The sequence below is a fragment of the Rhinoderma darwinii genome, unplaced genomic scaffold (assembly GCF_050947455.1).
Source record: "Rhinoderma darwinii isolate aRhiDar2 unplaced genomic scaffold, aRhiDar2.hap1 Scaffold_939, whole genome shotgun sequence".
Lineage (NCBI taxonomy): Eukaryota > Metazoa > Chordata > Amphibia > Anura > Rhinodermatidae > Rhinoderma > Rhinoderma darwinii.
In genome coordinates this window covers 14-72,102 of record NW_027464513.1, presented here as the reverse complement: position 1 = coordinate 72,102, position 72,089 = coordinate 14, and the positions used below count along the sequence as shown (strand labels likewise).

Genomic DNA, 72,089 nt, shown 5'->3' with positions numbered 1-72,089 from the left:
TAATATAACACTAGGGGGCAGCACAGTCATGTAGATTATATACAGAGCTGGTGATAATATAACACTAGGGGGCAGCATTGTGATGTAGATTATATACAGAGCTGGTGATTATATAACACTAGGGGGCATCATTGTCATGTAGATTATATACAGAGCTGGTGATTATATAACACTAGGGGGCAGCATTGTCATGTAGATTATATACAGAGCTGGTGATTATATAAAACTAGGGGGCAGCATTGTCATGTAGATTATACACAGAGCTGGTGAATATATAACACTAGGGGGCAGCATAGTCATGTAGATTATATACAGAGCTGGTGATTAAATAACACTAGGGGGCAGCATAGTCATGTAGATTATATACAGAGCTGGTGATTATATAACACTAGGGGGCAGCACAGTCATGTAGATTATATACAGAGCTGGTGATTATATAACACTAGGGGGCAGCATAGTCACGTAGATTATATACAGAGCTGGTGATTATATAACACTAGGGGGCAGCATTGTCATGTATATTATATACAGAGCTGGTGATAATATAACACTAGGGGGCAGCACAGTCATGTAGATTATATACAGAGCTGGTGATAATATAACACTTAGGGGGCAGCATAGTCATGTAGATTATATACAGAGCTGGTGATAATATAACACTAGGGGGCAGCATAGTCATGTAGATTATATACAGAGCTGGTGATTATATAACACTAGGGGGCAGCACAGTCATGTAGATTATATACAGAGCTGGTGATAATATAACACTAGGGGGCAGCATAGTCATGTAGATTCTACACAGAGCTGGTGATTATATAACACTAGGGGGCAGCATTGTCATGTAGATTATATACAGAGCTGGTGATAATATAACACTTAGGGGCAGCATAGTCATGTAGATTATATACAGAGCTGGTGATTATATAACACTAGGGGGCAGCATTGTCATGTAGATTATATACAGAGCTGGTGATTATATAACACTAGGGGGCAGCACAGTCATGTAGATTATATACAGAGCTGGTGAATATATAACACTAGGGGGCAGCATTGTCATGTAGATTATATACAGAGCTGGTGATAATATAACACTAGGGGGCAGCATGGTAATGTAGATTATATACAGAGCTGGTGATAATATAACACTAGGGGGCAGCATAGTCATGTAGATTATATACAGAGCTGGTGATAATATAACACTAGGGGGATGCATAGTCATGTAGATTCTACACAGAGCTGGTGATTATATAACACTAGGGGGCAGCATAGTCATGTAGATTATATACAGAGCTGGTGATTATATAACACTAGGGGGCAGCATTGTCATGTAGATTATATACAGAGCTGGTGATTATATAACACTAGGGGGCAGCATTGTCATGTAGATTATATACAGAGCTGGTGATTATATAACACCAGGGGGCAGCATTGTCATGTAGATTATATACAGAGCTGGTGATAATATAACACTTAGGGGCAGCATAGTCATGTAGATTATATACAGAGCTGGTGATTATATAACACTAGGGGGCAGCATTGTCATGTAGATTATATACAGAGCTGGTGATTATATAACACTAGGGGGCAGCATTGTCATGTAGATTGTACACAGAGCTGGTGATAATATAACACTAGTGGGCAGCATTGTCATGTATATTATATACAGAGCTGGTGATTATATAACACTAGGGGGCAGCATTGTCATGTAGATTGTACACAGAGCTGGTGATTATATAACACTAGGGGGCAGCATTGTCATGTATATTATATACAGAGCTGGTGAATATATAACACTAGGGGGCAGCATAGTCATGTAGATTATATACAGAGCTGGTGAATATATAACACTAGGGGGCAGCATTGTCATGTATATTATATACAGAGCTGGTGATAATATAACACTAGGGGGCAGCACAGTCATGTAGATTATATACAGAGCTGGTGATTATATAACACTAGGGGGCAGCATTGTCATGTATATTATATACAGAGCTGGTGATTATATAACACTAGGGGGCAGCATTGTCATGTAGATTATACACAGAGCTGGTGATAATATAACACTAGGGGGCAGCATAGTCATGTAGATTATATACAGTGCTGGTGAATATATAACACTAGGGGGCAGCATTGTCATGTATATTATATACAGAGCTGGTGATTATATAACACTAGGGGGCAGCACAGTCATGTAGATTATATACAGAGCTGGTGAATATATAACACTAGGGGGCAGCATTGTCATTGCTCTGAGGAGTCACAACTGGAGACTGAGTTCTGAGTAAATGTTTTCTCTATTTGAACTCTTTTTCCTCCATTTTTCAGGCCATTAATGTTGCTGCTTCGCCTCTTACCCCCCCCCCCCTTCCACGTCGCAGCATCGGATTGGATCCTGTCCTGTGAATGTCTTTCCCAAAAAAGGGAGGAACACGTGAAATAAAATGGGCCTTAGGCAGCCCCCCTCACACAATAATAAAGATCCCGGGACAGGGGTTCTCCTCCCCGGCCTGTGATCCTATGAGGGGTCTCGTGCAGCTTTTCAGCTTTGAGCCTTTGTGGTGTTTGGGTCGATAATAACGGGAGAGATGAAAGGAGCAGCGCCCTGAGATTCAGGAGGGACCCCCATACTTGGCTTACATCTTTCTGGCGATGATTGATAATGATGATTGATGATGATGATGATTAATAATTGATGATGATGATAGATGCTGATTGATGATGATGATGATTGATGATGATGATTAATAATTGATGATGATGATAGATGCTGATTGATGATGATGATGATGATGATGATGATGATAGATGCTGATTGATGATGATGATGATGATTGATGATGATAGATGCTGATTGATGATGATGATGATGATTAATAATTGATGATGATGATGATGATGATAGATGCTGATTGATGATGATGATGATGATGATGATAGATGCTGATTGATGATGATGATGATGATGATGATGATGATAGATGCTGATTGATGATGATGATGATGATAGATGCTGATTGATGATGATGATGATGATGATGATGATGATGATTGATGATGGTGATGATGATGATGATGATGATGATGATGATGATTAGAGATGAGCGAACCGGGACAACCGAAGCCGGTTTCGGTCCGAACTTCCGGAAAAGCATGATGTTATCTGCAGTCCTATGTAACACCACAGATAACACAGTGATAACTCCCTGAGTACAGATAATGTAGTAGTGTTACCTGCAGTCCTATGTAACACCACAGATAACACAGTGATAACTCTCTGATTACAGATAATGTAGTAGTGTTACCTGCAGTCCTATGTAACACCACAGATAACACAGTGATAACTCTCTGATTACAGATAATGTAGTAGATGTTACCTGCAGTCCTATGTAACACCACAGATAACACGGTGATAACTCTCTTATTACAGATAATGTAGTAGTGTTACCTGCAGTCCTATGTAACACCACAGATAACACAGTGATAACTCTGATTACAGATAATGTAGTAGATGTTACCTGCAGTCCTATGTAACACCACAGATAACACAGTGATTACGCTCCGATTACAGATAATGTAGTAGATGTTACCTGCAGTCCTATGTAACACCACAGATATCACAGTGATAACTCTCTGAGTACAGATAATGTAGTAGTGTTACCTGCAGTCCTATGTAACACCACAGATAACACAGTGATAAGTCTCTGAGGACAGATAATGTAGTGGATGTTACCTGCAGTCCTATGTAAAACCAGATAACACAGTGATAACTTTCTGAGTACAGATAATGTAGTAGTGTTACCTGCAGTCCTATGTAACACCACAGATAACACAGTGATAACTCTCTGATTACAGATAATGTAGTAGATGTTACCTGCAGTCCTATGTAACACCACAGATAACACAGTGATAACTCTCTGATTACAGATAATGTAGTAGATGTTACCTGCACTCCTATGTAACACCACAGATAACACAGTGATAACTCTCTGATTACAGATAATGTAGTAGATGTCATCTGCAGTCCTATGTAACACCACAGATTACACAGTGATAACTCTCTGAGTACAGATAATGTAGTAGTGTTACCTGCAGTCCTATGTAACACCACAGATAACACAGTGATAACTCTCTGATTACAGATAATGTAGTAGTGTTACCTGCAGTCCTATGTAACACCATAGATAACACAGTGATAACTCTCTGACTACAGATAATGTAGTAGTGTTACCTGCAGTCCTATGTAACACCACAGATAACACAGTGATAACTCTCTGAGTACAGATAATGTAGTAGTATTACCTGCAGTCCTATGTAACACCACAGATAACACAGTGATAACGCTCTGAGTACAGATAATGTAGTAGATGTTACCTGCAGTCCTATGTAACACCACAGATAACACAGTGATAACTCTCTGATTACAGATAATGTAGTAGATGTTACCTGCAGTCCTATGCAACACCACAGATAACACAGTGATAACTCTCTGATTACAGATAATGTAGTAGATGTTGCCTGCAGTCCTATGTAACACCACAGATAACACAGTGATAACTCTCTGATTACAGATAATGTAGTAGATGTTACCTGCAGTCCTATGTAACACCACAGATAACACAGTGATAACTCTCTGATTACAGATAATGTAGTAGATGTTACCTGCAGTCCTATGTAACACCACAGATAACACACAGTCATATCTCTCTGATTACAGATAATGTAGTAGTGTTACCTGCAGTCCTATGTAACACCACAGATAACACAGTGATAATACACTGAGTACAGATAATGTAGTAGATGTTACCTGCAGTCCTATGTAACACCACAGATAACACAGTGATAACTCTCTGATTACAGATAATGTAGTAGTGTTACCTGCAGTCCTATGTAAAACCACAGATAACACAGTGATAACTCTCTGAGTACAGATAATGTAGTAGATGTTACCTGCAGTCCTATGTAACATAACATATAACACAGTGATAAGTCTCTGAGGACAGATAATGTAGTGGATGTTACCAGCAGTCCTATGTAAAACCAGATAACACAGTGATAACTTTCTGAGTACAGATAATGTAGTAGTGTTACCTGCAGTCCTATGTAACACCACAGGTAACACAGTGATAACTCTCTGATTACAGATAATGTAGTAGTGTTACCTGCAGTCCTATGTAACACCACAGATAACACAGTGATAACTCTCTGATTACAGATAATGTAGTAGATGTTACCTGCAGTCCTATGTAACACCACAGATAACACAGTGATAACTCCCTGAGTACAGATAATGTAGTAGATGTTACCTGCAGTCCTATGTAACACCACAGATAACACAGTGATAACTCTCTGATTACAGATAATGTAGCAGTGTTACCTGCAGTCCTATGTAACACCACAGATAACACAGTGATAACTCTCTGAGTACAGATAATGTAGTAGTGTTACCTGCAGTCCTATGTAACACCACAGATAACACAGTGATAACTCTCTGACTACAGATAATGTAGTAGTGTTACCTGCAGTCCTATGTAATACCACAGATAACACAGTGATAACTCTGAGTACAGATAATGTAGTAGATGTTACCTGCAGTCCTATGTAACACCACAGATAACACAGTGATAATACACTGAGTACAGATAATGTAGTAGTGTTACCTGCAGTCCTATGTAACACCACAGATAACACAGTGATAACTCTCTGAGTACAGATAATGTAGTAGATGTTACCTGCAGTCCTATGTAACATAACATATAACACAGTGATAAGTCTCTGAGGACAGATAATGTAGTGGATGTTACCTGCAGTCCTATGTAAAACCAGATAACACAGTGATAACTTTCTGAGTACAGATAATGTAGTAGTGTTACCTGCAGTCCTATGTAACACCACAGATAACACAGTGATAACTCTCTGATTACAGATAATGTAGTAGATGTTACCTGCAGTCCTATGTAACACCACAGATAACACAGTGATAACTCCCTGAGTACAGATAATGTAGTAGATGTTACCTGCAGTCCTATGTAACACCACAGATAACACAGTGATAACTCTCTGATTACAGATAATGTAGCAGTGTTACCTGCAGTCCTATGTAACACTACAGATAACACAGTGATAACTCTCTGAGTACAGATAATGTAGTAGTGTTACCTGCAGTCCTATGTAACACTACAGATAACACAGTGATAACTCTCTGAGTACAGATAATGTAGTAGTGTTACCTGCAGTCCTATGTAACACCACAGATAACACAGTGATAACTCTCTGACTACAGATAATGTAGTAGATGTTACCTGCAGTCCTATGTAACACCACAGATAACACAGTGATAACTCTCTGAGTACAGATAATGCAGTAGTATTACCTGCAGTCCTATGTAACACCAGATAACACAGTGATAACTCTCTGAGTACAGATAATGTAATAGATGTTACCTGCAGTCCTATGTAACACCACAGATAACACAGTGATAACGGAGTACAGATAATGTAGTAGTGTTACCTGCAGTCCTATGTAACACCACAGATAACACAGTAATAACTCTCTGAGTACAGATAATGTAGTAGATGTTACCTGCAGTCCTATGTAACACCACAGATAACACAGTGATAACTCTCTGAGAACAGATAATGTAGTAGATGTTACATGCAGTCCTATGTAACCCCACAGATAACAGTGATAACTCTCTGAGTACAGATAATGTAGTAGTGTTACCTGCAGTCCTATGTAACACCACAGATAACACAGTGATAACTCTCTGAGTACAGATAATGTAGTAGATATTACCTGCAGTCCTATGTAACACCACAGATAACACAGTGATAACTCTCTGAGTACAGATAATGTAGTAGATGTTACATGCAGTCCTATGTAACCCCACAGATAACAGTGATAACTCTCTGAGTACAGATAATGTAGTAGTGTTACCTGCAGTCCTATGTAACACCACAGATAACACAGTGATAACTCTCTGATTACAGATAATGTAGTAGATGTTACCTGCAGTCCTATGTAACACCACAGATAACACAGTGATAACTCTCTGAGTACAGATAATGCAGTAGTATTACCTGCAGTCCTATGTAACACCAGATAACACAGTGATAACTCTCTGAGTACAGATAATGTAATAGATGTTACCTGCAGTCCTATGTAACACCACAGATAACACAGTGATAACGGAGTACAGATAATGTAGTAGTGTTACCTGCAGTCCTATGTAACACCACAGATAACACAGTAATAACTCTCTGAGTACAGATAATGTAGTAGATGTTACCTGCAGTCCTATGTAACACCACAGATAACACAGTGATAACTCTCTGAGTACAGATAATGTAGTAGATGTTACATGCAGTCCTATGTAACCCCACAGATAACAGTGATAACTCTCTGAGTACAGATAATGTAGTAGTGTTACCTGCAGTCCTATGTAACACCACAGATAACACAGTGATAACTCTCTGAGTACAGATAATGTAGTAGATATTACCTGCAGTCCTATGTAACACCACAGATAACACAGTGATAACTCTCTGAGTACAGATAATGTAGTAGATGTTACATGCAGTCCTATGTAACCCCACAGATAACAGTGATAACTCTCTGAGTACAGATAATGTAGTAGTGTTACCTGCAGTCCTATGTAACACTACAGATAACACAGTGATAACTCTCTGAGTACAGATAATGTAGTAGATGTTACCTGCAGTCCTATGTAACACCACAGATAACACAGTGATAGCTCTCTGAGTACAGATAATGTAGTAGATGTTACCTGCAGTCCTATGTAACACCACAGATAACAGTGATAACTCTCTGAGTACAGATAATGTAGTAGATGTTACCTGCAGTCCTATGTAACACCACAGATAACACAGTGATAACTCTCTGAGTACAGATAATGTAGTAGATGTTACATGCAGTCCTATGTAACACCACAGATAACACGGTGATAACTCTCTTATTACAGATAATGTAGTAGTGTTACCTGCAGTCCTATGTAACACCACAGATAACACAGTGATAACTCTCTGAGTACAGATAATGTAGTAGTGTTACCTGCAGTCCTATGTAACACCACAGATAACACAGTGATAACTCTCTGAGTACAGATAATGTAGTAGTGTTACCTGCAGTCCTATGTAACACCACAGATAACACAGTGATAACTCTGATTACAGATAATGTAGTAGTGTTACCTGCAGTCCTATGTAACACCACAGATAACACAGTGATAACTCTCTGAGTACAGATAATGTAGTAGATGTTACATGCAGTCCTATGTAACCCCACAGATAACAGTGATAACTCTCTGAGTACAGATAATGTAGTAGTGTTACCTGCAGTCCTATGTAACACCACAGATAACACAGTGATAACTCTCTGAGTACAGATAATGTAGTAGATGTTACCTGCAGTCCTATGTAACACCACAGATAACACAGTGATAGCTCTCTGAGTACAGATAATGTAGTAGATGTTACCTGCAGTCCTATGTAACACCACAGATAACAGTGATAACTCTCTGAATACAGATAATGTAGTAGATGTTACCTGCAGTCCTATGTAACACCACAGATAACACAGTGATAACTCTCTGAGTACAGATAATGTAGTAGATGTTACATGCAGTCCTATGTAACACCACAGATAACACGGTGATAACTCTCTTATTACAGATAATGTAGTAGTGTTACCTGCAGTCCTATGTAACACCACAGATAACACAGTGATAACTCTCTGAGTACAGATAATGTAGTAGTGTTACCTGCAGTCCTATGTAACACCACAGATAACACAGTGATAACTCTCTGAGTACAGATAATGTAGTAGATATTACTTGCAGTCCTATGTAACACCACAGATAACACAGTGATAACTCTGTGATTACAGATAATGTAGTAGATGTTACCTGCAGTCCTATGTAACACTAGGTGATGGTATGAGGTTTACAATGCCCAATTCAGATTCCATATGACCCCTGTGTGGATTTACATGTAGCGTCTCGTATTTCTTCAAGGACACAGCACGTGGCTGGATTCCTCCTCTGTCTGTAAACATCTTCTTAGGGACATCAATAGAAGATTAGGCCCCATCCCTGCACCGTGTCCTTCTCCGCTAAGGAGTCTCAGCTACAGAACACAGAAATCAATAGGACACCCCACTGGGTACAACAGACTGAAAGTGGACGAGCAAGAATAACAGAGCAAATGCCCCGAATGAGCGGCTGATTACCTGCCGTGATAAGAATCATTGGCCAAACACAAATCTACGCTGGAGGCGACAAGAGTAAAATAAAGAGTAGTCACCTGTCCCGTTACATGCCAACAGGCCCAGCTCATCCAAAGCAGCCCCCTCCACCACAGAATGGCGCCCTCAGAATCTCAACCAACTCATCTCTACTTCCAAAATTCTCATTCACTGCAGAGTCAATTATTCCACCTGTTGCCACAAGTCGCCATATAAGATGAAGTTATACTCTACAGCAGGGGTCGGGAACCTATGGCTCGCGAGCCAGATATGGCTCTTTTGATGGCCGTATCTGGCTCGCAGACAGGGCTCCTACCCAGTGGCGTAACTACCGCGGTAGCAGCAGTAGCGGCTGCTACAGGGCCCGGGGCTTGAGGGGGCCCGTGCCGCCAGCCGACACGCCCTCCCAAATGCCCGGTGGCGCCGCTAGCAGCCGTTATGGCTGCTACAGGGGTAGCACCGCTACTGTGGGGCCCGCGCCGCCGAGCCTTACACAGGCACTCTCATGCCTGTAGGTGTCGCTAGCACCGGAGGGGGCCCCAGTGCTAGCGGCAGCCAAATACATGTATTAGCGCTGAATGGCCGGGCATGTTCCGTGCCTGACCATCCAGTGCCTTACAATGACACTGATTGGCTAGCGGCGCGATGACATCATCGCGCCGCTTCCATGCTTGGAAGGTGCTGATTGGCGGGGCAAGTCATTCTGCCCCGCCAATCAGCGTCATTGAAGGACGCTCATTCAGCTCCTGCAGACATGCTCAGAAGAGAGCATGTCTGCATCGCCAGTGAACAGCGTGGGAACCGGAGAATGTGAGTATGTCAACTTTATATATTTTTTTCCTCAGAAAAATGTGAATGGCATTATCTATAGTGGGGGGGGGGGTCTATCTACAGGGGGGGGTCGTCTTTATGTGGGCTATTATATATAGGGGGGTCTATATGTGGGGCAGTAGCTACAGGGGGGTCTATATGTGGGGCAGTAGCTACAGGGGGGTCTATATGTGGGGGTGTGGGCCACTATCTACAGGGGGGTCTATATGTGGGGCAGTATATGTGAGACACTATACAGGGGTGGGCTATATGTAGAGCACTATCTATAGGGGAGCTATTTTTTAGGGTACTTTCTATAGGGGTGGGCTATGTGTGGGACACTATATACAGGGGTGGGTTACCTGTGGGGCACTAGCAACAGGGTGGCTATATGTAGTGCACAGTCTACAGGGGTGGGCTATATGTGGGACAATATCTACAGAGGTGGGCTATACGTGGAGCACTAACTATAGGGGAAGCTATATGTAGGGCAGCACGGTGGCTCAGTGGTTAGCACTATTGCCTTGCAGCTCTGGAGTCCATATGTGGGCACTATCTACAGGGGCTTCTATGTAGGTCACTATCTACAGGGGGCACTATCTACAGGGGGCACTATCTACAGGGGGCACGGTGTGTGTGTGTGTGTGTGTGTGTGTGAGACAGTTATATTTAGATGTGTTGAGAATTGTAACTTTGTTTACAGGTGCAGAAATGTTTTAAAAGTGAGAAGCTGAAGACATCTAAACGGAAAACTGCAGAAGTGGGTCATGGCCGGGAGAAATCCATCATAGATGTCTGAACCGGAGGGAGAAGAAAAGAACTAGAATCTGAGACGTCACCGGTGAGTCACTTAATGTAAATGTTTATTCTGCCTCTAATCAGTAATGTAGTCACTGTATGATCTGCAGCGAGATGATGGTGGTATGTTTTTTTTTGTGAAACCGCATCTCCCAGCATATCCTTATCATTGTTTCGGCCATGCTGGGAGCTGTAGTTTTACGCCGTACAAACCTATGCGCAGTGGCGTAAATACCGCTATAGCAGCCGTAGCGTCCCCTAGTGAAGCGGCATCTGCCTCCTCCCTTGTGTCTCCCTTGGACGTTCCAGAAACCCCTGGCTGTGCTGCTGCTTTGAATGTGAACATAATAACAGAGATGATACACGGACAGACACGAGAGATAATAACAGAGATGATACACGGACAGACACGAGAGATAATAACAGAGATGATACACGGAAAGACACGAGAGATAGTAACAGATGATACACGGACAGACACGAGAGATAGTAAAAGAGATGATACACGGACAGACACGAGAGATAGTAACAGAGATGATACACGGACAGACACGAGTGATAATAACAGAGATGATACACGGACAGACACGAGAGATCGTAACAGAGATGATACATGGACAGACATGAGAAATAATAACAGAGATGATACACGGACAGACACGAGAGATAATAACAGATGATACACGGACAGACACGAGAGATAATAACAGAGATGATACACGGACAGACACGAGAGATAGTAACAGAGATGATACATGAACAGACACGAGTGATAATAACAGAGATGATACACGGACAGACACGAGAGATAGTAACAGAGATGATACATGGACAGACACGAGAGATAACAGAGATGATACACGGACAGACACGAGAGATAATAACAGATGATACATGGACAGACACGAGAGATAGTAACAGAGATGATACACGGACAGACACGAGAGATAGTAAGAGAGATGATACACGGACAGACACGAGAGATAACAGAGAAGATACACGGACAGACACGAGAGATAATAACAGATGATACACGGACAGACACGAGATATAGTAACAGAGATGATACATGGACAGACACGAGAGATAACAGAGATGATACACGGACAGACACGAGAGATAATAACAGAGATGATACACGGACAGACATGAGAGATAATAACAGAGATGATACACGGACAGACACGAGAGATAGTAACAGAAATGATACACGGACAGACACGAGAGATAACAGAGATGATACACGGACAGACACGAGAGATAGTAACAGAGATGATACACGGACAGACACGAGAGATAATAACAGATGATACACGGACAGACACGAGAGATAGTAACAGAGATGATACATGGACAGACACGAGAGATAACAGAGATGATACACGGACAGACACGAGAGATAGTAACAGAGATGATACACGGACAGACACGAGAGATAGTAACAGAGATGATACATGGACAGACACGAGAGATAATAACAGAGATGATACACGGACAGACACGAGAGATAGTAATAGAGATGATACATGGACAGACACGAGAGATAACAACAGAGATGATACATGGACAGACACGAGAGATAGTAACAGAGATGATACATGGACAGACACGAGAGATAGTAACAGAGATGATACACGGACAGACACGAGAGATAATAACAGAGATGATACACGGACAGACACGAGAGATAACAGAGATGATACATGGACAGACACGAGAGATAACAACAGAGATGATACACGGACAGACACGAGAGATAGTAACAGATGATACACGGACAGACACGAGAGATAGTAACAGAGATGATACACGGACAGACACGAGAGATAGTAACAGATGATACACGGACAGACACGAGAGATAGTAACAGATGATACACGGACAGACACGAGAGATAGTAACAGATGATACACGGACAGACACGAGAGATAATAACAGAGATGATACACGGACAGACACGAGAGATAATAACAGAGATGATACACGGACAGACACGAGAGATAGTAACAGAGATGATACACGGACAGACACGAGAGATAGTAACAGAGATGATAAATGGACAGACACGAGAGATAATAACAGAGATGATACACGGACAGACACGAGAGATAATAACAGAGATGATACACGGACAGACATGAGAGATAATAACAGAGATGATACATGGACAGACACGAGAGATAACAGAGATGATACACGGACAGACACGAGAGATAACAGAGATGTTACACGGACAGACACGAGAAATAGTAACAGAGATGATACATGGACAGACACGAGAGATAGTAACAGAGATGATACACGGACAGACACGAGAGATAGTAACAGAGATGATACACGGACAGACACGAGAGATAGTAACAGAGATGATACACGGACAGACACGAGAGATAATAACAGATGATACACGGACAGACACGAGAGATAATAACAGAGATGATACACGGCTACAGGAGATGTAGTGCAAAATTTTAAAACGTCTTTCATTTCTGACAGAATCAAAACATTTCGTACATAGTATATTGGGACATGCCACGCAGTCCCCACAGGGGAAACAGCCCTGGACAGGACCTCTAGTTGAGAAGGGATTTCGTTGTTTGGGTATATAATGACTTTGAACTAACATATCCTTTAAATTTCTACTTCTTCTCGCCGTCATTTGAGGGTAAGATGGCAGGGCTGGAGTCAAGGTTGGCTCCAATTGCAAGATGGGCCAATGTTTTTGTAATATGTCCCTCATTGTCTGCCATTGATTGTTATATGTAGAGATGAACCTGATCTTACCATTGGTCTCATCCTTCTTATTTGTTATTAACGGGTTAAGTAATTGTTTACGTTCAACTTTCTTAGCCCGACTGTATCCCTGTTTTATGCATCTATGACTATAGCCCCTCTCCTTAAAACGTTCTTTCAAGTCCTGTGCTTGACTCTCAAATTTAATGTCCGAAGAGAAAATCCGCTTCATCCTCCGGAACTGACCCACCGGAACAGCTTTAACAGTGGAATAGGTGTGCGCTGATGTGGCGTGTAGAAGAGAGTTGACCGACGTCTCTTGCCTAAAGATGTCGGTCTGTAATCTCCCCTCTGCATCCGCTTCGATGGACACATCCAAGAAATCCACCCTTTGTCTGTTATGAACATCCGTAAGTTTTATGTTCCAAGTGTTGATGTTCAGATCTTGCATAAAGCTAATGAGTTGTGTCTCTGTACTTTGTCAGATAATGAACACATCATCAATGTAACGTAGCCAGCACTGCACATGGTTTGCACAACCTGCCTCTCCCAGAATCCAATAAACAGGTTGGCATATGACGGCGCGCACGCCGCCCCCATGGCAGTGCCTTGCTTCTGAACATAAAATGGTCCAGGGATTTGGTAAAATGGTCCAGGGATTCGGTAAAATGGTCCAGGGATTCGGTAAAATAGTCCAGGGATTCAGTAAAATGGTCCAGGGATTTGATAAAATGGTCCAGGGATTCGTTAAAATGGTCCAGGAATTCGGTAAAATGGTCCATGGATTCGGTAAAATGGTCCAGGGATTCAGTAAATGGTCCAGGGATTCAGTAAAATGGTCCAGGGATTCGGTAAAATGGTCCAGGGATTCAGTAAAATGGTCCAGGGATTCTGTAAAATGGTCCAGAGATTCGGTAAAATGGTCCACGGATTCAGTAAAATGGTCCAGGGATTCAGTAAAATGGTCCAGGGATTTGGTAAAATGGTCCAGGGATTCAGTAAAATGGTCCAGGGATTCAGTAAAATGGTCCAGGGATTCAGTAAAATGGTCCAGGGATTCAGTAAAATGGTCCAGGGATTCAGTAAATGGTCCAGGGATTCAGTAAAATGGTCCAGGGATTCGGTAAAATGGTCCAGGGATTCAGTAAATGGTCCAGGGATTCAGTAAAATGGCCCAGGGATTCAGTAAAATAGTCCAGAGATTCGGTAAAGTAGTCGAGGGATTCAGTAAAATGGTCCAGGGATTCGGTAAAATAGTCCAGAGATTCAGTAAAATGGTCCACGGATTCAGTAAAATAGTCCAGGGATTCGGTAAAATAGTCCAGAGATTTGGTAAAATGGTCCAGGGATTCAGTAAATGGTCCAGGGATTCAGTAAAATGGTCCAGGGATTCGGTAAAATGGTCCAGGGATTCAGTAAAATGGTCCAGAGATTCTGTAAAATGGTCCAGGGATTCAGTAAAATGGTCCAGGGATTCAGTAAAATGGTCCAGGGATTCAGTAAAATGGTCCAGGGATTTAATAAAATGGTCCAGGGATTCGGTAAAGTGGTCCAGGGATTCAGTAAAATGGTCCAGGGATTCGATGAAATGGTCCAGGGATTCTGTAAAATAGACCAGAGATTCAGTAAAATAGTTCAAGGATTCAGTAAAATAGTCCAGAGATTCAGTAAATTGGTCCAGGGATTCTGTAAAATAGTCCAGAGATTCAGTAAAATGGTCCAGGGATTCAGTAAAATAGTCCAGAGATTCAGTAAAATGGTCCAGGGATTCAGTAAAATGGCCAGGGATTCAGTAAAATAGTCCAGAGATTCAGTAAAATAGTCCAGAGATTCAGTAAAATGGTCCAGGGATTCAGTAAAATGGTCCAGAGATTCGGTAAAATGGTCCAGGGATTCAGTAAAATGGTCCAGAGATTCGGTAAAATGGTCCAGGGATTCGGTAAAATGGTCCAGGGATTCAGTAAAATGGTCCAGGGATTCAGTAAAATGGTCCAGGGATTTAATAAAATGGTCCAGGGATTCAGTAAAGTGGTCCAGGGATTCAGTAAAATGGTCCAGGGATTCGATGAAATGGTCCAGCGATTCTGTAAAATAGTCCAGAGATTCGGTAAAATAGTCCAGGGATTCAGTAAAATAGTCCAGAGATTCGGTAAATTGGTCCAGGGATTCTGTAAAATAGTCCAGGGATTCAGTAAAATAGTCCAGAGATTCAGTAAAATGGTCCAGGGATTCAGTGAAATGGTCCAGGGATTCGGTGAAATGGTCCAGGGATTCAGTAAAATGGTCCAGGGATTCAGTAAAATGGTCCAGAGATTCAGTAAAATGGTCCAGGGATTCAGTAAAATAGTCCAGAGATTCAGTAAAATAATCCAGAGATTCGTTAAAATGGTCCAGGGATTCAGTAAAATAATCCAGGGATTCAGTAAAATAGTCCAGAGATTCGGTAAAATGGTCCAGGGATTCGGTAAAATGGTCCAGAGATTCAGTAAAATGGTCCAGGGATTCGGTGAAATGGTCCAGGAATTCGGTAAAATGGTCCAGGGATTCAGTAAAATGGTCCAGGGATTCGGTAAAATGGCCCAGGGATTCGGTAAAATGGTCCAGGGATTCAGTAAAATGGTCCAGGGATTCAGTAAAATGGTCCAGGGATTCGGTAAAATGGTCCAGGGATTCCGTAAATGGTCCAGGGATTCAGTAAAATGGTCCAGGGATTCAGTAAAATAGTCCAGGGATTCAGTAAAATGGCACAGAGATTCAGTAAAATGGTCCAGGGATTCAGTAAATGGTCCAGGGATTCGGTAAAATGGTCCAGGGATTCGGTAAAATGGTCCAGGGATTCAGTAAAATGGTCCAGGGATTCAGTAAAATGGTCCAGGGATTCAGTAAAATAATCCAGAGATTCAGTAAAATGGTCCAGGGATTCAGTAAAATAATCCAGAGATTCGTTAAAATGGTCCAGGGATTCGGTAAAATGGTCCAGGGATTCAGTAAAATGGTCCAGGGATTCAGTAAAATAGTCCAGAGATTCGGTAAAGTAGTCGAGGGATTCAGTAAAATGGTACAGGGATTCAGTAAAATGGTCCAGGGATTCGGTAAAATAGTCCAGAGATTCGGTAAAATGGTCCAGGGATTCAGTAAATGGTCCAGGGATTCAGTAAAATGGTCCAGGGATTCTGTAAAATGGTCCAGGGATTCAGTAAAATGGTCCAGAGATTCGGTAAAATGGTCCAGGGATTCGGTAAAATGGTCCAGGGATTCAGTAAAATGGTCCAGGGATTCAGTAAAATGGTCCAGGGATTTAATAAAATGGTCCAGGGATTCAGTAAAGTGGTCCAGGGATTCAGTAAAATGGTCCAGGGATTCAGTAAAATGGTCCAGGGATTCGATGAAATGGTCCAGGGATTCTGTAAAATAGTCCAGAGATTCGGTAAAATAGTCCAGGGATTTAGTAAAATAGTCCAGAGATTCTGTAAATTGGTCCAGGGATTCTGTAAAATAGTCCAGAAATTCAGTAAAATGGTCCAGGGATTCAGTAATATAGTCCAGAGATTCAGTAAAATGGTCCAGGGATTCAGTAAAATGTTCCAGAGATTCGGTAAAATGGTCCAGGGATTCAGTAAAATAATCCAGGGATTCAGTAAAATAGTCCAGAGATTCGGTAAAATGGTCCAGGGATTCGGTAAAATGGTCCAGAGATTCAGTAAAATGGTCCAGGGATTCGGTGAAATGGTCCAGGAATTCGGTAAAATGGTCCAGGGATTCAGTAAAATGGTCCAGGGATTCGGTAAAATGGCCCAGGGATTCGGTTAAATGGTCCAGGGATTCAGTAAAATGGTCCAGGGATTCCGTAAATGGTCCAGGGATTCAGTAAAATGGTCAAGGGATTCAGTAAAATAGTCCAGAGATTCGGTAAAGTAGTCCAGGGATTCGGTAAAATGGTCCAGGGACTCAGTAAAATAGTCCAGGGATTCAGTAAAATGGTCCAGGGATTCGGTAAAATGGTCCAGGGATTCGGTAAAATGGTCCAGGGATTTGGTAAAGTGGTCCAGGGATTCTGTAAAATGGTCCAGGGACTATGTAAAATAGTCCAGGGACTCGGTAAAATGGTCCAGGGATTCGGTAAAATGGTCCAGGGACTATGTAAAATAGTCCAGGGACTCAGTAAAATAGTCCAGGGATTCAGTAAAATGGTCCAGGGACTCAGTAAAATAGTCCAGGGATTCAGTAAAATGGTCCAGGGATTCGGTAAAATGGTCCAGGGACTCAGTAAAATAGTCCAGGGATTCAGTAAAATGGTCCAGGGATTCGGTAAAATGGTCCAGGGATTCGGTAAAATAGTCCAGGGATTCAGTAAAATGGTCCAGGGATTCAGTAAAATGGTCCAGGGATTAAGTAAATGGTCCAGAAATTCAGTAAAATATTCCAGGGATTCAGTAAAATAGTTCACAGATTCGGTAAAATGGTCCAGGGATTCTGTAAAATAGTCCAGAGATTCAGGAAAATGGTCCAGGGATTCAGTCAAATGGTCCAGGGATTCAGTAAATGGTCCAGGGATTCTGTAAAATAGTCCAGAGATTCAGGAAAATGGTCCAGAGATTCAGTAAAATGGTCCAGGGATTCAGTAAAATGGTCCAGGGATTCAGTAAAATAGTCCAGATATTCGGTAAAATGGTCCAGGGATTCGGTAAAATGGTCCAGAGATTCAGTAAAATGGTCCAGGGATTCGGTGAAATGGTCCAGGAATTCGGTAAAATGGTCCAGGGATTCAGTAAAATGGTCCAGGGATTCTGTAAAATGGCCCAGGGATTCGGTAAAGTGGTCCAGGGATTCAGTAAAATGGTCCAGGGATTCGGTAAAATGGTCCAGGGATTCGATGAAATGGTCCAGGGATTCTGTAAAATAGTCCAGAGATTCGGTAAAATAGTCCAGGGATTTAGTAAAATAGTCCAGAGATTCTGTAAATTGGTCCAGGGATTCTGTAAAATAGTCCAGAAATTCAGTAAAATGGTCCAGGGATTCAGTAATATAGTCCAGAGATTCAGTAAAATGGTCCAGGGATTCAGTAAAATGTTCCAGAGATTCGGTAAAATGGTCCAGGGATTCAGTAAAATAATCCAGGGATTCAGTAAAATAGTCCAGAGATTCGGTAAAATGGTCCAGGGATTCGGTAAAATGGTCCAGAGATTCAGTAAAATGGTCCAGGGATTCGGTGAAATGGTCCAGGAATTCGGTAAAATGGTCCAGGGATTCAGTAAAATGGTCCAGGGATTCGGTAAAATGGCCCAGGGATTCGGTTAAATGGTCCAGGGATTCAGTAAAATGGTCCAGGGATTCCGTAAATGGTCCAGGGATTCAGTAAAATGGTCCAGGGATTCAGTAAAATAGTCCAGAGATTCGGTAAAGTAGTCCAGGGATTCGGTAAAATGGTCCAGGGACTCAGTAAAATAGTCCAGGGATTCAGTAAAATGGTCCAGGGATTCGGTAAAATGGTCCAGGGATTCGGTAAAATGGTCCAGGGATTTGGTAAAGTGGTCCAGGGATTCTGTAAAATGGTCCAGGGACTATGTAAAATAGTCCAGGGATTCGGTAAAATGGTCCAGGGATTCGGTAAAATGGTCCAGGGACTCAGTAAAATAGTCCAGGGATTCAGTAAAATGGTCCAGGGACTCAGTAAAATAGTCCAGGGATTCAGTAAAATGGTCCAGGGATTCGGTAAAATGGTCCAGGGACTCAGTAAAATAGTCCAGGGATTCAGTAAAATGGTCCAGGGATTCGGTAAAATAGTCCAGGGATTCAGTAAAATGGTCCAGGGATTAAGTAAATGGTCCAGAAATTCAGTAAAATATTCCAGGGATTCAGTAAAATAGTTCACAGATTCGGTAAAATGGTCCAGGGATTCTGTAAAATAGTCCAGAGATTCAGGAAAATGGTCCAGGGATTCAGTCAAATGGTCCAGGGATTCAGTAAATGGTCCAGGGATTCTGTAAAATAGTCCAGAGATTCAGGAAAATGGTCCAGAGATTCAGTAAAATGGTCCAGGGATTCAGTAAAATGGTCCAGGGATTCAGTAAAATAGTCCAGATATTCGGTAAAATGGTCCAGGGATTCGGTAAAATGGTCCAGAGATTCAGTAAAATGGTCCAGGGATTCGGTGAAATGGTCCAGGAATTCGGTAAAATGGTCCAGGGATTCAGTAAAATGGTCCAGGGATTCTGTAAAATGGCCCAGGGATTCGGTAAAGTGGTCCAGGGATTCAGTAAAATGGTCCAGGGATTCGGTAAAATGGTCCAGGGATTCAGTAAAATAGTCCAGAGATTCGGTAAAATGGTCCAGGGATTCAGTAAATGGTCCAGGGATTCAGTAAAATGGTCCAGGGATTCGGTAAAATGGTCCAGGTATTCCGTAAATGGTCCAGGGATTCAGTAAAATGGTCCAGGGATTCAGTAAAATAGTCCAGAGATTCGGTAAAGTAGTCCAGGGATTCAGTAAAATGGTCCAGGGATTCAGTAAAATGGTCCAGGGATTCAGTAAAATGGTCCAGGGATTCAGTAAAATGGTCCAGGGATTCGGTAAAATGGTCCAGGGATTCTGTAAAATGGTCCAGGGATTCAGTAAAATTGTCCAGGGATTAGGTAAAATGGTCCAGAGATTCGGTAAAATGGTCCAGGAATTCAGTAAAATGGTCCAGAGATTCGGTAAAATGGTCCAGGGATTCAGTAAAATGGTCCAGGGATTCAGTAAATGGTCCAGGGATTCAGTAAAATGGTCCAGGGATTCAGTAAAATGGTCCAGGGATTCAGTAAAATGGTCCAGGGATTCAGTAAAATGGTCCAGAGATTCGGTAAAATGGTCCAGAGATTCAGTAAAATGGACCAGAGATTCTGTAAAATGGTCCAGAGATTCAGTAAAATGGTCCAGGGATTCAGTAAATGGTCCAGGGATTCAGTAAAATGGACCAGAGATTCGGTAAAATAGTCCAGGGATTCAGTAAAATGGTCCAGGGATTCAGTAAAATGGTCCAGGGATTCAGTAAAATGGTCCAGGGATTCAGTAAAATGGTCCAGAGATTCGGTAAAATGGTCCAGGGATTCAGTAAAATGGTCCAGGGATTCAGTAAAATGGTCCAGGGATTCAGTAAAATAATCCAGGGATTCAGTAAAATAGTCCAGAGATTCGGTAAAATGGTCCAGGGATTCAGTAAAATAGTCCAGGGATTCAGTAAAATGGTCCAGGGATTCAGTAAAATGGTCCAGGGATTCAGTAAAATGGTCCAGGGATTCAGTAAAATGGACCAGAGATTCGGTAAAATGGTCCAGAGATTCGGTAAAATGGTCCAGGGATTCAGTAAATGGTCCAAGGATTCGGTAAAATGGTCCAGGGATTCAGTAAAATAATCAAGGGATTCAGTAAAATAGTCCAGAGATTCGGTAAAATGGTCCAGGGATTCAGTAAAATGGTCCAGGGATTCAGTAAAATGGTCCAGGGATTCAGTAAAATGGTCCAGGGATTCGGTAAAATGGTCCAGGGATTCGGTAAAATGGTCCAGGAATTCAGTAAAATGGTCCAGGGATTCAGTAAAATGGTCCAGGGATTCAGTAAAATGGTCCAGAGATTCGGTAAAATGGTCCAGAGATTCAGTAAATGGTCCAGAGATTCAGTAAAATGGACCAGAGATTCTGTAAAACGGTCCAGAGATTCAGTAAAATGGTCCAGGGATTCAGTAAAATGGACCAGAGATTCGGTAAAATGGTCCAGGGATTCAGTAAAATGGTCCAGGGATTCAGTAAATGGTCCAGGGATTCAGTAAAATGGTCCAGGGATTCGGTAAAATGGTCCAGGTATTCCGTAAATGGTCCAGGGATTCAGTAAAATGGTCCAGGGATTCAGTAAAATAGTCCAGAGATTCGGTAAAGTAGTCCAGGGATTCAGTAAAATGGTCCAGGGATTCAGTAAAATGGTCCAGGGATTCAGTAAAATGGTCCAGGGATTCAGTAAAATGGTCCAGGGATTCAGTAAAATGGTCCAGGGATTCGGTAAAATGGTCCAGGGATTCGGTAAAATGGTCCAGGGATTCAGTAAAATTGTCCAGGGATTAGGTAAAATGGTCCAGAGATTCGGTAAAATGGTCCAGGAATTCGGTAAAATGGTCCAGGGATTCAGTAAATGGTCCAGGGATTCAGTAAAATGGTCCAGGGATTCAGTAAAATGGTCCAGGGATTCAGTAAAATGGTCCAGAGATTCGGTAAAATGGTCCAGAGATTCAGTAAAATGGACCAGAGATTCTGTAAAATGGTCCAGAGATTCAGTAAAATGGTCCAGGGATTCAGTAAATGGTCCAGGGATTCAGTCAAATGGACCAGAGATTCGGTAAAATGGTCCAGGGATTCAGTAAAATAGTCCAGAGATTCGGTAAAATGGTCCAGGGATTCAGTAAAATGGTCCAGGGATTCAGTAAAATAGTCCAGAGATTCGGTAAAATGGTCCAGGGATTCGGTAAAATGGTCCAGAGATTCAGTAAAATGGTCCAGGGATTCGGTGAAATGGTCCAGGAATTCGGTAAAATGGTCCAGGGATTCAGTAAAATGGTCCAGGGATTCGGTAAAATGGCCCAGGGATTCGGTTAAGTGGTCCAGGGATTCAGTAAAATGGTCCAGGGATTCGGTAAAATGGTCCAGGGATTCAGTAAAATAGTCCAGAGATTCGGTAAAATGGTCCAGGGATTCAGTAAATGGTCCAGGGATTCAGTAAAATGGTCCAGGGATTCGGTAAAATGGTCCAGAGATTCGGTAAAGTAGTCCAGGGATTCGGTAAAATGGTCCAGGGATTCAGTAAAATGGTCCAGGGATTCAGTAAAATGGTCCAGGGATTCAGTAAAATGGTCCAGGGATTCGGTAAAATGGTCCAGGGATTCGGTAAAATGGTCCAGGGATTCAGTAAAATTGTCCAGGGATTAGGTAAAATGGTCCAGAGATTCGGTAATATGGTCCAGGAATTCAGTAAAATGGTCCAGAGATTCGGTAAAATAGTCCAGGGATTCAGTAAAATGGTCCAGGGATTCAGTAAATGGTCCAGGGATTCAGTAAAATGGTCCAGGGATTCAGTAAAATGGTCCAGGGATTCAGTAAAATGGTCCAGGGATTCAGTAAAATGGTCCAGAGATTCGGTAAAATGGTCCAGAGATTCAGTAAAATGGACCAGAGATTCTGTAAAATGGTCCAGAGATTCAGTAAAATGGTCCAGGGATTCAGTAAATGGTCCAGGGATTCAGTAAAATGGACCAGAGATTCGGTAAAATAGTCCAGGGATTCAGTAAAATGGTCCAGGGATTCAGTAAAATGGTCCAGGGATTCAGTAAAATGGTCCAGGGATTCAGTAAAATGGTCCAGAGATTCGGTAAAATGGTCCAGGGATTCAGTAAAGTAGTCCAGGGATTCAGTAAAATGGTCCAGGGATTCAGTAAAATGGTCCAGGGATTCAGTAAAATAATCCAGGGATTCAGTAAAATAGTCCAGAGATTCGGTAAAATGGTCCAGGGATTCGGTAAAATGGTCCAGGGATTCGGTAAAATGGTCCAGGGATTCGGTAAAATGGTCCAGGAATTCAGTAAAATGGTCCAGGGATTCAGTAAAATGGTCCAGGGATTCAGTAAAATGGTCCAGAGATTCGGTAAAATGGTCCAGAGATTCAGTAAATGGTCCAGGGATTCGGTAAAATGGTCCAGACATTCAGTAAATGGTCCAAGGATTCAGTAAAATGGTCCAGGGATTCAGTAAAATGGTCCAGGGATTCGGTAAAATGGTCCAGGGATTCGGTAAAATGGTCCAGGGATTCGGTAAAATGGTCCAGGAATTCAGTAAAATGGTCCAGGGATTCAGTAAAATGGTCCAGGGATTCAGTAAAATGGTCCAGAGATTCGGTAAAATGGTCCAGAGATTCAGTAAATGGTCCAGAGATTCTGTAAAATGGACCAGAGATTCTGTAAAATGGTCCAGAGATTCAGTAAAATGGTCCAGGAATTCAGTAAAATGGACCAGAGATTCGGTAAAATGGTCCAGGGATTCAGTAAATGGTCCAGGGATTCGGTAAAATGGTCCAGAGATTCAGTAAAATGGTCCAGGGATTCGGTGAAATGGTCCAGGAATTCGGTAAAATGGTCCAGGGATTCAGTAAAATGGTCCAGGGATTCGGTAAAATGGTCCAGGTATTCAGTAAAATAGTCCAGAGATTCGGTAAAATGGTCCAGGGATTCAGTAAATGGTCCAGGGATTCAGTAAAATGGTCCAGGGATTCGGTAAAATGGTCCAGGTATTCCGTAAATGGTCCAGGGATTCAGTAAAATGGTCCAGGGATTCAGTAAAATAGTCCAGAGATTCGGTAAAGTAGTCCAGGGATTCAGTAAAATGGTCCAGGGATTCAGTAAAATGGTCCAGGGATTCAGTAAAATGGTCCAGGGATTCGGTAAAATGGTCCAGGGATTCGGTAAAATGGTCCAGGGATTCAGTAAAATTGTCCAGGGATTAGGTAAAATGGTCCAGAGATTCGGTAAAATGGTCCAGGAATTCAGTAAAATGGTCCAGAGATTCGGTAAAATAGTCCAGAGATTCGGTAAAATGGTCCAGGGATTCAGTAAATGGTCCAGGGATTCAGTAAAATGGTCCAGGGATTCAGTAAAATGGTCCAGGGATTCAGTAAAATGGTCCAGGGATTCAGTAAAATGGTCCAGAGATTCGGTAAAATGGTCCAGAGATTCAGTAAAATGGACCAGAGATTCTGTAAAATGGTCCAGAGATTCAGTAAAATGGTCCAGGGATTCAGTAAATGGTCCAGGGATTCAGTCAAATGGACCAGAGATTCGGTAAAATGGTCCAGGGATTCAGTAAAATAGTCCAGAGATTCTGTAAAATGGTCCAGGGATTCAGTAAAATGGTCCAGGGATTCAGTAAAATGGTCCAGGGATTCAGTAAAATAGTCCAGAGATTCGGTAAAATGGTCCAGGGATTCGGTAAAATGGTCCAGAGATTCAGTAAAATGGTCCAGGGATTCGGTGAAATGGTCCAGGAATTCGGTAAAATGGTCCAGGGATTCAGTAAAATGGTCCAGGGATTCGGTAAAATGGTCCAGGGATTCAGTAAAATAGTCCAGAGATTCGGTAAAATGGTCCAGGGATTCAGTAAATGGTCCAGGGATTCAGTAAAATGGTCCAGGGATTCGGTAAAATGGTCCAGGTATTCCGTAAATGGTCCAGGGATTCAGTAAAATGGTCCAGGGATTCAGTAAAATGGTCCAGGGATTCAGTAAAATGGTCCAGGGATTCAGTAAAATGGTCCAGGGATTCAGTAAAATGGTCCAGGGATTCAGTAAAATGGACCAGAGATTCGGTAAAATGGTCCAGAGATTCGGTAAAATGGTCCAGGGATTCAGTAAATGGTCCAAGGATTCAGTAAAATGGTTCAGAGATTCAGTAAAATGGTCCAGGGATTCAGTAAAATGGTCCAGAGATTCGGTAAAATGGTCCAGGGATTCGGTAAAATGGTCCAGGGATTCGGTAAAATAGTTCAGAGATTCGGTAAAATGGTCCAGGGATTCAGTAAAATAATCCAGGGATTCAGTAAAATAGTCCAGAGATTCGGTAAAATGGTCCAGGGATTCAGTAAAATGGTCCAGGGATTCAGTAAAATGGTCCAGGGATTCGGTAAAATGGTCCAGGGATTCGGTAAAATGGTCCAGGAATTCGGTAAAATGGTCCAGGGATTCAGTAAAATGGTCCAGGGATTCAGTAAAATGGTCCAGAGATTCGGTAAAATGGTCCAGAGATTCAGTAAATGGTCCAGAGATTCAGTAAAATGGACCAGAGATTCTGTAAAATGGTCCAGGGATTCAGTAAAATGGTCCAGGGATTCAGTAAATGGTCCAGGGATTCAGTAAAATGGTCCAGAGATTCGGTAAAATGGTCCAGGGATTCAGTAAATGGTCCAGGGATTCAGTAAAATGGTTCAGGGATTCAGTAAAATGGTCCAGGGATTCAGTAAAATGGTCCAGGGATTCAGTAAAATGGTCCAGGGATTCAGTAAAATAATCCAGGGATTCAGTAAAATGGTTCAGAGATTCGGTAAAATGGTCCAGGGATTCGGTAAAATGGTCCAGGGATTCGGTAAAATGGTCCAGGGATTCGGTAAAATAGTTCAGAGATTCGGTAAAATGGTCCAGGGATTCAGTAAATGGTCCAGAGATTCGGTAAAATGGTCCAGGGATTCGGTAAAATGGTCCAGGGATTTGGTAAAATGGTCCAGGGATTCGGTAAAATAGTTCAGAGATTCGGTAAAATGGTCCAGGGATTCAGTAAATGGTCCAGAGATTCGGTAAAATGGTCCAGGGATTCGGTAAAATGGTCCAGGGATTCGGTAAAATGGTCCAGGGATTCGGTAAAATGGTCCAGGGATTCGGTAAAATAGTTCAGAGATTCAGTAAAATGGTCCAGGGATTCAGTAAAATGGTCCAGGGATTCAGTAAAATAATCCAGGGATTCGGTAAAATGGTCCAGGGATTCGGTAAAATAATCCAGGGATTCAGTAAAATAGTCCAGAGATTCAGTAAATGGTCCAGGGATTCGGGCACAACCTCTATAGCAGCGGGATGACTTTCGGACCACGCTGGTTCCAGGCGGAGCTCTTCATATAATCTGGTACAATATAAAATATCACACAGGATTTATTACACGCCGAAGTTTCTGTATAATCGGTAAACATGGCTCCTAAATCTGCTCCACATGCGGCGGGAAGAGAGGAGTTGATGAGACGTCTTTGGTGAAACCCGCGGCGTCGGGATGGTCCTCGGGAGGGAAATAACGGATCTGCTGGGAAACGTCACCCGGCTCCTCTTCCTTTCTTTTTCTCCTCTTCTCTATTTTCCGTCTTTTGGGGGTTGAAGGACAAAACCAAAACTTTATATCTTATTGTTTCCTCCGCAGACAACGACTTTGGTTTCAGCCATTCTCACATATTTCGTATCTTTTCTATCGCTCTGCAAACGTTGCTGCAAACATTTTGTTTAATGCGGTTTTGTATCTATGAAAATAAAAAGATAAAAAATGTTCCGTCGTCAAGTTAGAGTTCAGTATCAGGGCATGCTCACACGGCAAACGAAAAACGGCTGCAAAATACGCCGCTGTTTCCAAGGGGAAGCCTCTGATTTTCAGCCATTTTTGATGCATCAAGCGTTTTTTGATGCGTTTTTTACGGCCATTTTTGGAGCTGTTTTTCTATTGACTCAATGAAAAACGGCACCAAAAACGACTTATGAAGTGACATGCAGCTTTTTTTTCGGGGCGTTTTTTACTCGCCATAAAAAGAACGTAACAAACCGACGTTTTTTCCATTGAGATCAATGGGCAGATGTTTGGAGGCGTTCAGTCTCCTTATTTTAAGCCATTTTTCGGGGCGTTTACGGCCGTGTGAACACAGCCTTATATAGAGCCTTACCTATATGTGCTTGTTGTCAATGAGAGAAAACTTTTCCATTCAGAGACTGAAAACCTGTCCTAAGTCCTGCTGACACAGCAGATGGGCTTGTTACAGTGTATCATGGAGGTCACTCCTCTGTTCTGCCGCCTGCATTTCCAGGAGGATCAGCCGCTTCATGAACGTCCTCCCCACCCCCCACAATGACACCTGATGGACGGCCACGTGGATCTCGTATCAGTAACATCTCAGGTTTCATGGATAAGAAAACATTAACGCCTTTAATATCCGACAATCAGTCATGAAATATCGTGGTCTCCGCGCTCCCGCGTCTAATGAAATGCGCCCAGACGGTAACGGGTTGTTTAGCATTTCAATACATTTCATATCCGTGCAGATAACGGCACGGGGCCCGTGGGCTCCTCTTCAGGGGGCGCTGAATTCATGATCTGAACCGTTGTCCTCGAGCCGGAGATAAGTAACTGTCGAAGAAACCCCTTCCAGGTAGCACCTTTTGGGATGGGCGCTCTAATGGGCTCCCTCTGCTTTGTCAGGTGGTATTCAAATATGGTAATTGAAGTATCTGCAGTGCACCGGGAGATCAATAAAGACAATAGCAATCTGTCGTCTCAATCAATATTCTCATTTATTATCAAGATACATAGGTTAATATACCCTCAGGGTGTTCCCTCTAACCAGGGTGTTACCTGTAATCAGGGTGTTACCTCTAATCAGGGTGTTACCTCTAATCAGGGTGTTCCCTCTAACCAGGGTGTTACCTGTAATCAGGGTGTTACCTCTAATCAGGGTGTTACCTCTAATCAGGGCGTTCCCTCTAACCAGGGTGTTACCTGTAACCAGGGTGTTACCTGTAATCAGGGTGTTACCTCTAATCAGGGTGTTACCTCTAATCAGGGTGTTCCCTCTAACCAGGGTGTTCCCTCTAACCAGGGTGTTACCTGTAATCAGGGTGTTACCTCTAATCAGGGCGTTCCCTCTAACCAGGGTGTTACCTGTAATCAGGGTGTTACCTCTAATCAGGGTGTTACCTCTAATCAGGGTGTTCCCTCTAACCAGGGTGTTACCTGTAATCAGGGCGTTCCCTCTAACCAGGGTGTTACCTGTAATCAGGGTGTTACCTCTAATCAGGGTGTTACCTCTAATCAGGGTGTTCCCTCTAACCAGGGTGTTACCTGTAACCAGGGTGTTACCTGTAATCAGGGTGTTACCTCTAATCAGGGTGTTACCTGTAATCAGGGTGTTACCTCTAATCAGGGTGTTACCTCTAATCAGGGCGTTCCCTCTAACCAGGGTGTTACCTGTAATCAGGGTGTTACCTCTAATCAGGGTGTTACCTCTAATCAGGGCGTTCCCTCTAACCAGGGTGTTACCTGTAATCAGGGTGTTACCTCTAATCAGGGCGTTCCCTCTAACCAGGGTGTTACCTGTAATCAGGGTGTTACCTCTAATCAGGGTGTTACCTCTAATCAGGGTGTTCCCTCTAACCAGGGTGTTACCTGTAACCAGGGTGTTACCTGTAATCAGGGTGTTACCTCTAATCAGGGTGTTACCTGTAATCAGGGTGTTACCTCTAATCAGGGTGTTACCTGTAATCAGGGTGTTACCTCTAACCAGGGTGTTACCTGTAATCAGGGTGTTACCTCTAACCAGGGTGTTACCTCTAACCAGGGTGTTACCTCTCATGGAACAACCAATCATAACATTTTACACGTAGACTGAAAATCCGTCATAGGGTACCTTCCCACTGAGGTCACGTGATCTTTCTAACACCTGCAAATCCTGGCCTACAAACAATAGAAATGTAGGAGGTTTTCATAAGTGTATGTGGTGATTTCATATATGTGTGTGAAATACTGAGATAAAGAATTCATTGGAAATATGATGATTATTTCAGGTCTAGGCCGTTCTGCCAGACTCCGATCTACCAGTATTGAAGGCCACGAAAAAGAACACAAAGTAATAACTTATTCCCTTGTGATTCAAGCAGAACCAGAGAGAGATCATAACTGAATGGAGAATCCATATCTTCATAATCCGGCATCCTGCCTGATAATTCATAGTGTCGTTTAATACAGAGAACATAAGCGATTTGACCATCCATCACATAGAGGAGGCTGGAAACAGCGCGCGCGCCCGCGAGGATCTGGACATCAGACACGGCTTTTTGCACAGTAAACGAGCGCCAAATGGTAATAACGGCATGTGGATCGGCGCTCGGTTTCTCCAGTTAAACGGCGCAGTGATCGGGGTGTGCGGACGGGTTAATAAGAAGCTGAGCCCCTGTACATCGGCATCTGGTCCGCGGTACGTCCCCCGTTTACTCGTTTTTAGACCTTATAAAGGGTCCGATCAGCCGAGGATTGTGGGTAGGCGGGCGCCTGAGTGCTCGTTCACTTCATCACTGCTGTCAGTGACGTTCTGCTGCGCGGTCTGATCTCTGCCGCCTGTCACTTATGTCTGGTGATTCCAGAGAAATTACATCCAGAACGCGGCAGAGCTGACACCGCGCGGGGAGGAAGGAGTTGTGGGTATTCATGAGCTGCCGCTCCCCCTGCCCCCGATGTCAATCATCGGCAGCATAAAGCGCAATTCCCAAAATAGACAATTATCAAATAAGCCACAGGATAAGTGATAATTGTCTGATCGCTGGACCGCAGTGATCACGGGAGAGGGGATACGGAACCTGCTATTCCACCTGATCGTGGGACCGCAGCGCGGAGGAGACGGAGTAGAGTGGCGGCTGAGCATGCGCTCCCTTTTATCTTTCAATGTCTATGGGTCTTACCGGAAGAGCCGAGCGCTGCCCTCATGTCGCCGTCATGCCCATAGAATGGAGCGGCACCGCGCAAGCTCGACTGTCGCTCCAGTCATACGTCTTGTCACTGCCGTTGATCCTGCGAGTGGTGGCGATCCGACAATCACCTTTCCTGTGGATTATTGGATAATTGTCTATTGTGGGAACATCCCTACAGGGCGCCAAAACCGGGACTCCTGGTCCTTCCAGGGGAACTTCTGCATCACACAGACTTGTGGGAATGTCCCCGAGGAGCGTGGCCATTTCACAACTCGCTTTTGCTTGAAGTCGCCGACCATCTTCTGCCGAATGTCGGTGCCTTCGGCTCTGTTCACACACAGTGACCAAAAACGGCCGAAAATACGGGGCTGCGTTCAGGAGTAAACAGCTCCTGATTTTTAGACGTTTTTATAGCTACTCGCGTTTTTCGCGGCGTCCATTACGGACGTTATTGGAGCTGCTTTTCAATGGAGTCAATGAAAAACGGCTCCAAAAACGTCCCAGTAAGTGACAGCGCCGTATTTTGACAGTGATGCGTAAAATGACACCTCGTGGGAACAGAACACTGTAAAACCCATTGCAAGCAATGGGCAGATGTTTGGAGGCGTAATGGAGCCGTTTTTTCAGGCGTAATTCGAGGCGTAAAATGCCGGAATTCCGCCTGATAACAGTGCGTGTGAACAGACGCTAATCGTGGCAGGAACGGCAGTGACGAGCGCCCGGACCACAGCACAAGGCAGACATTGAGCCGCGGTTTCACTTATAGCGTTGTCATTTAGAACAAACCTTCAGCGACCACTCATGAGCGACAAGTCAGGAACGGTGTAAATCACTAACGTGCGGCGGCTTTGGAGCAGCTCCCGAGGTCTGTGGAATGTCTGAAATGCAGAACGGCGGAGGTTACACGCGCGCGCCGGCCCCTGAGGAGCTTTCCTGCCTCGTCAAACACCACAGCAATAATAAAGTTCCACTTAATCTTCAAGACGATGTTGTAATTGTAGGGATGATGTCATAGCGGCGGATTATTGGAGGTGGAGTCATTGATGATGTCACAGACGGGTATGACATATCGGGTGATGGTCCATCCATTATCATCCTCTACCTATACCCGCAGTCCAGCACATTCAGGCCTGAACCCTATTGTACGGGCGTTATTATATTAGATAAGGAATAAACCGTATATTACAGACGAGGTTACTCAAGTGGCGATGATGGTGATGGTCATGGTGATGATGATGGTGATGATGATGATGATGATGATGATGATGATGATGGTGATGGTGTTGATGATGGTGGTGATGGTGATGGTGATGGTGATGATGATGATGGTGGTGGTGATGATGATGATGATGGAGATGGTGATGGTGATGGTGATGATGATGGTGATGATGATGATGATGATGATGGTGATGATGATGATGGTGATGATGATATGATCATGGTGATGATGATGATGATGATGGTGATGATGGTGATGATGATGGTGATGGTTATGATGATGATGATGGTGATGGTTATGATGATGGTGATGATGATGATGGTGATGATGATGATGGTGATGATGATGATGATGATGATGATGGTGATGATGATATGATCATGGTGATGATGATGGTGATGATGGTGATGATGATGGTGATGATGATGATGGTGATGATGATGGTGATGGTGATGATGATGATGATGATGGCACGTTGTACACAGTCACAGACAGGGCACCCTCCCTGGTGCAGGGTTGCTTTGGAAATCAGGCCTAGAGGGTTGTAAAATGGCTGCTCACTTGCTGTTTGCGGGCACCACCGCTGACACGGACAGACACACAATGGGGAGACTCCTCTTCAGAATCTTTGCCACAGGCCCAACGATAAGTAATGCCGTCAGTTGCTTCTTCTCCAGCGGTGCACAATCTCCTCTCTCTTCTCAGCATGCACTGAACAGCAATGGACAGGCCGACCGCCATTGTAAACACTAAGCCCCGCCCCCGGTGTTATGACGCGGCACAAACAACCTGTTATGGAGCAGCGACCATTGGTGTTCGGCTAGGTTTAGTATAATATTTAGTATTTTGAATGTGGACTGACTCGGGCTTGGCCACAGATATTTTTTTAATAAATTGTTTAACCCCATAACGACCGCCCCCTTTTTTGACAACAGGCGGTGCAGGTGCTTTGTCTACAGCGACGTCTTTTGGTGTCACTTTGGAAGAGGCCGATGAGCTGTTACTAACAGGTCCTGAATTACAGCAGCCTGCTGAGCGCAGCTGGGATCAGAAAACATCCCACCCCGCTGCTTAACCCTTTGATCGCCGCGGTCCGTGTCCATGGCATGATCAAAGGGGTCACTGGAAACGTGATCGAGGACCTACAATGGACCCCAGGGCTGTCCGCTCAGTATGCCTGCCTATCGGACCACCATGCGAATACATTATCAGCAGAAAATAAAGTTGTAAATAAAGTTCTCCCTTAATGGGATGAAAAAAAAAATGTAACAAAAAAAAAAATAATTTTTCCAAAAAAGTCACCGTTTTGCATAAAATAAATTTTATTGCACCCACAATCCATAAAATAAAAAAGCCTCCACATATCAGGTATCTACACGACCGTAATGACCCGAAGAATTCATTTAACAGGTAATTTTGCATGAAACATCAGCGGAATAAAAAATAAACCAAAAAAATCAATGGTGAAACTCGATTTTTCTTATATTCACGCTGTAAATATAAATTATTTGACTTACACAGTGATTTTTTTCTACCCCCGAACTGTGAAAAAAAATATAAGGGGTTAAACACAACCAAAATAACTTTATTGACAAACAAGAAGTCAACTCAACACATAATGTGCTCTCTGTCTATTATACCCGAGTGCCGAGCACGTGAGAAGACGAGTTACCACGACCACCGCCACTGAGGAGGACCACACCGCCAACAAACACAAGGCCTCCTCCTCCACCCTATACCTGTCCAATGTTCTCCATCCGGCACAAGCAAAGTCACCATCCAGCTGTCTGTCCACCCACCACAATAGGATTCAGGAGGTGTCACCCCCGTTTGATGGCATTAACATCCCGCGCATCATGCCACACCGCCCTAGGGATAACCTCAGACCACTTCAGGAACAGTTCCGAGAAGAAGGACGCAAAACGTTCCAGATCCAATTCAATCAAAGCAATCGGCTCCCTCAGACGTACGTGACATTGCCACCAACGTGAATGACCAACACAGATGGAACCATCCGGTATCTGCTAAGCCTGCAGCCAGCGCATGATCACGCCAACGGCGGCAGCTGAAAAACCAAGGGACAAACGGTCGCTCGGTGTCCAGCCCAAAATACATATGAATGTCCGCTTATCCACCTGGCGGGGCACAAACCTGTAAACAGCCTGAGGATCCATTGCAAGTAGCAGCAAAGCAGGAGGTCAGCAAAAAGTTCTCCTCGCACTGACGAGAAAGGAAGACGCCCACCCTATACCTTGACACCCACCCTATACCTTGACACCCACCCTATACCTTGACGCCCACCCTATACCTTGACGCCCACCCTATACCTTGACGCCCACCCTATACCTTGACGCCCACCCTATACCTTGACACCCACCCTATACCTTGACGCCCACCCTATACCTTGACGCCCACCCTATACCTTGACGCCCACCCTATACCTTGACGCCCACCCTATACCTTGATGCCCACACTATACTTTGGCGCCCGACCTTTCAATAGCCCGGACTTTTCATAACCTATCTGCTATGCCATTACCTTAGACAGTAACGCCCCCTACTGGCATAAACCTCCTGTCGGCTGCTTACTCGCGGTGCGATGTTGTTGTAAACAGACCCTGTCATTGGCCTTCCAGCTTCTCGTCTATTACCAGCGTCAGTCCAACAAATACAGCAACGCGGTCTGTATATAGCGGTTTTCATTTTGCGGCGCGCTCCTTTCAGTTATCAGTCAGGGAGTCATTTAGGGAACATAAGAGGAGATTGTGTGAGGTGTCTGGGAAGCGACTGCTGCTCATCGTGAGAACGCTCACAGGTCACGCTCATGCGTTCTGCAACTGCTGATGGACAATCCTCTTCTGGATGAGATATGGCTTTGTGACGCTGGACTGGATCCCCTCTGGAAACCTGGGATTTTCCTCAAGCTGAACGTTCACTCTGGAAGTCATCGGACTGCTGCATGAGAATTTAAATGATGGAGAATATCTGCTAAGTGACCAAGAAAAATACACATGGACCTCACCCCCCACCGGAGCAGAGCAGAGGCCTAGTATAGGGCCCACACATTTGTCACGTAAGATTTCTCTGTGGGACTCCTCATTATCAGGGGCTTCAATAGTTCTGACAGAGCTGAATAAGATAATGATGGCTCCCGGCACATGAGGTGATGAAGACTCCCGGCACATGAGGTGATGAAGACTCCCGGCACATGAGGTGATGAAGACTCCCGGCACATGAGGTGATGAAGGCTCCCGGCACATGAGGTGATGAAGACTCCCGGCACATGAGGTGATGAAGACTCCCGGCACATGAGGTGATGAAGGTTTCTGGCACATGAGGTGATGAAAGCTCCCGGCACATGAGGTGATGAAGACTCCCGGCACATGAGGTGATGAAGGCTCCCGGCACATGAGGTGATGAAGGTTTCTGGCACATGAGGTGATGAAAGCTCCCGGCACATGAGGTGATGAAGACTCCCGGCACATGAGGTGATGAAGGCTCCCGGCACATGAGGTGATGAAGGCTCCCGGCACATGAGGTGATGAAGGCTCCCGGCACATGAGGTGATGAAGACTCCCGGCACATGAGGTGATGAAGGCTTCTGGCACATGAGGTGATGAAAGCTCCCGGCACATGAGGTGATGAAGGCTCCCGGCACATGAGGTGATGAAGGCTCCCGGCACATGAGGTGATGAAGGCTCCCGGCACATGAGGTGATGAAGGCTCCCGGCACATGAGGTGATGAAGGCTCCCGGCACATGAGGTGATGAAGGCTTCTGGCACATGAGGTGATGAAGGCTTCTGGCACATGAGGTGATGAAGGCTCCCGGCTCATGAGGTGATGAAGGCTCCCGGCTCATGAGGTGAAGGCTCCCTGGCACATGAGGTGATGAAGACTCGTGGCACATGAGGTGATGAAGGCTTCTGGCACATGAGGTGATGAAGGCTCCCGGCACATGAGGTGAGGAAGGCTCCTGGCACATGAGGTGATGAAGGCTCCTGGCACATGAGGTGATGAAGGCTCCCGGCACATGAGGTGATGAAGGCTCCCGGCACATGAGGTGATGAAGGCTCCCGGCACATGAGGTGATGAAGGCTCCCGGCACATGAGGTGATGAAGGCTCCCGGCACATGAGGTGATGAAGGCTCCCGGCACATGAGGTGATGAAGGCTCCCGGCACATGAGGTGATGAAGGCTCCCGGCACATGAGGTGATGAAGGCTCCCGGCACATGAGGTGATGAAGGCTCCCGGCACATGAGGTGATGAAGGCTCCTGGCACGAGGTGATGAAGGCTCCTGGCACGAGGTGATGAAGGCTCCCGGCACATGAGGTGATGAAGGCTCCCGGCACATGAGGTGATGAAGGCTCCCGGCACATGAGGTGATGAAGGCTCCTGGCACATGAGATAATGGATGCTCTCAGTACATGGGATGATGCAGGATCACAAGACATGTAGTGATGAAGGCTCCTGGCACAATGGGGGGATAAAGGGTTACATAGTTACAATTCTCAATAAATGACATGCCATTCATTTTTGTAAATGCTGACATGGTATCTGCTATCACTACCTCTCGGGGCCGGGCTTTCCATAATGTGACTGCTCTAACTGTAAAGAACCCTATTCTATATTGATGTCTGACACGTCTTTCTTCCACACGCAATGAATGTCTCCTGGTCCTGTGTAGAGTCCTCGGACAGAGCTGATCATGTGCTAGTTCTTTGTATTGACCCCACATATACTTATACATGTTAATAAGATCTCCTCTACGGCGTTTTTTTTACCAAGCTGAACAAGCGCAATGTCTCCAGCCTCTCATTATAAGTGACACCTCCCAGGTAATAATAATTTGCACTCACCTCCTCCTAGAACCCGAGCCTGTTGGTTAGGCACGACCTGTTATTCATGAGTCCATGCTGGTCATCAGTTATTAGACTTTTCTCTGCTATATACTATTGTAGTTCATCTCTTAGAATACCCGCAAATATTTTACATACCAAAGATGTAAAACTTACTGGACGGCAGTTACTCGGTTCCACCTTTTTACCCTTCTTAAATATTGCTACACATCGGCCGTCCTCCAATCTTGTGGTGCTGATCCTGTTACAATAGTCTAAGAAGATGATACAATGGTCTGCCCAATACTGAGCTCAATACTCTTTATACTATAAACTATTATTAGCAATTAGATATATGAAAATCAATGAGTGACATGACGTCTGTATCAGCAGCAGCGGCGGAACGCTATCAGCACCAGGATTAATGTTATTGGAGAAGATTTGTAAATGATGTGATATAAATTGTGAGTTACAAAAGAATGTAAGAATTGTATAGCTGCAGCAGCACTCACTCACAGCAATAGCTGCCTGTCTAATACACTGACGCTGACTGACTCCTATCTCTCTCTCTCCAAAATCTAACTCTCTATCACATAACTGTAGATCTATCTATTCTCTTCTCCTCACTATGAAACACACTCACTGACACTTATCCACTATCTATCCGTATTCTGTGTTACTATCTCTCACTCTCTGTCTGACATCCCCTCTCCTCTCTGTATTCTGTTACTATCTCTCACTCTCTGTCTGACGTCCTCTCTCTCCTCTCTGTATTCTGTGTTACTATCGCTGACTGTCTGACGTCCTCTCTGTATTCTGTGTGTTACTATCTCTCACTCCCTGTCTGACATCCCCTCTCCTCTCTGTATTCTGTGTGTTACTATCTCTCACTCTCTGTCTGTCGTCCTCTCTGTATTCTGTGTTACTATCTCTCACTCTCTGTCTGATGTCCTCTCTCTCCTCTCTGTATTCTGTGTGTTACTATCTCTCACTCTCTGTCTGACGCCCTCTCTCTCCTCTCTGTATCCCACAAAGCAGCAGCATTTCTTGGTTGGGCTGTTCATAGTGGCTATGACTCATATTTTATCAGTGACTCACACCTATACCCCCCATTATTGGCTGCGTTAGAGAGAGGGCTGCCTGCAAGGCATTATGGGGAACCCCACCAGAATCATGTGATCCTTATTCTCCGTCTTCTTCTGAACTGCAAAATGATGGCCTCCATTTTGGGTGATTCATGCGGTACGAATCCCAAAAGTGCTAGAAATGCGTAAATTGAGCAGCTGTGGAGTAATGGGGTGAGCGCCTCTGAGGAGGACATGATGCTGCCAAGGAGGGACCCGTGGAGATTCTTCATCATGGATGGAGCGGAGCCAGGCAGTTCCCTCCGCTTCTAGCCTGAGCATTGCTGTGGGATCTGCAGCCATGGAGCTGGTGAGTAGCGCTGGTGCCTCTGAGAAGATCTTCCAGAAAAGAAGTGGCCCCGGGTGCACGCTATCTATAGAGGTTACCGCTACTCCGCAGGGCCCTCCCCTTAGTTAACCTGCTAAATTAAAGGCCCCTGCACTCAAAATATTTTTAATTCCAAAAATCCCCAGGCCTGAACACCCTAAATAAATCAAGTCCCCCCCTTCCTGAACCCCTTTTCTGCAGTCCCCGGCTTGCAGACATGATCAACAGATGTTGGAATAATATTTGGTGCTGACTATAAAACATGAGAGGAATTCTCTGCGGCGGGAGTCTTAGGGAGCGAAGGCTTTTGGATTGGCCCCTCCATCAGTCCGAGCCGATTAGTGCCAGTGCTTTCCTGACATGGGTTTCATTGTGTGTCCCCCAGTGGGTTCAACCACAACTTGGCCGTGACCTCATAGGTGGCCCCGATAACCAGACTGAATGTCCTGCCATGTGCCAGGGTCAACTGCAGTCACTATGTAGTCACCTGATTGGCAGTAGCGCGCTCTGTCCTGACTGGCACATATATATGTAACATCAGACCGTGGTGTATGGTTGTGTCCCGGAGTCTCATCGTCTCCACGGTTGCCTTAGCCCTGTTTCCTTCTTATATTGATAGTTACTTGACTAAAAATTCCGCGTCCGGCTGACGAGGCCTCTTAATGCCGGAGGAGCAGGTTCTGTGGGTTCTTATGAGCTCCGGGACTCCACGATGGGCCGTTTGCCTTGGGGAACATGAGACTTTAGCAATTACTGAATGTGTCACTGAGAATTTGGGGCTTTTCTTTGAATTTCTACATCTTTGGTGATGGATACAGCCGAGCGCCACCATTAAACGTGTTCTGCAGAGAAGGCCATTGAAACGAGATCCGGCGATGGCTCCGTCTCAGCCTTGTGTATGTCAGATACCACAGCAGTTTGGGACATGAGATGTAACGGAGCAGTACGGGCAGCGACGCCTCTCCCGGATCAGTCCACGCTGGGACTGTGGCGGCCCCAATGGTCTCATCCAGAGGTGAGAAGTGTCTCCTCCGCTGTGTGAGGGGGTGCAGAGATGTGGGATGGAGAAGGGATTCAGTCACAATTGGCTGCTGGGAGTTGACGGGTGGGCAGCCTCTCCTCCTCCTCCTCCTCCCTGCAGCCTGTCTGTGTGTATGCGAGAAGATGGGCTTAAAGTGCTGGAGGATTTGCTGGCGTCGATATCGCAGTGATCCTGGGAGCTCCTGAAGAGAGAGACGGCCAGAGATCCAGGCAGAGGTGGTCGCTTCCAATGGCACGGGCACCCGGGATAGCTTGCGTGCTGTGTCTCGGCTTCTCTGTGGTCTCCTATGTCTCTGCTGGGGGCAGTGAAGGTAAGAGTCCGTCTGACACTTTCATCTCCGATACTTTATGTTATATTAGATCGCGTTTCTTTTATTACGTTTGGAAGAGGAACTCTTCATCTACTCCATAATTCATCTATTAGGAAGCTGCCAGGAACCCGCCTGCCCGGGGGTAGGGGAAGCGCTCGGCTATTCTAAAGTTGCATCTGTCATTGATCCGGAGTTGCTTTGAAGGTGCATAAAATACTCCAGACACCGCTGGTCTGTTCTTCGCCTGGGGCAACAATGTGGGACAGGTCCTTTGAAGTGTGGACAATGGCTGGGAGCTGCCAAACTTGATATCTCTATCAGACGACTGACACCATGGCAGCTGCGCCGCGCTGCACACACAATTCTGTACGTTGCTCCCCTTCTGTGACAGTCAACTTATACGAAGTCAGAGCGACTGCAGAAAAACCCGTCAGCCACGTAAACTGTGAGACTGACGGCGTCTAGGTTACCCAAATACATCCCTTTCTTCTGGTGAACTGGCGTCAGCTACTGCAGAACCGCAGAGAACATCCCAAAACCCGGGTGACGATACACGTATAGGATAAATAGAGCAAACAGGACGTCCATCTGACAATCTGTATAAACCCGGCCATGCATGTTACAGAAATGTAAGGCAATCCGGAGCTTGATCTGCTGACAATCTAATGTGCCGGGTGGCAGCCCGACGAGCACTGGTCATGCTGCATTTTAACTTACACAATATTTTGCTCCACCAGGAGATAAACAGTATCAGAGATGTCTGCAGCGGCTTCTCCCCCTCTCCCCATGACAGTAAATATACACGCTCAGCCGACCATCCTGACAGACATCTAAAATACATGGCCAACCAAACACAACCAAGTACCAGCCATGACAACCAGTCACCAATAAATAGCACCACCATCTAACGCCATGAAGGAGTTGGCATGTGACCGGTCCCACCACCTTGTCTGATCCCCCATCGTTACAGACCAAGATTTACGACTTTAGCCATACCGTGAAATAACTCACATGAGCTCGATACATGGCGGCCCGGTGGCTGCTCTACATTGTGGTTGTGTCCAGGCAATTAAAGGTAAAGGTTGCCCATTATACCACGGGCAAAGCATGGATGGAACCTGGGAGATCATACACACTGTGCAGGACTCCCACATACAGAATATAGATATCCCTGACTTCTCCTGAGTGGCCTCTCCTCCAGGTCTCCTTACAATCAGCACTTTATGATGAACACACGAACCTTATAGCCACCATTTTTATTTCTTATTTCAGGAAGGAAATAATAATGAATGATGGAGTAAACAATTCTCATTGACTTGCACGATCCTCTACCTGATCACCATGTCTATTTCTTACTTGAATGTCAGGTTCATGTCCCAGGTCATGTGGAGTTGTTGCCTCAAATGAAACCATGTAGGTCCTCTGCTGCAGCACCTCATATTTATCTTTCACAGGACGTCATAATATCCATTAGAACCAAAACACGAGCAGCCCATGTACCGTCCAGTGTGTGGAGGTCTCGGTCATGTACCGTCCAGTGTGTGGAGGTCTCGGTCATGTACCGTCCAGTGCGTGGAGATCTCGGTCATGTACCATCCAGTGCGTGGAGGTCTCGGTCATGTACCATCCCGTGTGTGCAGGTCTCAGTCATGTACCGTCCAGTGTGTGGAGGTCTCAGTCATGTACCGTCCTGTGGGTGGAGGTCTCGGTCATGTACCATCCCGTGTGTGCAGGTCTCAGTCATGTACCGTCCAGTGTGTGGAGGTCTCGGTCATGTACCATCCCGTGTGTGCAGGTCTCAGTCATGTACCGTCCAGTGTGTGGAGGTCTCAGTCATGTACCGTCAAGTGCGTGGAGGTCTCGGTCATGTACCGTCCAGTGTGTGGAGGACTCGGTCATGTACCATCCAGTGCGTGGAGATCTCAGTCATGTACCATCCAGTGTGTGGAGGTCTCGGTCATGTACCGTCCAGTGTGTGGAGGTCTCGGTCATGTACCGTCCAGTGTTTGGAGGTCTCGGTCATGTAGTGTCCAGTGTGTGGAGGTCCCCGTCATGTACGGTCCAGTGTGTGGAGGTCTCAGTCATGTACGGTCCAGTGTGTGGAGGTCTCAGTCATGTACCGTCCCGCGTGTGGAGGTCTCAGTCATGTACCGTCCAGTGTGTGGAGGTCTCAGTCATGTACCGTCCTCTGTGTGGAGGTTTCAGTCATGTACCGTCCCGCATATGGAGGTCTCGGTCATGTACCGTCCAGTGTGTGGAGGTATCAGTCATGTACCGTCCAGTGTGTGGAGGTCTCAGTCATGTATCGTCCTCTGCGTGGAGGTCTCAGTCATGTACCATCCAGTGTGTGGAGATCGGAGTCCTGTACCGTCCAGTGCGTGGAGGTCTCGGTCATGTACCGTCCAGTGCGTGGAGGTCTCAGTGATGTACCGTCCAGTGTGTGGAGGTCTCAGTCATGTACCGTCCAGTGCGTGGAGGTCTCGGTCATGTACCGTCCAGTGCGTGGAGGTCTCAGTGATGTACCGTCCAGTGTGTGGAGGTCTCAGTCATGTACCATCCCGCGTGTGGAGGTCTCAGTCATGTACCGTCCAGCGTGTGGAGGTCTCAGTCATGTACCATCCCGCGTGTGGAGGTCTCAGTCATGTACCGTCCAGCGTGTGGAGGTCTCAGTCATGTACCGTCCAGTGTGTGGAGGTGTCGGTTATGTAGTGTCCAGTGTGTGGAGGTCCCCGTCATGTAGTGTCCAGTGTGTGGAGGTCCCCGTCATGTAGTGTCCAGTGTGTGGAGGTCTCATTCATGTACGGTCCAGTGTGTGGAGGTCTCAGTCATGTACGGTCCAGTGTGTGGAGGTCTCAGTCATGTACCGTCCTCTGTGTGGAGGTCTCGGTCATGTACCGTCCCGCATATGGAGGTCTCGGTCATGTACCGCCCAGTGTGTGGAGGTCTCGGTCATGTACCGTCCTCTGTGTGGCGGTCTCAGTCATGTACCGTCCCGCATATGGAGGTCTCGGTCATGTACCGTCCAGTGTGTGGAGGTCTCAGTCATGTACCATCCAGTGTGTGGAGATCTCAGTCATGTACCGTCCAGTGCGTGGAGGTCTCGGTCATGTACCGTCCCGCGTGTGGAGGTCTCAGTCATGTACCGTCCCGCGTGTGGAGGTCTCGGTCATGTACCGTCCCGCGTGTGGAGGTCTCGGTCATGTACCGTCCAGTGTGTGGAGGTCTCGGTCATGTACCGTCCAGTGTGTGGAGGTCTCGGTCATGTAGTGTCCAGTGTGTGGAGGTCCCCGTCATGTACGGTCCAGTGTGTGGAGGTCTCAGTCATGTACGGTCCAGTGTGTGGAGGTCTCAGTCATGTACCGTCCCGCGTGTGGAGGTCTCAGTCATGTACCGTCCAGTGTGTGGAGGTCTCAGTCATGTACCGTCCTCTGTGTGGAGGTCTCAGTCATGTACCGTCCCGCATATGGAGGTCTCGGTCATGTACCGCCCAGTGTGTGGAGGTCTCGGTCATGTACCGTCCTCTGTGTGGCGGTCTCAGTCATGTACCGTCCCGCATATGGAGGTCTCGGTCATGTACCGTTCAGTGTGTGGAGGTCTCAGTCATGTACCATCCAGTGTGTGGAGATCTCAGTCATGTACCGTCCAGTGCGTGGAGGCCTCGGTCATGTACCGTCCCGCGTGTGGAGGTCTCAGTCATGTACCGTCCCGCGTGTGGAGGTCTCGGTCATGTACCGTCCCGCGTGTGGAGGTCTCGGTCATGTACCGTCCCGCGTGTGGAGGTCTCGGTCATGTACCGTCCCGCGTGTGGAGGTCTCGGTCATGTACCGTCCCGCGTGTGGAGGACTCCGTCATGTACCGTCCAGCGTGTGGAGGTCTCGGTCATGTACCGTCCCGCGTGTGGAGGTCTCGGTCATGTACCGTCCCGCGTGTGGAGGTCTCGGTCATGTACCGTCCCGCGTGTGGAGGTCTCAGTCATGTACCGTCCTCTGTGTGGAGGTCTCAGTCATGTACCATCCAGTGTGTGGAGATCTGAGTCCTGTACCGTCCAGTACGTGGAGGTCTCGGTCATGTACCGTCCAATGCGTGGAGGTCTCAGTCATGTACCGTCCAGTGTGTGGAGGTCTCAGTCATGTACCGTCCCGCGTGTGGAGGTCTCAGTCATGTACCATCCCGCGTGTGGAGGTCTCAGTCATGTACCGTCCAGCGTGTGGAGGTCTCAGTCATGTACCGTCCAGTGTGTGGAGGTGTCGGTTATGTAGTGTCCAGTGTGTGGAGGTCCCCGTCATGTAGTGTCCAGTGTGTGGAGGTCTCAGCCATGTACGGTCCAGTGTGTGGAGGTCTCAGTCATGTACGGTCCAGTGTGTGGAGGTCTCAGTCATGTACCGTCCTCTGTGTGGAGGTCTCAGTCATGTACCGTCCCGCATATGGAGGTCTCGGTCATGTACCGTCCCGCGTGTGGAGGTCTCGGTCATGTACCGTCCCGCGTGTGGAGGTCTCGGTCATGTACCGTCCCGCGTGTGGAGGTCTCGGTCATGTACCGTCCAGCATGTGGAGGTCTCGGTCATGTACCGTCCCGCGTGTGGAGGTCTCAGTCATGTACCGTCCCGCGTGTGGAGGTCTCAGTCATGTACCGTCCCGCGTGTGGAAATCTCAGTCACGTACCGTCCCGCGTATGGAGGACTCAGTCATGTACCGTCCCGCGTGTGGAGGTCTCAGTCATATACCGTCCAGTGTGTGGAGTTCTCAGCTCAGTCATGTAGTGTCCAGTGTGTGGAGGTCTCAGTCATGTACGGTCCAGTGTGTAGAGGTCTCAGTCATGTAGTGTCCAGTGTGTGGAGGTCTCAGTCATGTACCGTCCCACGTATGGAGGACTCAGTCATGTACCGTCCCGCGTGTGGAGGTCTCAGCTCAGTCATGTAGTGTCCAGTGTGTGGAGGTCTCAGTCATGTACGGTCCAGTGTGTGGAGGTCTCAGTCATGTAGTGTCCAGTGTGTGGAGGTCTCAGTCATGTACCGTCCCGCGTATGGAGGACTCAGTCATGTACCGTCCCGCGTGTGGAGGTCTCAGTCATGTACCGTCCCGCGTGTGGAGGTCTCAGTCATGTACCGTCCCGCGTGTGGAGGTCTCAGTCATGTACCGTCCCGCGTGTGGAGGTCTCAGTCATGTACCGTCCCGCGTGTGGAGGTCTCAGTCATGTACCGTCCAGTGTGTGGAGGTCTCAGTCATGTAGTGTCCAGTGTGTGGAGGTCTCAGTCATGTACCGTCCCGCGTGTGGAGGTCTCAGTCATGTACCGTCCAGCGTGTGGAGGTCTCAGTCATGTACCGTCCAGCGTGTGGAGGTCCCAGTCATGTACCGTCCAGCCTGTGGAGGTCTCAGTCATGTACCGTCCAGCGTGTGGAGGTCTCATTCATGTACCGTCCAGCGTGTGGAGGTCTCAGTCATGTACCCTCCAGTGTGTGGAGGTCTCAGTCATGTAGTGTCCTGTGTGTGGATCTCGATCATGTAATTTCCTGTGTGTAAAAGTCTCAGTCATGCAATGTCTTGAGTGTGGAGGTCTCGGTCATGTAGTGTTTTTCGTGTGTAAAAATCTCAATCTGTAGTGTCCTTTGTGTGGAGGATCCCAGCCATGTAGTTTTCTGTATATGGATGTCTCAGTCATGTATTTTTCTTTGTTTGTCGGTCTCGGTCATAGTGTCATAGTGTAATGTGTGGGAAGTTTCAATTATGCAATGTCCAGTGTGCGGAGGTCTCAGCCATGTAGAGTCCTGTGTATGGGGGACTCAGTTCTGTAATGTCCTCTGGGTGAGGATTGGACATGGTGATTTTTGTGTGTGGAGGTCTTGGTCTTGTAATGTTCTGTGTGTGGAGGTCTCGCTCATGTAGTGTTTTTGTGTGTATAATTTGGTCATGTAGTGTTCTGCGTGTGGAGGTCTAGAAAAATACTGCGTATGGAGGTTTCGATATTGTAATGTACTATTTGAAGTTCTTGGTCATGTAAAGTCCACTGTGTGTAGGTTTCGGCCATTGAGTGCTTAGGGTTCTCTGTGGGAAGTCTCGGTCATGTAGAGTCCTGTGTGTGGAGGTCTCAGTTATGTAGTCTCTTGTGTGTGGATATCTCGGTCATGTAATGTCCTATGTGTACAAGTCTCGGTCATGTAGACTTCTATTTGTAGAGGTCTTGGTCGTATAATATACCATTTGTTGAGTTCTTAGTCATGTAGAGTTCTCGGTGTGTGTGAATTACTCAGCCATGTAGTGTTCTGTACATGCAGGTCTCCCTCATGTAGTGTCCTTAGAGTGGAGGTCTTGGTCATGTAGTGTCCTGTGTGTGGAGATCTCAATAATGTAGAGTACTGTGTGTGGAGGTCTCGGACGTGTAGAGTATTGTGTGTAAAGAGCTCATTCATGTGATGTCCTGTGCTTGAAGGTCTCAACCATGTATAGTACGGTTAGTGGAGGTCTCGGTCATGTATTCTATTGTTTGTGGAGGTCTTCTCTTAGACTTTCCTGTGTGTTGAGGTTTCGGTTCTGCAATGTCCTGTGTGTGGAGGTCTCGGTCATGAAGTGTCTTTTGTGCGTAGGTCTCGCTCATGTAGTGTCCTGTGTATAAAGGTCTCAGTCATATAGTCTCCTCAGGGTGTAGGACTCTGTATTGCAATGTCCTGTGTATGGAAGTCTCGGTCACGTGCATTCCTGTGTGTGGAGGTCTCAGTCATGTAGAGTTCTGTGTGTGGAGGTTTCGGTCATGTTGGGTCCTGTGTGTGAAGGTTTCGGTCATGTTGGGTCCTGTGTGTGAAGGTTTTTGTCATGTAGAGTCCTGTGTGTGGAGATCTCGGTCATGAAACATTCTCTGTGTGATGGTCCCAGTCATATAGAGTTCTGTGTGTGTAGGGGTCTCGGTCATGAAAAGTTGTATATTTAGAGGTTTTTGTCATGTTTAGTGCTGTGTGTGTTGGTTTCAGTCATGTAAAGTCCTGTGTGTGGAGGTCTCGGTCATGTAGAGTCCTGTGTGTGGAGGTCTCGGTCATGTAGAGTCCTGTGTGTGGAGGTCTCGGTCATGTAGAGTCCTGTGTGTGGAGGTCTCGGTCATGTTGAATCCTATGTGTGGAGGTCTCGGTCATGTTTAGTGCTATGTGTGGAGGTCTCGGTCATGTAGCGTCCTGTGTGTGGAGGTCTCGGTCATGTTTAGTGCTATGTGTGGAGGTCTTGGTCATGTTTAGTGCTATGTGTGGAGCTCTCGGCCATGTAGCGTCCTGTGTGTGGAGGTCTCGGTCATGTTGAGTTGTGTGTGTGGAGGTCTCGGTCATGTAGAGTATAACGAGCGGAGACCGCACCAAGTATTGTTACTACTTATAATCCAAGGGTAGCTACATGACTATTTAAATAAGCATCTGATTCAAAGTCAACATAACAGTAATACAGCATTACTCAGAAGTAAGATAGAGAGAACAATGTCTCCATAGGTAAATGGTTGTGAGTAGGGAAAGGTGCAGTACATATCATGGTAGATAGTGGTTAAGTCAAGACAAAACTGCTAAGACACAGGCTTACCCATAGGTAGAATCAAAAAGGATATAGACAGGTGGTGTCCGCTACGCTGCATAGACCCCGACGCGCGTTTCGCCACGTTGTTCTTCCTCAGGGGGATGTAGACAGTCTACATCACCCTGAGGAAGCACTACGTGGCGAAACGCGCGTCTTAGCAGTTTTGTCTTGACTTAACCACTATCTACCATGATATGTACTGCACCTTTCCCTACTCACAACCATTTACCTATGGAGACATTGATCTCTCTTTCTTACTTCTGAGTAATGGTGTATTACTGTTATGTTGACTTTGAATCAGATGCTTATTTAAATAGTCATGTAGCTACCCTTGGATTATAAGTAGTAACAATACTTGGTGCGGTCTCCGCTCGTTATACTAGAGTTGTCTCTTTATGTTATTTTATTATGTACAGTGTTTGTGTAATAAAGATTTAAACTTTTATATATACATTGGCGACAAAGGCTCTTATTTGTCTCTTTGTGGTATATGGATTATCATGGAGCTGCCTAGATGATATGGGGGGACAGTTGTGGTGTAAACAGTTCCCAGCCCTTGTTACAAATCCATTTGGAGTCTATATATTGATTATAATAAAAACTCTGTACTAAACCACATAAGCTGACCTGATAATGTACCAGACAAGAGCAATACAAGCTGAATGTGGGGTACAGGCTTCTGCATGTCATAATGTTTATATGATCAACTTTGCCAGATATACATCCCCAGAACCAAGCTCAGTACATATATACAGCACCAGAACCAAGCTCAGTACATAAACACAGCACCAGAACCTAGCTCAGTACTTATATACAGCACCAGAACCAAGCTCAGTACATATATACAGCACCAGAACAAAGCTCAGTACATATATACAGCACCAGAACAAAGCTCATACATATATACAGCACTAGAACAAAGCTCAGTACATATATACAGCCCCAGAACAAAGCTCAGTGCATATATACAGCACCAGAACAAAGCTCAGTACATATATACAGCACCAGAACAAAGCTCAGTACATATATACAGCATCACAACTTAGCTTAGTACATATATACAGCCCAAGAACAAATCTCAGTACATATATATACATCCCCAGAACCAAGCTCAGTACATATATACATCCCCAAAACCAAGCTCAGTACTTATATACATCCCCAAAACCAAGCTCAGTACATATATACAGCATCAGAACCAAGCTCAGTACATATATACATCCCCAGAACCAAGCTCAGTACATATATACAGCATCAGAACCAAGCTCAGTACATATATACAACACTAGAACAAATACAGCTCAATTTAGTGCAACCCCTGCCGTATAGGTTTGTACGGCATAAAACTCCAGCTCCCAGCATGGCCCGAACAATGGTAAGGATATGCTGGGAGATGTTGTTTCACAAAAAAAGTGACTACAGTGCGGATTAGAGGCAGAATAAACATTTACATTAAGTGACTCACCAGTGACGTCTCAGATTACAGTTCTTGTCTTCTCCCTCCGGTCCAGACCTCTAAGATGGATTTCTCCCAGCCACGACCCTTTTCTGCCGTTTTCCATTCAGATGTCTTCACTTCTCACTTTTAAAACATTTCTGCACCTATAAAACGAAGTTAAAATTCTCAACACCTCGAAATATAATAAAGCGCCATATACTGTGTCCCTGATTATAATAGTACCATACACTGCACCACTAACTATAATAGCGCCATACACTGTGTCCCTGATTATAATAGTGCCATACACTGTGTTCCACACACACATTGTGGCCCCCTTTACATAGTGCCCCCATAGCCCCTGTAGAGATTGACCCCCAGAGAGCCTCTGTAGATAGCGCCCCACATACAACTCTCTGTAGATAGTGACCACATATGGACCCCAGAGCTGCAAGGTAATAGTGCTAACCACTGAGCCACCGTGCTGCCCTACATATAGCTTCCCCTATAGATAGTGCTCCACATATAGCCCACCTCTGTAGACAGTGCCCTACATATAGCCCACCTCTGAAGATAGTACCTCACATATAGCTCCCCTGTATATAGTGTCCCACATATAGCCCACCCTTGTAGACAGTGCCCTACATATTGCCCCCCTGTAGATAGTGCCCCACAGGTAACCCACCTCTGTATATAGTGCCCCACATATAGCCCACCCCTATAGATAGTGACCTACAAATAGCTCCCCCATAGATAGTGCTCTACATATAGCCCAACCATGTATATAGTGCCCCACATATAGACCCCCTTGTATATAGTGCCCCACATATGGACCCCCTGTATATAGTGGCCCACATATAGACCCCCGCTGTATATAGTGCCTCACATCCCCACATATAGTCCTCCCCTGTATACAGTGGCCCACATATAGAACCCCCCCCTGTAGATAACGGCACTCAGTTTTATTAGAAAAAAAAAATAACTTTACATACTCACATGATCCCGTTCCCGTGCCGTCCAGTTGCAATGCAGATCTGCTCTCTTCTGAGCAGGTCTGCTGGAGCTGAACGACGCGTCGTGCAAGGGCACTGATTGGCAGGGCAGAATGACTTGCCCAGTCAATTAGCGCCTTTAAAGCACGGAAGCGGTGCGATGAAGTAATCGCGCCGCTAGCGTCGTTGAAAGGCGCTGAATGGTCAGGTACGGAACATGCATGGCCATTCAGCTCTAATGCATGCTATAGACACAGGTACAATTACTGCAAGAGGGGGTGGCTGTCGCTAGCACCGGGGTCCCCTCCAGTGCTAGTGACGCCCCCGGGCATGAGGGGTCCCGTCTCGTCCGGCCCATAAATGTTAGAGGCTCAGCAGCGTGGGCCCCGTAGTAGCGGCGCCACCAGACATATGGGGGGCGTGTTGGCTATCAGCACGGGCCCCCTCAAGCTGTTGGGCCCATAGCGGCCGCTATGGCTGCTACCGCGGTAGTTACGCCACTGATTCAAGGGTTAAGGGATAAATGAGGGGGCGAGATAAAGTCTGACCTAAAAAATGACTCAATTTAATCCAGAGTAAATTCTAATCTGGGGTCAGGGTTATACATAGAATTAGGGTCAGATGACATTTAGGGTCAGGGTTGTGCGTACATTTAGGGTCGCGGTTATTGTTGGGGTACTGATGATTGTGTTCCCCTCATTTTCCAGTATCGCTGCTGACTTGATTCGGGGGATGAACCGGCTCATTCATATTCTGCATTATTCCTGACGCCGGGAGCGAGAGACACGATGAGGGTTTAATTGTCATTGTTGAGGGAATTGTTCCAAAAGAATTGGAAACGGCCAAGAAATCTCTAGAGAAGCCGTCAGTTTTATTCGTGTGCAGTTGTGTCCGGAGGGGACAGTTCCGGCATCATTGACCGTCCAGCTGCCTGCAATGAAACGTGAGGTCCGGCCGACAGGGGGCGCTGAGATCTAGATAGACAGACCCAGGGGCAGACATACAGCCGGTTCACCGGGCCAGGAAAGTAAGAGGAGGCCGCGGGGCCAGCGGGCAGAAGGCAGCCATAATTATCTCTTTTTTCAGAGGAGAGATAATTATTGTGTCCATTAGGTGGCAGTATACACACACAGGAATACTGCCTCCTACTGGTATAGAAACAATCATCGGAGGACTCCGGGGCCCCACAGTCTGTCCCACTCCACCAGGCCGCTGGCTGTGAAAGGGGAGGAGGAGGGGAAAGCTTTGGCCTTTCTTCATCCCACACTACGACCAGGACCAGCTGCTGGGAGGGATAGGGGATGGCCCTTTACAGGGGGCACACAGCGAGGAACGGGGGGGCACAACAAGGACAGGGGGTGCACAGCGAGGACAGTGGGCGCACAACGAGGACAGGGGGCGCACAGTGAGGACAGGGGCGCACAGCATGGACAGGGGGCGCACAACGAGGACAGGGGGTGCACAGCGAGGACAGGGGGCGCACAACGAGGACGGGGGGCGCACAGCGAGGACAGGGGGTGCACAGCGAGGACAGGGGGTGCACAGTGAGGACAGGGGGTGCACAGCGAGGACGGGGTGCACAGTGAGGACAGGGGGCGCACAGCAAGGACAGGGGGTGCACAGTGGGGACAGGGGGTACACAGTGGGGACAGGGGGTACACAGCGAGGACAGGGGGTGCATGGGTTTCGTACATTACTAGAGTTCAGCGAATCAATTCTACACTAATCAAATTTGGTCTGAAGTTTCCAATAATTTTGAATATCTCTAAATCCAAAACTTTTGAGGTTTCCGGCGCACGAATCGCTACAAAATGGCAGTCAGCACTTACAGGTGATAGGATCACATGATCTCGGACACTCTTCCCAAAATGCACTGGGGCTATCCCTCCCTCTGGCACAGTCAATAATGAGGTGTGAATGACGTCACTAATGCGGACTTGGCGTTACAGTGTTTGGCCACTTTATGTTTATTTCCGCTGCGTGGGGGAAAAGGGTAATGTGGCACGTAACTAATCCATAGATATTAGAAGTAGAGAAAGGGCAAGAAACCACGGCGCCACTTGGTGTGGATCAAAGAAGGTGGAGGTGAGGGATAAATAAATATATGCTCACTGTGAGGTTAGGATGGTTGAGTAGAGGGGTCCACGAAATAGCTGCTGCCAGATCCGGGCCGGTTACCGGGGTAACCGCTTAGGTATGATGAACGCAAGTGAAAATAATTGGGATCTATATTGGCACTGCAGCGTGGTGTAGAGGGGATTCAGATCCAGTGGATCTGAATCCCCTCTACACCACGCAGCAGCGCCAATATAGATCCCAATTATTTTCACTTGCGTTCATCATAGATATTAGAAGATCTGCGCCGATGTCTTCCTCCGTGAAGTGGCGCCCCCTCGTTAGTACAACCTTCTCCACGGACTGCACGACACTCTCACTCATAAAAGCTGCGGCTAGAGGGACATGTGAATAAACACATGTGTATGCGGCGTGTGTCCTATGTGTGAGTGGTGTGTATGCGGCGTGTGTCCTATGTGTGAGTGGTGTGTATGCGGCGTGTGTCCTATGTGTGAGTGGTGTGTATGCGGCGTGTGTCCTATGTGTGAGTGGTGTGTATGCGGCGTGTGTCCTATGTGTGAGTGGTGTGTATGCGGCATGTGTCCTATGTGTGAGTGGTGTGTATGCGGAGTGTGTACTATGTGTGAGTGGTGTGTATGCAGCGTGTGTCCTATGTGTGAGTGGTGTGTATGCGGCATGTGTCCTATGTGTGAGTGGTGTGTATGCAGCGTGTGTACTATGTGTGAGTGGTGTGTATGCAGCGTGTGTCCTATGTGTGAGTGGTGTGTATGCGGCGTGTGTCCTATGTGTGAGTGGTGTGTATGCGGCGTGTGTCCTATGTGTGAGTGGTGTGTATGCGGCGTGTGTCCTATGTGTGAGTGGTGTGTATGCAGCGTGTGTCCTATGTGTGAGTGGTGTGTATGCGGCGTGTGTCCTATGTGTGAGTGGTGTGTATGCGGCGTGTGTCCTATGTGTGAGTGGTGTGTATGCGGCATGTGCCCCTGTCAGTAAATCTTGTGTTCCTCTGTAGATGATGGGTCTTTGTATGGACATTAATGTCCCTTTTTCTTTTTTTCTAGTGAATTTATTAGACACAGCGACAATTCCTGGGGACTGGGGATGGCTGACCTACCCCCCTCATGGGGTAAGTACTGTGATTCCTGTATGTGTGTGTGGAGTTTTGCGGTTTCGTGCTCTTATGAGTGGTGTCCTGGTGTCGTGTGCAGCCGCCCGGCGTGCCTCTGTAATGGACAAGGATGGGGAGAGATCAGGTGGAACAGCTCAGAGCACTTCAGGTGTAATTGGCTGTAAAATAAGAGTGAAGTTTGAGAGGAGGGTAATTGTGGTGTCTGTGTGCAGCCTGCGGGAGGGAGAGAGGGTCACCGAATATCAGCCTGACCCCTTCATGCCCCTCCTGGGAGAACCCGGCTAAGCTATCACCGACTCTAAAGATATAAGAAAGTGACAGCAAGGAGAACTCTCATCGTCTCATCATCATCATCATCTGTTCACAACTGGAAAATGCCACCAAAGCAGCCCGAGGAGTGGAGACCTTGTGTGCAGCCGGCAAAGGGAACATCATCTTATATCAGGTCACTCATAAATGACGGATCGGTGGTCGAGCCTGAGCGCTGCCACTTTATTCCTATCAGTCTCCCAAAATCGGCAGGGTAAGCCCGTTCTCGTGATCGGTGGGTGTCCCAGCTCAGATATTTATCACCTATCCTGTGATTATGGGACAGATCCTGATGCTGCTCTTTAAAGCCCCAAATCCACGAGAAGAAATGCAAGTTGAAGAGTGAACCCTATTTCATTCAGGAACGAATGAGTGCCCCCAGCTCAGGAGCTCTACTGCTGGGGACCCTGATTCTTCTGCTGTTACCTCTCAGTCTGTCATGGGCTCCATGTTTAACTCTCACCAGATACAGACTTAGGACCAGAAACATAATGGTCCATAAATAACTCTCACATCACCTCCTCCGGGTCAGGGCTCCTCCGGGTCAGGGCTCCCCCGGGACAGGGCTACTCCGGGTCAGGGCTCCCCCGGGTCATGTCTCCTCCGGGTCATGTCTCCTCCGGATAGCTCATGCACAGTTGTGGCTTTAGGGGGAATTCTTTCCACGTCTTGTTCTCATTCACACCGATGTCTTCTGATCTTCGTGTTTGGTTTCAGTTGCGAGGACATTGGGGACATCTCTCCATGGTGACATCTCAGTGACTTCTGATCTTCTTTATCTCATGTGGAGGAGAAATCTAAGCTGTATATCTGGCACATTGTGTTCACTACAATCCCCAACATGCATCAGGCACAAGTACACTGACGGATCTTCCAGCCTTCACGGTTATGTTAAAGATGACATCAGCTGCCAGCTTAATAATAGCCCGAAAGAAGAATGAAGCAGAGGCGAGAGAGCTGACCACAGAAACCATAGGGATTGGCTGGATGGAGGACCAGATCAGCCAGAGAATTGGCCTTGTCCGAGAGTCACGGTATCACGCAGTATGAAGATGTCCGTCTAATGTGATAGAACGTAGTAGACTGGAGACGGGGCTGACAGGGGAGAGTCTGTATCTGTCCAGTCTGAAGCTTTTCCTGGAAGCTCGGCCTTGTCCACCGGTGCCGCCCCCGACTTCTCGCCAAGTCTTCCATCATCCTCTTTTTTACTTCCATCACGTGTTGAATTTCATTTAAGCCACAAGAAACGGCCTGATTGAAAATGGAATTAGAACCTCCCCTAGTTAATTAAGATGTCCTCGTTTTCGTCTCGCTGGGGGATGTTATCACGATGGCAGCAGACGAGACAGACTGAACCTCATTTATTAAAAACACTTCAAACTAACAGTGAGGAATTTGTGGATGAAAGATCTCCGGGGAGACCCGCTATTTGGGCTGAGATATGAAGCTGATCACAATCTCACCTTTTCTGCGGAGAACATCGTTCGTTTAAACCAAAAGGAAATTCTTCCCGGCTTTCCCAACAGGAAGTAAAGGGACGTTTGAAACCCATTAATTACGTTTTTATAATTATTTTTTTACTTTAAATTGAAGAATAAAACATCAGAAAAGCCTTCCATGCGGTTCCCCGCGCCACCCGACGTGCCAAAGACTTCCTGGGAAATGTAGAACTTCCTGTATAGCGGATACTGAAATATTTCACAGAGGTGGCACACGGTTTGCTAGACGTCACCTCTGCGGATCTGATGGGGGTGTATACAGTGGCGGATTAAGTAGACCATAGACCCTGGGCTGTTCCACAAACTTGGCCCCCCTTCTCCACCGCCGCTCTGCCGTGTCTATAGTAAACACCACCTTTCTGTGCGAGCATTGACAAATTGTTGTTACAATTCCCTTTGTGAAAGGGCTGTGTCCCTACATACTGACAGTCTCCAACCATCGCTGACAGTATCACACTGTAGGGACACATCCTCTTGACAATGGCTATGGTAACACGCATTTGTCTATTAGTTTTGGGTACAAAAATATATGTAGAATACAAGGATTTCCTCTATAGATCCAGTGACTCACAGGTGACGTCTTCTCTGATGGGAGTCGTTCTCTTTTCTTCTCCTTCTGACACAGACCGCTATGGCGACTTCTCCTGATGAGATATCTTCTGCAGCCATTTCCAGCCTCTATAGAAACACAAAAATTCAGACACGAAGGCTCAGAACCCTACATTAAAGGGCTTGTCTGGGCACGGACCGGTTTTTCATACTGATGACCTATCAATGTGCCTGGACAACCCGTTTTTGTCAGACTAATAAATTTGGACCCCAGACTAGATCATAGAACACATACAGTTCCTAGAACTTCTAAACTATTGCAGTCCCCAGACCAGACCCCCCTAAATACAGACCCCAGACCTGACCACCTACACTAATAATGACCACAGACCTGACTCGCTTAATACAGACCCCAGACCAGAACCCCTAACCTAATACAGACCCCCAGACCTGACCCCCTACATTAATAATGACCTGACTGCCCTAAGGAATACAGACCCCAGACCAGACCCCCTAATCTAATACAGCCTCTAGACCAGACCCCTAAATAAAACACAAAGAAATTGTACTTTGAGCGGCCATGGGTCCCCCGGGAGCCTCGGGCGGACGCCCAAAACGCCCTATGATGATCCGCCATTGGGTGTATACTTTCCTGACAATGTATGGGAAGAGACGGGATCACGCAGTCCCGATTACTGAATGTTGCGATCATGGGCCGGTTGTGTTTAGTTTGGCGTCGCTCGACCTCCAGTAACCGCTCACATCAATCATTTATTTCGGACAACTCTACGCCGATTGCGACTGGTTTTTATTTCCACTAGAGGTTTTATTTAAACAACTTGACTTTTCTCATCATCTTCTCAATACTTGTGATATTTCCGTGGAAGCCACAAAATGCTGTCAAGAAAACCCGTCCTACAAGACCAGTGGGACCCAAACAATGTCCATCTGATCGCAGCGGACGCCGCATGTGCACACAGGGGCCCTGCTGGCATGGAGGCAGGTGATGATCTCAAAAAAATAATAGTGCCCCCTACTGCTTACTAGATCACATGTAGGGATGAGCGAATTTACAGATATTAATTTCAGGGCCAATTCTGCCGAACCGGCTGTCAATTCAATTACAAATAAATATTGATGTTTGTGTTGAATGGTTTGATGCGTCTTGTTTGACGCCGTGATCCGGATGCTGGTAAATGTTTGGGTCGCGGAGTCAATAAAAGCTCTAATTATGGGCATAGAGCCAGGGAGGGTATGTTCACATGGAGGGATATTTCCAGCTAGTGGAAAAAAGAAGCGTCCTGCTCGATCTTCGGGCGTATTCCGCATTGATGTCAATGGGAGGGAGGAATCTTGCGGCTGCTGGCAGGAATAGGTTCACGGTGGGGTCATCAGTGGTGTGAACTAGACCTTATGGAGGTTTCAGAGAAGAGTCTGTCAGTTCTCTCTCTATATTGGTGAGTCGGAGCCTCGAGGAGCGCGGGGTTAGTAGCAGGAACGAGAGTCCGGGACTGAACTTCTCCCCCTCACGAAGGTGCTTTCAGTCGTTGAACATTAGTCAGGTCATGGCTGGTCATCAGGGACAAGAAGCCGGTAGTGCCCCAAGTATCATCTGAGGCCTGAACTTGGTGCATTGCCAATAATTCTCAGCTGGTGGCGCGTGCGGAGAGACTTCCACCCCTCCCCCCGCTGTCACAATAGAGGTTTGGGCTGCACAAGACTTTCTGTTGGGCATTGGTTATAAATCTGTGATTATTTCTCTGCCTCCGGCAATGTGTAACCGTCATGAATCTCCTAAGCTCCAATTAGCCCGGTGTCCGGCTGCTCGGCTTTATTTCATAATGCATTTTACGAGAGTTCACCTGTAAAATATGTGAATAAAATTAGTTTCATGAATCTAATAACAGAGGAGAAGTTTTCGGAGGGGTTCGCACAATATTGCAGCTGCAGATAAATAGGAATGGATGATTTCCAGACGTCTGTTCTGTGCTTCTATTTCTAATGATGTGACCTATGAGCGGATATAAGGCTCAGGAGCTCCCCCTTGTGGCTTGGTGTATTATAGTTGTACGAGGGGTAACCACCAGGGTTAAATTGTGCACCTTTAATTGTGTGTGTTTTCTGTTTACAGGTGGCGATGACTTTCACAGGGGTAGAGAGTTTTAATGCAGCAAAATTCCCGATAGGACAGCCGGCCTGGGGCACCATGGAACATGAGGTCATGGGCACAGTGAAGGGGTACGGCCGTGCCGTCAGAGTTAGGTAGGATCCTGTCATCCCCAGGGCTGTCTACGCTGCTTGTGGACATGCTGCACTTTAGTTATTTTGGGTCTCCGGCAGTGATATTTCCGGGCACCGTTTTAGGGAGGTACTTACTCCTCTAGTTCTGAAACCTCCGAGACACGCGAGTCACATAGTCACACGTCTCGGGTAATGGAGGGGTGAAGCCTCAGAAAAGGGTATAAAAAGGGCTGTGCACCGGTGCCAAGTTGTTGGGCTTTGGCTCAGTTAGCAGTAAAGACTTGTCCTCTCTTCTTGAGAGCCAAATAAGGCCGGTTCTCCTGCCGATACGGGTGAAGTCACCGCGATAGACGGCCGCCCCGGAGTCACTGACTAATAGGTGTGTGCACTGCCAGATTTCTAAACAGGGCTAAAGCTGTGTATTGACAAGGGTCAGACTGCCAGGCCGGGTGGGAGCCACTGTGATCAGGACTATTGGTGGACAGAGTGGAATGGGGGAAAGTCCTCATCACCTTCAAGAAATCTGCCTCTTCAGTAAAGATTATATTTGCCATCTCCATCGTGTCAGGATAATCATTCCTACAGAAAAGGGGACGCAAGGATTCTCCTGCACCAGGAAGTGAGGTCTGGGGTCCATTGCCGTGGGACGGTTTTGTCTCTATTCCAAGACCCGGTACCCAGGAACCTGTGACCAGGGCCCCCGTTATACTGTTCCATCTCTAGAGGTTTCACACATCCTAAAGCTTTGATTCTAGGAGAGTCGTGATTACAGACCACGATCCCAACGAGTTCTTCAGTGAAACACTTTCATGGCTGGTTTGATCGGTAGGGTCTGGAGCCGGGAATGCCATCACTTTGGGACTTCTGTAACTTTCCAGTAAAGAGTCGACGCACTCGTGTGGCCACTTCTACAGAGGAATGTTTGACTGAAGACTCTTTAATGTTCTTTTTATGGTCACGTTTCCCGAGACTCAATGATGTCATTTCCTGAAGGAAGAAAAGTGCCGTCACATGAAATTCCCCTTGAAGGTGGCCTTTTTGGACAGATTGTTGTCAAGAAATAATGATGTTCAACAACTAATCCCTGAACCGCTACTGAACAATCACAAAGAAGTTGTGTCCAGATTCCAGGAAGGGAAGAGAACATAGTGAATGTCGCAGCGGCTGCTCCACCATCGCCACCTCCGTCTTCTCCGTAAATCTCGTCCACCACATAGTGGTCTTGTACGGTGACCTCCAGGAGGCCTCTAGTCTCCGGCCATCGTAAGGAGCTCGTCTAAGCAGGTCCATCCAGTTCTAAAGACAAACATCAGATCTTCCCGTAGAGCGGAGAAAATTTTTTGTGCTATTTGTTTTTGCAAATGTTCAGAGCTTTTTCTTTTCAAGGATAAAATGTTATTAAGCGTCTTGCTCCAGGCGCTACAATTAATGTATTAAACATGCGAAACTCTGCCTGCCCCCCCCCCCCCGCAGAACTGTGAGCCAGGACCATCCCGCCTGCATCTCACTTAATAAGGGAGATTGATATCACCAATTCAGCGGTGGGAGACGTTTCCCTATTTACTGACTACACAAGCCCCACTGCTCGCTCCCTGTTTATAGGCTTAAGAGCCGCACCTGCTGCTCCGAGCTCATTTCAGTTCCGCGACAAGGCATTTACCGCAACGTTTCTAATAAGCATATCATTATACAAGGATTGAGTGAACAGTCAGACCATGATTAATCTCTCTGGAAAACAAAAGTCCCGCAGAGATGTCTGACTTCAGTAGCGTCTGCTCCAGCACGGTCTACACATCCCCCAATGGATCCAGTCACCGTACTGCTGAACGGACAATAGACAACGCCAAACCCAAGGCCTCGGCTCCCCTCCGGTCTCTTTTATTTGCTAATGTTGACAACGTCTCCCGTCAGGAGGAATCAGGGAAAACGTTCCTTAGATTCCTTTGTTTCACAGGATCCACAAGTTTCTGAGACTCCGGAAAACTTTCCCTGACAATCATTTAGAATAAGGGGATTATGTCAGAATGGCGGAGACTTCCATCCCCCAATAGCTGGGACACGGCTCCCGGGGGCGTCTGGGGTCACTGTTCCTGCTCTGACCACTTGTTGCAGCTGAAACCTCAGTGTTAAACCATTCAATGCTTTCGTATTAGTAAGTTCCTCTAAAGAATATCAACTTGTTCAGGTTTTTCCTCAGCTCTGCTCCCTAAATTGCACCAAACCGTTTATCACAGGAAGGCTGGGGAGCGGTCAGTCCAGGGATTCTCAGGCGCCATTCCAGGCACATCTCAATCCATAGAGTAAAACTCAACATCAGGATCCGAAATCACAATGTACAGTTTGTAGAAATTAGTAAAACGTCCAAGAAGACAGAAGGGGGGGGGGCTAAATATAAACTGGATGCACAAGAATTGCATCTATGAAAAACGGATAATTGAGGAGATGAAATATTTTATCCATAAATGATTGTTAAAGATGCCAAATAATCTCATTACTTATCCTGTACTGATCCTGAGTTACATCCTGTATTATACTCCAGAGCTGCACTCACTATTCTGCTGGTGGAGTCACTGTGTACATACATTACATTACTTATCCTGTACTGATCCTGAGTTACATCCTGTATTATACTCCAGAGCTGCACTCACTATTCTGCTGGTGGAGTCACTGTGTACATACAGTACATTACTTATCCTGTGCTGATCCAGAGTTATATCCTGTATTATACTCCAGAGCTGCACTCACTATTCTGCTGGTGGAGTCACTGTGTACATACATTACTTATCCTGTACTGATCCTGAGTTACATCCTGTATTATACTCCAGAGCTGCACTCACTATTCTGCTGGTGGAGTCACTGTGTACATACATTACATTACTTATCCTGTACTGATCCTGAGTTATATCCTGTATTATACTCCAGAGCTGCACTCACTATTCTGCTGGTGGAGTCACTGTATACATACATTACTTATCCTGTACTGATCCTGAGTTACATCCTGTATTATACTCCAGAGCTGCACTCTCTATTCTGCTGGTGGAGTCACTGTGTACATACATTACATTACTTATCCTGAGTTACATCCTGTATTATACTCCAGAGCTGCACTCACTATTCTGCTGGTGGAGTCACTGTGTACATACATTACTTATCCTGTACTGATCCTGAGTTACATCCTGTATTATACTCCAGAGCTGCACTCACTATTCTGCTGGTGGAGTCACTGTGTACATACATTACATTACTGATCCTGTACTGATCCTGAGTTATATCCTGTATTATACCTCAGAGCTGCACTCACTATTCTGCTGGTGGAGTCACTGTGTACATACATTACATTACTTATCCTGTACTGATCCTGAGTTACATCCTGTATTATACTCCAGAGCTGCACTCACTATTCTGCTGGTGGAGTCACTGTGTACATACATTACTTATCCTGTACTGATCCTGAGTTATATCCTGTATTATACTCCAGAGCTGCAATCACTATTCTGCTGGTGGAGTCACTGTGTACATACATTACATTACTTATCCTGTACTGATCCTGAGTTACATCCTGTAATATACTCCAGAGCTGCACTCACTATTCTGCTGGTGGAGTCACTGTGTACATACATTACATTACTTATCCTGTACTGATCCTGAGTTACATCCTGTAATATACTCCAGAGCTGCACTCACTATTCTGCTGGTGGAGTCACTGTGTACATACATTACTTATCCTGTACTGATCCTGAGTTATATCCTGTAATATACTCCAGAGCTGCACTCACTATTCTGCTGGGGGAGTCACTGTGTACATACATTACATTACTTATCCTGTACTGATCCTGAGTTACATCCTGTATCTCTTTATTTTATATAAATTTACAAAACATAAACTGAAAAACAAATACATAACTAATTCCATATAACCAAAAAGTCACAACCAAATTCTTATAAACAAATTTTCTTCTATACATCTCTGTATATGAGAAGAGAAAACGATACCAGACCCGGCCACATACACCCCACTCTTATATACTTACATCTACACTTCATCCGAAGCTAAACAATAACTAGAATATATACAAACATCATATAAACGTCATCCAAAGTACTAACAGAAAATCCCCCGACCCGCGTCAACCAAGGGCCTAAAGAAACAACATAATAATGATGATAATAATAATAATAATAATAACAAAAACAATCCAAAATATAATAATACTAATCCCAATTTTTTTTTTTTTTTTTTTTTATCACACTATACACATCCTGACTTTCCCTAACCTTACCCTTCTTACCTAAACTCCACCACCCCAGCCAGCATCTCGCCTCATGTCCTCTCACATCCGCATAGTCCAGATGCTGGCCCCCACCACCACACCCAACACCCCAGCCCAGCCCCCCGCCCCATGTCCTCCCATGTCCGCATAGTCCGGGGCTGGGTCAGGCAAACCCCCCCCCCGACCCCCTCCCAACCTATCTATTAACCCCCTTAAGTCTATCCCTATTCTAACAACATTTCTACAATATAATACAATACACGTCACCAACTTGTCCAAATACCAAACCATATACAAAATACACCGTACCCGAAAGCACCAAGTTCGGTCGCTTGTAAACCTTTTTCCTGCCATTTCAATCCTAAACAAAACAAAAATCTTCCAGTGCTTACCTAGCCCATCACCAGATAGAGAGAAGGGAAAGCCCCCCCCAGCACCCCCCCAGAGGCCAAGGTACCACGTCCACCGCTGCACCCTCCCTATCACTTGCCCTATCTCCTTACCCTATTACTAGCCCTTTCTTGACCCTATTGAAAGCTGACCCTATGCTGACCCTCACCTTTCCCTTATTCCGAGCCCTATCGCTATATTTTTTTTTTTGGTGCCTCAGCGGAACGCAGACCCCCACCTCCAGTTGAGCACCGGTGACGACCCCCCCCCTCCCTCATGAAGGCAGACACATTAAGGCACCCAAAAGGAAAAGCCCCTCCAAAGACGAGAGGCTTTGGATGCTCCCAATCTGCCAACCTCCAAAGAATGCACCTTCACCAGGTCACCCATGATATTGCTAACAACCTCATCCACTAGGAGGATTTTCTTCTGGGTAGAAACTAGACATCGTGCATTCCACATAAAGTGCCTGACCACTATACTGACTAGAAACAAGGTGCAATGGTCCCTACCACCGAGGTCTCCGAACACTCCATAGGCCCACCCAGCATAGGAGAGGCTGGTTAGGCCTGGCCAACCAATGGAGGCTCCCACCCTTTTGTATACCTCTGTATTGAAAGGGCAATGAAGCAGGAAATGCTCCATGCTTTCCAGCACTCCGCCACACTCCTCCCGGGGGCAATCCCGATCATCAGAGCTTCTGCACTTTAGATTGTCCCTCACATACAGTCTCCCATGGAAGCAACGCCAAGCCAGATCCCAAAACTTCTGGGGAATCCTCGCTGAATTTAAAAGTTTTAATCCCACCCCGAGGTCACTACTTGGGCAGTCTTTGAGCGCCAGGGGCTTCTGGAAGTGGGTCATCAGGACCCTCTTGTCAAGAAATTTTCTCGACATGGTCCTGATCTCCCACACCTCCAGACCCCACCGGCGAACAATCTTCAGCGCCAGGGTGGCATAAGCCGGGAGATGTCCGTGAGGTGTACGCAGGTCTTTCACTTGCCCTCCTCTCTCCCATTCCTGGAAGAAAGGCCGAAACCACCCCCTGCAGGAGGATATCCACCAAGGAGCCCTCTCTTGCCAGAGGTTTGCCAGGTTGATCTTAACAAAGGTGTTCACTAGGAACACCACCGGGTTAACCATACCTAACCCGCCTAGTGTCCTTGGTAGGTAAGTAACCTCCCTCTTGATTAGGTTGAGCCTGTTCCCCCATAACAGCTGGAAGAACAGGCTATAGACCCGAGTCCAGAGAGGTTCTGGCAAGATGCACACACTGCCCAGGTAAAGCAACATGGGCACCAGGTAGGCCTTGGCCAAGTGAACCCTTTCCCTCAGGGTTAAGGACCAACCCTTCCATTGGTCGACCTTCTGGGCAACTGGATTCAGCCTATCCTCCCAGTTCTTCTTGGGGTAATCACCCGTGCCAAATTCGACTCCTAAGATCTTAGCAGACCCCTGAGGCTCTGGAAGGGTGTCCGGGAGATCAAAACCAGGATCTCCTCCTCCCAGCCAGAGACTTTTGCACTTATCCCGGTTGATCTTGGACCCAGATGCCAATGAGTAACGCTCCACTTCCGACATCACCCACTCTGCCTCCCCTCTCGAGGAGACAAAAATAGAGACGTCGTCTGCGTACGCAACCACCCTCTGAGTGGCCTCCGGCCCCTCCAGGCCGGCCCCGACTCCCGCCAATGGCCCACGATCGATCCTTTTAAGAAAAGGATCAATTGCGAACGCATATAGCAAAGGGCTCAAGGGACAACCCTGGCGGACACCAGACCCAACCTCAAAGGGGGTTCCAACCCAACCGTTCACCAGCGCAAAAGTCTCAGCCCCAGTGTATAAGGTCTGTAGCCAATTGACAAACCCCCCCGGTAGGCCGTACCTCAGAAGGACCGACCAGAGGTACTCGTGGTCCACCCGGTCAAAAGCCTTGGCCTGGTCCAAGGACAGGATGTACCCCTCCCACCGACCAGAATTTCCCTGCTCCACTGCCTCTCTGACACTGAGGACAGCACTAAATGTGCTGCGGCCTGGAACAGAGCAATGCTGGACTGGCGAAAGGAGCCGGGATGCAAACTTCACCAGCCGATTAAACAGCACCTTTGCGAGAACCTTTCTGTCCGTATTGAGCAGCGCTATGGGACGCCAATTCTCAATACGGGTCGAGTCTTTACCCTTCGATAAAACGATCAAGGCCGACCTCCTCATTGACATTGGCAAAGTACCCGAGGAAAGGCACTCATTAAACACCTCAGTCAAGAGGGGAACTAGGGTTCCTTTAAAAGTCTTATAAAACTCGGATGTTAAGCCATCCGGCCCTGGCGATTTTTTGAGGGCAAGCCCATCAATCGCCAATCCCACTTCCTCTTCCTTGATCGAGTCTATCAAAACACCGAGAGAGGGGTCTACCCCTGGCTCAGGGATGGTTTCAGCCAGGAAAGCCGACATCTCGTCTCGGTTTGGATCTTGCTTCCCCAAGAGGTGCGAGTAGAAGGATCTGACGACCTCCAAGATCCCTGATTTGGATCTCTTCAGAGATCCTGTACTATCAATCAGTCCTGTCACAACCTTACGACTCACTGACATCTTACAGTTCCTGTAGGGGTCGGGCGAGCGGTACCTCCCGAAATTCCTTTCAAGAACTAAAGATGTGTGCCTATCATACTGACACCTCCTGAGCAAAGCTTTCACCACGGAGATCTCCTCCCCACTACCCCCGGTTGAGACCAGATGTTCGAGTTTCCTCCTCAGTTCCTGATATAGGCGGTACCTACTCATGGACCTGAGGCTCGAGAGCCTGCGGAAAAATCCTGCCACCCGGACTTTAAACAACTCCCACCACTCAGACTTAGTACCACTGAGATCCAACAAAGGTACCTGGCTCTGAAGAAAATCCTCAAAGGCCTGTCTTATCTCCGCTTCTTCCAAGAGAGTAGAATTCAGCCTCCATATACCTCTTCCCATCTGGAGGGACTCTGCAATGTTCAAAGAGAAAATAATCATACAGTGATCGGAGAACTCCACCTCAACAACGGACACTGGTGAAGAGATGGCTTCCTCCTTCAAAAAAAACCTGTCTATCCTAGACCTACAACTACCTCTACGATAGGTGAAACCCGAGTGGCCTGGGGTATGCCTGATGTGGATATCCACCAGGCGAGCATCGCTAACTATATTTTTTAATGCTACACTATCATAGGTCAATTTTTTATCTCCGGAACCTCCTCTATCTCGGGGCCTCACGACAGTATTGAAGTCCCCTCCAAAGATAACTTGTCGACCTGTAAAAAGGAAAGGCTTAATCCTCATGAAGAGACTTTTACGGTCCCATTTGCTCTGGGGTCCGTATATATTGATTAGTCTTAATTCCTGTCCCCTCATGAGGACATCTAAGATCAAGCACCTCCCCATTTCTAACTCAATCATCCGTCGGCATGTTACCGGTGCGGTGAAAAGGACCGCCACTCCGCTATAGGGCTCAGCCGCAAGAGACCAGTAGGAGGGCCCGCGTCGCCACTCCCTCCTAGATTTAACGACGTCTGCCAAAAGTGACAGCCTGGTCTCCTGCAAAAACAAAATGTCGGCTTCAACTCGGCCAAGAAAATCAAAGGCTGCAAATCTCGCCCTATCTGACTTAATGCTGGCAACGTTAATTGATGCCAGCGTCAACGGAGTGGGTGCCGCCATCATGGATGTTTGAGTTAGACGGCTTTCTTCTTCCCACCCCCCCCTCTATCTGATGAGGACCCCCCTTCTTTGCCTCGCTTCTTGCAAACTGAGGAGTCCATACTCACCACCCTATTCCCATCTTCATCCCCAAGTACCGGGTCAAGCTCCCCCTCTGGGGGCAACGGCCCCTGCAGCAGGGGAGGCTCAACGACTCTAGGGTGCCCTACCATGCCCTCCCTCTTAGTATGAGAGGCTGGAATGTCCACGAGAGCATGGTATCGATCAGTAGAGCGCACCAGGGGGGTACAGGATTTACCTTCCTGGGCCAGGGCGGGGCCAGATGTATTTGGCCCTTGTGTTTTGCCCGGTGTCCCTTTTGCTGTAGGCTGAGTCCTCTCTTCCTCTCCCACACTTTCATAGTGGGAGGACTGAGAGTCCTCAGCCCTCTGCTCCCTTTGGATCCTCCTCATCTCCCCATTCAATTCGGCCTCCCCAGGGGCATCAGATTCAGGGGGGGCATCCAGATCCGAATCAGAGGTTGTCCCAGTTTCCTGGAGCGCCCTCCAAATCCTCTCCTTCCTTCGCTTCTCCGCTCTTCTCTGGCGAGAAGGGGGACCCTTCTTTGCATTCTTCCCTTGCCCCTGTGCCCCATCGTCCCTGCCCGCACCCTCACCCACGGAGGCCTCCCTCCTTTCATCCTCCGCAGGTTTGGAACAAGCATTGACAACAGAGCGAGGACACCGACTGAACGGGTGACCTAAGTCACCACACAGGTTGCACCGAATACGGTCACACGATGCGGCTAGATGACCAATCCCCCCACAATGAGCACACTTCTGCACCTTGCAGCCTGCACTCAAATGTGAGGGGTCGCCACACCGGTGACACAACTTCGGCTGCCCCTGGTAGAAGACAAGGATCCGATCTCTTCCCAGGAAAGCAGACGATGGTATGTGGGACACCGTCTGTCCCAGACGCTTTAATTTAACCATGAACGTCCAGGCCCCTGACCAGATGCCAAACTCATCCATGTTCTTCCGTGGCATCTCTACTACCTCTCCGTACCTTCCCAACCAGGTCATGATATCAATACAAGAGAGTGACTCGTTACGGGTAAGAACGGTCACTCTCTTGGGACCACTTTGGCGAGAAATTGCTTGTGCAGCAAAGTCTCGCCAGCCAGGCTCGTCCTTCATCAGCTCGTAGTTCCCCCAGAAGACCTCAGGGCCCCCTAGGTGAACAAAGCTGATGTCAAACTCGACCGAGCCATGAGGATGTATCAAGGCAAAGATGTCACTCGCCTTGAAGCCCATCCCCAGCAGCAGCTCCACCACCCTCTTTCTGGGAGGGCACGCATCATTGCCACGCCACCGGAGACGGACCACATTCCTCCTGGCTACAGCCTGCCCGGCTGTTGGGAGCGACCACTGATCTCCTCGTTGCTCTCGGAAGGCATTTAGACCATATCTGTCTATCCAGAAAGACAGGTCCTTCTGCACTCCCCCTATGGTTAGGGTTTGCTTTCCCTCTCTTAAAGCGTCCAAGAGACGTTGTTGCAAGTTACCGTCCCCGGACCTTGAGGATGAAGATGGGTGGGCCCGCTGTCCCCCCGCTGCCACACCAGCATAAGACCTGCCGGATGTCACAGCAAGAGGAGCGCCAGGCCCATTGCCCCTGGTTGATACCCCATCCCCACCACCCACAGACAGCGCACTCAACACCCCATTACCAGCAGACACTCCAGCAACTTTATTTACAGACACCTGCATACCCCCAGCAGTTTCCACATCCACAGCCACAACTTTTTCATTTAACCCACCAGGTCCCCCTGCAGTCATCCTTCTGGCCAGGCCTGGTTCTATGTTATGTATTTTTCCTGTACATTTTGTGTGGGTAGACACTGCTTCAGTCTCCGCATCATCAGGCACCTTTGCAGGGACGCCACCAGATGTTATAAGCGGTGTCCCTGCTGTGCCCTCCGCCTCATTAACCTCCATCTGTTCTGAGTGCTGAACATTTTTGGGAAAGGGGCCACCGTCGCCCCCGACGCCAGCAGCCCCATTCTCACCTACACCACTTTTCAGCGATGCGGACGAAGGAGCCACTGACGTCACTGGAGCCGCCTCCGGCGCCGGACCACTCCCCCCTCCCACAGAGGAGTGGCCAACAGAGCCGGAGCCCCCTCTGTGACCGCCCTTGTCCGGAACGTCTGACGGCTTTACTGCGACACCGACAGACTTCCGGCTTTCAGACACCACATCCGGTTTCTGGTTTACCCGTTCTCCAGACCGCTGACTCGCATCAGAGACCAGTTTCCCGGGCTCGCCATTAACCGGACACGGGGACACACCCCCTGGCGTCACCAGGCCACCAGTACCGCCCCCTTTGCAGGGGTTGGCGTCCGGCGCCATTTTGACCACCACGTGTTCTAATGCCGGACCCGTAACACTCTCCCCGCATTCCCGCTCCAGCCCCACTGCAGAGGCTTGAGCTGGGGGTCTTGCGGGACCTGCGCCCTGATCCTGACTTTCATCAGGCTCAGAGCACAGGAAGGATCTTGCTGTATACACCATTTTAAATGAACCTTCAGCAGATTTTTTTTCCTTTGTCTTTTTTTTCTTCTTAAATTTTTTTTTCTTTTGCTTTTCCTCCTCTGCGGGTAACTCCGCACCGAAACAAAATCCCTGGAAGGATACCGGCGACTCCACATTACGGATCTGAGTGAGTAATCCTGGAGGCCGCTCACTGTCAGTATCAAAACTCTCCTGATTTCTCCCAGCTGTGAGTCCACCCTCCTCCTCCTCACTGCTCCTGGGTGCCTCAGAATCTGAGCCTTCTCTGGACTTTGCATTCTCATGCTCCATTTTCTCCCCCACAATTTCCTTTGTTGTGTCTGGGGCTCTGCTGTCTTCCTCCACACTTTCTATTTTTATAGGTTCTGCCATCTCGGCAAACCTCTCTTCATTTTTTAATTTTTCACCAAACACCCCTCCGCCTGCCAAAATCTCCTCACGTCTCTCTTCCACTTCTTTTATTTCCTCCAACAAGGATTTCACATTTAAAAGGTATCGGGACCTCTTACCTCCTGTGCATTTTGCAGCCCTTCCTCTGGCGACCGCCAAGTCCGCACGGAGCCGTTGCAGCGACTTCCTGAGGTCCCGATACTCCTCCAACCGCATAGCCAGACGGGAGCTGAAGTTCTCCACCGTCTCTCCGGTCCTCAGCTGTCCCCATTCCTCCACACGACCATCATCCAAATGTCCGGACAGTGCTGGTCCTTCTCCAGACGACAACACCTCTATCACCATGCCGGACCGCGTCTCCATACCCTTATCCAGGGTTCCAGCCACGGGGGGAGCCAGGATAGCCTTGCCCCGAGATGATCTCCTCACCCCCGCGACTGTTTTCATATTCCCAGCCAGCTGGCATGCTCCGGGAGGTAGAGGTCTGAGGCTCCATCCTAGGATGGAACCCCCCTCAGGGTACTTTCCAAGCCCAGGCAGATGGTATGAGGCCTGGGCAGATAGGATAAGGAAAGTCCCTGGATCCAAGGCCTGCACGGTAATCTCAGCAGCTCTCTCCACACGTCCTACTCCACCCACTCCAGAGCTGCACTGACTATTCTGCTGGTGGAGTCACTGTGTACATACATTACATTACTTATCCTGTACTGATCCTGAGTTATATCCTGTATTATACTCCAGAGCTGCACTCACTATTCTGCTGGTGGAGTCACTGTGTACATACATTACATTACTTATCCTGTACTGATCCTGAGTTATATCCTGTATTATACTCCAGAGCTGCACTCACTATTCTGCTGGTGGAGTCACTGTGTACATACATTACATTACTTATCCTGTACTGATCCTGAGTTACATCCTGTATTATACTCCAGAGCTGCACTCACTATTCTGCTGGTGGAGTCACTGTGTACATACATTACATTACTTATCCTGTACTGTTCCTGAGTTACATCCTGTATTATACTCCAGAGCTGCACTCACTATTCTGCTGGTGGAGTGACTGTGTACATACATTACATTACTTATCCTGTACTGATCCTGAGTTACATCCTGTATTATACTCCAGAGCTGCACTCACTATTCTGCTGGTGGAGTCACTGTGTACATACATTATATTACTTATCCTGTACTGATCCTGAGTTACATCCTGTATTATACTCCAGAGCTGCACTCACTATTCTGCTGAGACATTTACTATATTTAATAACAAGAAACTGGTGTCAATTACACCGGAAATCGACGCCAGTTAGTAGCTTATTGTAAATCTCACTTTGTGCACATGGAAAGCCAAAGACGTACTCCTGAGGGCTCTAATGTAAGACTAGTGTATAAAATGCCAGTCTAAGTAAATTTGCTCCAGGGGGTTTAATGATAATATTCTTCCTGCCTGCGGCGAGCGCTAGGGGGTGCTCAGAACTATTCCGAGAAGGGATCGGCTGTCATGTTGTATTTGAACATAGTAGTTACCATCGGTTTGTGTGAATGATGAAGGAATATTTGTGTTCTGCTGGGATCTGGGTTGGGGCAGCCCTAGAGTTTTGTTGGATTTTCATGGGATTTACCTTAAAGGGAATGTGTTGCCAGAAAAACATGTTTTTTTTAAAAAAATTAAACATTTAGTGTGTGGGTGATTAAACATTGTTCAAATTTTTTTTATTTTTTTCAAGAGACAGGAAATATTATAAATTTTTTCTAATTTATAATACTACCCATTTTTGGTCACTAGATGGAGCTAGTTCCCAAAATTGCAGCATTGCAACATTGGGTTAAAAGCCCTCGCTCTAGTGAGCTCTCAGCATCCCCCCCTCCTTTATCCTGGCTAGTGCCGGGATAAACGAGGGGTTTGAAAGGTTTAACCTCCTACACTGTGTGTCGCCATTTTTTGAGGTAACCCACAGTGTAGTAGGTTTACATACAGTAGTAAACACACACAAACACTAACATACATTGAAATCTCTTACCTGCTCCTGCCGCCGCGGCTCCCTCCGGCCCGTCCGCTCCCTTTGCTGCCGCTGTTCCATGTGCACAAGTCCGGAAGCCGCGACCGGAAGTAGTAATATTACTGTCCGGCCGCGACTTCCGGTCCACAGGAAAATGGCGCCGGACGGCGCCAATTTCGAATAGGACTGTGTGGGAGCGGCGCATGCGCAGTTCCCACACAGACGCCGTACACGGCAGTCAATGGGACGGGAGCCGTTCACAGTCCCTATGGGACTGTGGCTGCCGTATTCCATGTCTGTGTGTGTCGTTAATCGACACACACAGAAATGGAACAAAAAATGGCAGCCCCCATAGGGAAGAAAAAGTGTAAAAATAAGAAACAGTAAAACACAAACACACAAATGAATATAAACGTTTTTATTAAAGCACTAACATCTTTAACATATAAAAAAATTATTTGTGATGACACTGTTCCTTTAAACTAACAGTGTGATTCTTCTATCTTGTCACAGTGGGACTCCATCAATGAAATGGATGAGTTCTTCAGCCCTATCCATACATACCAAGTCTGCAACGTCATGGCTCCAAACCAGAACAACTGGCTGCGGACAAACTGGGTGCAAAGAGATGGTGCCCGGCGGGTGTATGCAGAGATTAAGTTCACATTGAGAGACTGTAACAGTATGCCCGGGGTACTGGGGACGTGTAAAGAGACCTTCAACTTGTACTACACGGAGAGTGACCGGGACCTGGGCACCAGCACCCGAGAGAGTCAGTTCCTGAAGATTGACACAATAGCCGCAGATGAGAGTTTCACCAGTGTTGATCTTGGGGTACGGAGACTCAAGCTTAATACAGAAGTCCGCGGTGTGGGACCCCTGAGTAGACGTGGATTTTATTTGGCCTTTCAGGACATAGGGGCTTGTATCGCCATTGTGTCCGTGCGCGTGTACTATAAGAAGTGTCCTGCCATGGTGCGCAACTTGGCCGCATTCTCAGAAGCAGTTACTGGAGCGGACTCATCTTCCTTGGTGGAGGTACGGGGAGAGTGTGTCGGACACTCGGAGGAGAGGGACACCCCAAAAATGTACTGCAGTGCAGAGGGAGAATGGCTTGTCCCCATCGGGAAGTGTGTGTGCAGCGCCGGCTTCGAGGAACGCAGTGACTCTTGTGTGGGTAAGTCAGAAACCGTGGAGAGAAGGAGTTCTAGTATCTGGTGTGGAAATGGTCAGGCTCCAGTCTACAATATTACAGGCTCATACGTGGTCCAGATGATGTGTGAGGGACAGAGGTCCAATGTATGAGGAACCTGGAGACCGTTCTAGGACAGGAGTGCTGGAGAATGAAGGACATGGGAGAGAGTTACAAATATCGGAGAATTCTGTGGGGAATTTGGGGACATGATTTGCATTGTTGTCCTTACTTCAGAACGGGACATGAATTAACCATTTCAGTGCAAACTCCCATCCCCCTCCAGATTATGTCTCCTTAACAAGAGGAATCATCTGTACTTCTAATATTACAGGTTCTGTGGGCTGGAGTATGGGCAGGGCGAGGATCGGGCTGACCCGGAGATGTAGTCTGATTGCAGGTTCTGTGGGCTGGAGTATGGGCAGGGTGAGGATGGGGCTGACCCGGAGATGTACTCTGATTGCAGGTTCTGTGGGCTGGAGTATGGGCAGGGCGAGGATCGGGCTGACCCGGAGATGTAGTGTGATTGCAGGTTCTGTGGGCTGGAGTATGGGCAGGGCGAGGATCGGGCTGACCCGGAGATGTAGTGTGATTGCAGTTTCTGTGGGCTGGAGTATGGGCAGGGCGAGGATGGGGCTGACCCGGAGATGTAGTCTGATTGCAGGTTCTGTGGGCTGGAGTATGGGCAGGGCGAGGATGGGGCTGACCCGGAGATGTAGTGTGATTGCAGGTTCTGTGGGCTGGAGTATGGGCAGGGCGAGGATGGGGCTGACCCGGAGATGTAGTCTGATTGCAGGTTCAGCTATTGGCAGTGATCTCCTAGGGTGGTTCCCTTCCTCTGGTGGTGATTGCCATCCTGGATTAGGGTTCGGGTCAGTCCTGGAGCTCTAGGTGATTGGGATGGCTTCTCTTTTATGTAGGACACTCACATTAATCCACTTTACCTTTAGAATCTTACATGTGGTGTCAGCGACTGTCCCTTAATACTTAATAGTCCGAGTACAATGTGAAACTCCTATAGACCAAAGAGCAAAGTGACCTTGGCCCAGGACTAGAAGGCTTGTTCTAGAGTAAGAGCAGATACAGCAAAG

General features: G+C 46.8%; 1 protein-coding gene across 1 annotated transcript; it reads left to right on the top strand.

Annotated features, from left to right (window-relative positions):
• Window positions 1–38,155: 38,155 nt before the first annotated feature.
• Window positions 38,156–71,111, top strand: LOC142733338 (ephrin type-A receptor 8-like). Its single transcript, XM_075849515.1, has 3 exons — window positions 38,156–38,731; window positions 51,842–51,906; window positions 70,320–71,111. Exons 1-3 carry the CDS (start codon window positions 38,650–38,652, stop codon window positions 71,109–71,111), a joined length of 939 nt encoding a protein of 312 aa, XP_075705630.1. The 5' UTR covers window positions 38,156–38,649.
• Window positions 71,112–72,089: the final 978 nt, after the last annotated feature.

Bases quoted from the DNA above. Each gene is read 5' to 3' on its own strand.
- LOC142733338 (XM_075849515.1), top strand. From the start codon at position 38,650: ATGGCACGGGCACCCGGGATAGCTTGCGTGCTGTGTCTCGGCTTCTCT. The intron at 38,732-51,841 runs GTAAGAGTCCGT...CTTTTTTTCTAG, and splicing joins CTCTGCTGGGGGCAGTGAAG to TGAATTTATTAGACACAGCG. The intron at 51,907-70,319 runs GTAAGTACTGTG...ATCTTGTCACAG, and splicing joins TGACCTACCCCCCTCATGGG to TGGGACTCCATCAATGAAAT.